This window comes from Anabrus simplex, chromosome 1, assembly GCF_040414725.1.
Source record: "Anabrus simplex isolate iqAnaSimp1 chromosome 1, ASM4041472v1, whole genome shotgun sequence".
Taxonomy (NCBI): Eukaryota; Metazoa; Arthropoda; class Insecta; order Orthoptera; family Tettigoniidae; genus Anabrus; species Anabrus simplex.
In genome coordinates this window covers 686941221-687002550 of record NC_090265.1, presented here as the reverse complement: position 1 = coordinate 687002550, position 61330 = coordinate 686941221, and the positions used below count along the sequence as shown (strand labels likewise).

The following is a 61330-nucleotide window of genomic DNA, read 5'->3' as shown; positions in this document are numbered from 1 at the left end:
AAGGGAGCTAGCTAGAGCGATTCGTCAGTCGGCCATGCTTGCATTACTTCTTTAACCTTCATTTTCATTTATTAAAACAGTAATGGGCATATTTATGTCAGTAAACCAGCTGCTTTCTGATGTTAATAATCTACTAAGAACACTCTTCTTTGTCCCGTATAATTGGACCTCTTTTCCCCGTCAAAAACATGGTCCGAAACATTAGAACCAGAGTGTTATCTGATGGGAAAAAAAAAAAAACTACACAGAAACTGATTCTCACCCTGAGACTCCATGAGCTTCAGAGTAGAGGCTGGAACATTCTCACTGTTTCTAGCCATTGAACTATGTGGAACTGCTTCAGACTCTTGAGTTGGGAATATTTACATTGGGGCCTTGAAATCAAGAGGCATCATCACCGACTTCTCACCAAGGCAGTCCAGGTTTGAATCTGGGCCAATGCAAGCAGGATTTTAAAAATGAATAGTTACATCCCTTTGGCTTGAATTCCTCGCAAAACTGGAGTTCCTGTAACTGTAATCACGATATTAGTAGTCACGTAAATCTACAAGCTTGCTGTTTTATATTTACATTAGACCAGTGTCTTGTGCAACATTCGGATGCCAATAAAACTCGTGTGTGGCTGTGAATGCTGTGGTGGTCTCTGGGTGTTACTCAGACTGAGTGAATGTGTAATGGGCATGTACAAGGAACCTTCAGAATCACTGCTGTTGTTGAGAAACCAGAGGAGAAACAGCTCTGCTGGTACGATATGATCTTGCCATCGCAAAACCTAGGAGAGACCGAGGATGCCCAGCAGCAACATGGTGACGAACAGTTGAAACTGCCTTGAGGAGCAAGGACATCGCTGTTGCACAGATACAGATGTGGAGGGAATACTCTCTACGGGTGAGAAGAGCCAACCCTGAGTGCTCATACTGCAACCAGGGAAAAAACACACATCTGCATCCCAGAAGTCTGTTCTGTACTTTCCCAGCAGACTGCACTGTCTTTTCTTTATTTTTTATGGCGAATTCCAATTGGTCCATTTCCGTGCTCTGTTGTAATTGAGAGACTTCCCACCTTTTCAATACTGTACATTTATTATTGTTTTGTCTATATCAAGAACAAACACAGATTTTAATGACACATGTTTCGTTCCTTTATGTGGAACATCTTCAGTCAATGAATCAGTCAACATAACATAACATGAAAAACATTTTAAAAGTTTTTAACAACATTTTTGTGTCACTATATTAACATGTTCTTCTTCTTCGACTGGGCTGAGCGGCTCTGACGCTTGAGGCGCTGGCCTTCTGACCCCAACTTGGCATGTTCAATCCTGGATCAGTCCAGTGGTATTTGAAGGTGCTCAAATACATCAGCGTCGTGTCAGTAGATTTACTGGAACGTAAAAGAACTCCTACGGGACAAAATTCTGGCACCTTGGTTTCTCTGAAAACAGTAAAAAGTAGTTAGTGGGACGTAAAGCAAATAACATTATTATTATCAGTTGTAAGTATTTGAAGGTGGTCAAATATGTCAGCCTTATGTCGATAGTTTTACTGGCACATAAAAGAACTCCTGCGGGACTAAATTCCGGCACGTCGATGTTTCTGAAAACCATAAATGTAGTTAGTTGAACATTAATCCAATAGCATTATCTTCTTCTTCTTCTTCTTCTTCTTCTTCTTCTTCTAGTTAGACACTATCTGTCCTGTTAATACTATTTGGTGGCATTTTTTATCCTTAATTTAGTGGTTTGTAGATGAAATCTTCCTTGGATTGTCTACTGGTATTTTGTGAAGTTAACTATAAAAAGGGACTCTTAAGTCTAGCTGGAGAAGCTCCTCTTGATTTTAATTGAGGTACAATTCAGAAATATTTTCTTATCAGCCAATGTGATTTTTGTTGTTGTTTTTGTTGTTGTTAAGGAGTCTAGAAAAGAAAGGAAAATAATTTTAGTTCATTTTAGTGTGAAGGAACTATGTTGTTACTGTGTGGGGATGTTAGAAAATTTTAAATACATGCTTCCCCTTTGGTCTCTTTAGACAAAAAAAAGACAAGGATGTTAATATAGTGACACAAAAATGTCCATTATCTTTTTTAGATATAAATTATTTCTATAGCTGAGGATGTTACACATAGAGGAACAAAACGTGTACTAATTAAGTGTCACTCAGTTGTGTGTTTGTTCTTGATATAGACAAAACAATAATACAAGTATTGAAAAGGTGGAAAATGTCACAGTTACAATTTATTTAACGTTAAAATGAATTCTTGATAGTCAAATTTATAAATTGTGTTCCATGCTCTAGCATTTTGCTTCAAGTTCATAAGGATAGATCCAGCTTTCATCACCTGCACAGTACTTGATAAAAAAATCATCTTCATTTCAATATCACTGAAAGAGGTCTTGAACGATGTTTTGTCTTTGATCTTTGTGGTCTTCCATCAGTGGGACTAGTGGTTACAAACTTTTCAATGATATAAGCTTCCAGTCATTTCCTGCACTGCAAGTTTTGCTGCAGTTGTAACCCCTATGACACGTCTATTTTCTGTAATCTTCTTCCTGCCTTGGTTCGAACCCCAGTGTTGGCAGCCCTGAAGATGGTTTTCCTGCAGTTTCTCATTTTCACACCAGGCAAAAGCTGAGTCTATGCCTTAATTAAGGACATGCCTATTTTCTTCCCACTCCTAGGCCTTTCCTATTCCATTGTCGCTATAAGACCTCTACGTGTTGGTGTGACGTAAAGCCAGTTGTAAAGAAAAAAATCTTCCTGCCTTTTTTCCGAGTTTATTGGGATTGACATCGGACCCGTTTTATAGCTGGGTACTCTTTCTTACACCAGTCCTGTGTGGAGGGATGTATACACTAATGTGTGTTTCTGTGGTGGTTGGTAGTGTGGTGTGTTATATGTAAATGAAGGAAAGTGTATTAAGATAAACACAAACACTTAGTCCCTGAGCCAGAAGAATTAACTGTTCCCAGTTTAAATTCTCAGACAAACTGAGAATCAAACCCAAGACCCTGTGAGCCATAGGCCAGTTTGTCGACCAATCAACCAAGGTGTGTCTACCTTTTTCTTTAATGACCGGGCGAGTTGGCCGTGCGCGTAGAGGCGCGCGGCTGTGAGCTTGCATCCGGGAGATAGTAGGTTCGAATCCCACTATCGGCAGCCCTGAAGATGGTTTTCCGTGGTTTCCCATTTTCACACCAGGCAAATGCTGGGGCTGTACCTTAATTAAGGCCACGGCCGCTTCCTTCCAACTCCTAGGCCTTTCCTATCCCATCGTCGCCATAAGACCTATCTGTGTCGGTGCGACGTAAAGCCCCTAGCAAAAAAAAATTTTCTTTAATGATGATACTGACTCTTTCTCTGTTGTGTTCATTAGCCAGAGTTTTAGGTGACTGTTGCTAGGTTCATCTTGTATGCTCGTGTGAAATGTTACCTCCTTCTCCTAACACTGCTAGTGCCCATGCAGACAGCTCTGTGTGCACCCTGAATTTCAGCAGCAGGAATGCCCTTTTTTGTACAGTAGTACAATTACAGCACACAACCGAAATGAAACAACATTCTCAGCAATCTCGTGGTGATTGCCTGTGCTCACACGATCAATGTCTATCGGGTCATCATGATGCATTTGTGTAAAGTCTATGATGTACTTTGTTATACTATATTGATGGATTCTGATTTTTTTTATATTTTTTTTTTATTGTTGCTCATTAATTTCAGTAAGACCTCTGTACATTTGTATGAAGAACGAAGCTATGTAGATAATTACTGAGCAAGAATATTACAATAAAGGGTGTTCCTCAAAATGTCTGAAGTACCGTAATTTAGGCATGGATAGTATATCCCAAAACTATAGGAAAAGAACCTATGAACATACATCCTATGGTCAGTCATTTATGAATTACAGTCATTCAATGTTGTACTGGAATTGTGATCAGCTTTTTGGCTGCTGAACAGCATATTTTATTGGGAATCTGTCTGTCTGTTAGGTCATTAGCCCAAATGCTGGTTGGATATTTAAATAGCACTACCAAGGGTTATGCGATTATAGGAAAACCACAAAAACCTATGGCAGTGCCAAAATGAGGGGTACTAGGCAAGATGAGGAGTGAGGTAGTTTGCCATTGTTTTCCTCACTGAGCCAGAAAGTGCAATTGTAGCGTGACTGACCGTATGGACAACACCTTTCACAACATTCAGACGCACTAGTTGTATTCAGAATGTCATCACTCAGCACTGCCCATACCCCAGCAGCTTCCATATTGTCACAGCCATGGATTAGGTTGGAACTTTGGTGGAAGTTACACTGTGCTCTGGCCGTGCCAAGAGACGAATGCAAAACAGTCATTCCAGTTGTCACGGATGTTACATTTTTACTAATTTGAAGCCCTTAACATTAAAATGTAAATGCATTTTGCAGACGTTTTGAACATGAAATGCAGTAAATGCTAATGAACTCCCTACAGGAGTAAAATGTATTACTATTCCAGAAGCTGGGGGGAAAAAAATGTTCGGTCACTGATGTTACAGAATCTGTGAACTCACCTTACAGGCTGTGAGCTAAAATTAAAAATTCAAGTTGCTGGCTTAGACAACATTCATTTTTTCACACATTGTTTTGATCTGCAAGCTTTACAGGTTCTAATTCTGATATATTAATTTAAAAACCAGAAAAAGGATTGAATTTATAATTGCTTTATTCATGTCATGGATGTTACATGGAATTTGTTAAAAGTACTGCATCAGTCAATAAAAGACAGTAGGCGGTTGTTTGGAATCCTGCACAACATTATTAGTGAGAGAATCTTATTTTATTTTGGCCATAGAGGAAGAGCAGATATCATCAAACTCATATAATTAGATGGCAAGTTCAATTATAAGTCAGAGTTTCTGGCCCCAGAATTAATATGTATAAAATTTCCCCTCCATTCCAGCTGATAACACAAACAGATGTAACTCATAAACAATCAGCCATTTAGCATATGTTCATATGTACATTTTGTATTGTTTTGGGGGGCATTGATTACATTTTTGGGAACACTCTGTATAATATTACATTATGAGAAGCTAGGAAAAGGTTAAGAAATATCCATGATGGATAAGCACATCAGGTTAGCAAGGGTATAACTACTTAATAAGCAGCAAACAAGAGAAAGGACAAACTTGAAAGCAAGTGAGTTCAAGAAAACTCCACTTCTGTGGACTTTGCCATGTGCATAGGTTGGCTCTCTCCTCGTCAGTTCCAGATCCAATTTCCTTAGCACCTTGTTCTGCTTCACAGGTATCCACATCCAGTCAATGGATCATTTTTACGAGATCTTCAGTCTTGATATAAGTACAGTATTAGATAAGGGGGGACCGGGCGAGTTGGCCGTGCGCGTAGAGGCGCGCGGTTGTGAGCTTGCATCCGGGAGATAGTAGGTTCGAATCCCACTATCGGCAGCCCTGAAAATGGTTTTCCGTGGTTTCCCATTTTCACACCAGGCAAATTTTGGGGCTGTACCTTAATTAAGGCCACGGCCGCTTCCTTCCAATTCCTAGGCCTTTCCTATCCCATCGTCGCCATAAGACCTATCTGTGTCGGTGCGACGTAAAGCCCCTAGCAAAAACGATAAGGGGGAAGCCTTATCTTTTGTCAATTCTTTCTTTCTTTCTTTCTTTCTTTCTTTCTTTCTTTCTTTCTTTCTTTCTTTCATTAACTGGCTTTGTCCTCCTGCACTTCTCAATCAAGACTGAAGATCTTGTGATTGCCCCTCAAGGAACATGGATGGCTCTCCCTCACCCCAAACACCACCCACCAGTGAAGCTGGAAAGCAGAAATTAGCTTATAATTTGCTTCTCCTTCTAGTGCCATCCCCTCATGGAAGGGTGATAACCATTGTGGAGTAATTTTTCCTATTTTGACTTTCCCATGTCAGATTGCCTTATTGTGGATGTTGAGCCACTGTTGGAGGTATTGTACCTTCTGTGGTGAGTTGTATAGGTCACTTCTGAAGATTAATGAATTAATTAATTGATTATTTATTTATTTATTTATTTATTTATTTATTTATTTATTTATTTATTTATTTATTTATTTAATTTATTTATTTATTTTCCTCAAATTGATTGTGCATGTACAGTTTTACATACAGACCTACATTTTCTTTACCCTGGGGAGGAATTGAGGAAGAGGAAGCAGTTTTACTTCAGATAGAGGAGCAGACCGTGTGTAAAATCCATGTACATACGAGGGGATTCTGGTGAGGGAGCAACAATAGTAACCCCTTGGCCTCCATTAAACGAGCAAGAATTAAACTGAAGGCAGTGGACTGGGAAGAGGTGTGGTTGTACGTCGGAGATTTCTTAAATCAGTCGAAATAGGTTGCTTTCCTGTGTTGTGCGAGGAGAGTTAAGATTCACACGATTTTCTGGCACAGCAGAGTACTTCGTCGTTGATGATATGGTCCATCCCTGGGATCTTGAACATTTTACGGTACATCCACTTTTGAAAGGCCTGCAGTTGGTTCGTCGATGAAGTCTACGACACTGTAAAGCAGCCCCATAACACTTCATGACACACCAACGTGTTTTGAATCGAAGGCCACTGCTGCACAGGTGATATTTTAATTTCGGAAACACACTTCTTGCAGTGCTGATTCTGGTTTTGATTTCCTCATTTGGATCCCATTCCTGTGTTGGCCATTGCCCTAGTTACTTGTGATGTGAACCCTTTCAATCCCATTTCTTTCCAGACAAAAGAGATGTATCTGGGATTGAAGAAGAGGGAGCCAAATGTTAATTTAGTGCTCATCCTTCTGTGTTCTTATGTTGCTGCCTTTGTCTCAATCAGCTGCTGTCTCAGCCCACCCTGAGCTGTCATGATGTATATATTGCACCCGCCCCCTCCCTAAATGGCACCGGCATGGAATCTACAGGGTCGCACATGGGTCAAGAAGAATGAAATAAATAGGCGCTGAACTAAAGTAAACTTAAAGGCGTACAGGGGAGGAGAAGCGGGGCATACATAACTAAAATGAGAACACATTCGAATTAAAATATTTAACTCACAAACCGATTTATTCAACCTTAATGTTGATGGGAAATGGCGCATTAAATAATACTAATGAATTACATTAAAATTTATAAATGTTTGTTGTGACTTGTTATGTGAACATCTGTTCGTTAGGTTTGATAGAAATGAGTACGTTTACCGCAAAGCTGTGTATCGTAACATGTAGCGAATGGTAATTTTATCATAACACTGAGGCTATATTATCACTAACACATAAAACTAACATGCACCCGACAACACATCTGAGCAATCCCTATTCTAATGAAGACCTAGATTCCCCAATGAAATGACATAAAAGAAAATACACACATATGATACAACACCTGGGTTCAAACCGACCCTCGCTATTATAGACATCGCCAAGCTGATGGACAGAACCACCACTGACCTTATTTACAACCACACATGACATAAAGAACACATAAATCATACATGATATGCAACAAATACGTAAAGGCACTTTGATTTTTCTTCTGACGCTGTAGGCCTCCTATGCCTACGTTGAGCATCGAACTGACAACATCTTGCGATGAAGGCAGGGTCCTGTAATCCCTATCTATATTATACTCGAACAGTTAACAATGATTCATTGGCAAACATTATCATTATCGGCCGGGTCGCTTGTTAATAACTACACTGCTCTGGCGTGTTAGGTAAATCACATATTTTGCCGTTCAAAGAAGCCAACTTCTCTTTAACAGCAATGTCCCTCCTTCCTCAGCTTACGGGACACCCAAACAAAAAAGAAAAAAGGAAACACAACTGAGGCAAGGTCAGACGGGCGGGTCCGCCACCCCAAGGGTCAACAGCCCACATAACACGCGTAACATTCCCTTTTCAAAGGAAACAGTAACACTTCACTCGGAAGTACATCTACAATAAACTGCGGTCTCAAAGACTCGCGCAAATCACCTTGAATTCAACACATATTTACCCAACAGTATCACGTCATTTTCACAACGCGACTCCGGTATTACAATGGTAACCTTTGCCCGATCACTATTATTATTATTATTATTATTATTATTATTATTATTATTATTATTATTATTATTATTATTATTATTATTATTATTATTATTATTATTATTATTCCTGCCGTCCTACATGGCTTACCCGCCACATTAATTATGCATGGTCATCGTGCGGAATCTATTCAGCAATTACAACACAATTAAGTGCTCGCGCGGCACTTAACATCTGATTACTGACTGCTAATTAATCGATGGTCAGCACATGGTTGCTTTATCATCACACGGCAGTACATTCATTAATTAATTAATATTCACACGGATTGATATTTGACACACGCATTATGATCACTTCCTGGTAAATATAATCACATAATCAATTTAAATCATATCACTTCCTATCTAAGTATTTCAAAGAGTGGGGTTTTTGGCTGTCAGTTCGGCCGCTGAGCCTCGTAGTTACGTGCCATACGCACTGTAGTACTTACCGTTTTACTTGCCATGCACTTATCAAATTAATGATTACTCTAATTAATAAGTACTCTCACTGCACTCCCCTAAACTGATTACTCCTGGTCTTCTGATGCCAATAAACAAACAGAATCTCCCAAGAAAGAAATAATTGAATAAATCTCTACCCCATGCAAAGCTAAAGTATTATATTCCCTAAATTATTTACAATCAATTACTCAGACCTATCGTCGTTTTCTTAAACTAAGAATTAACAACTACGCGCCCATTTCAGCGCTCTATTTCAACAGGACTACATCTTTAATCTCTTATAGCGTCAGTTTACAATAAACATTCCCATCCCCTCTATGCATGCCAGATATTGAAACTTTGTACTCATCTCTATCACATGATGACACCTTCGTCAGCTCAGGAGGTCCATCCTGAGCTTACTCCTGGTCCATGGGCATCACGATGATTACTTCCATTTCCATTCCATCTTGAAGTTGAAGATCCATTGTTCGATGCTGGTGGAGCCGCTGGCAGTTAATCCTGTACACACACAACGTCACTGTTTAATTCACACTCTGGTTAACAGCGTTCACTGTGAACGTCCGGTCACGATCCCATAAGCGACTACGTAGTCCGCGGTTCAGTACCGAATCTCGTCTATCTCTCGGCCACTATTCAGTCTGCTGCTACGTAAGATTATTATGCTATAGCAATGATAATAATATTACTTTACACATCACGGTTTTATAAAAAGGTTAACACTGGCGTCACAGAGACCAAACTATACACTGTTTATGCGAGTTCTATTATTTCACTTAAAATGGGAGTTAACTTCACTTGAACAAAGAACTAACGAGGGCTTAACCGAGCATAGCTTCGCCATCGATGAGCCGCTAGCCCCGAATGACGCTCGTCCCTTACTGCAGTAGTTTTTACAAGGGAGCGATACCCCTTCCACTAATTTATGTATCGCCTATTCACGGCATGTCTGTCTGTCTGTTAGGTCATCAGCCCAGAGGCTGGTTGGATCCTCAAATAGCACCACCAAAGGTTATGCGGTTATAAGAAAACCGCAAAAACCAATGGCAGCACCGAAATGAGGCGTACTAGGCAAGACAAGGAGTGAGGTAGTTTGCCATTGCTTTCCTCACTGGGTCAGAAAGTGCTATTGCAGCACGACCGACCCTATGAGCAACACTTTTCATAACACTCAGATGCACTAGTCGTGCTCTGAATGCCATTACTCAGCGCCACCCATACCCCAGCAGCTTCCATATTGTCACAGCCATGGATGAGACTGGGACTTCGGTGGAAGCTACACTTTACTCTTTACACTTTACTACACTTTACACTTTACTTTACTCCGGCATACTCGAGGTATAATAGTACGGCTAATCGGTGACCAATATTTAGTTGATGCGATTGAGACATAACCATTCCATTATCCTTCGGTGGATCTCCTTCAATTAATTAAAATATGTCCAGCTTCCCCCTCCTTGCTTGGTGAACTCCCTTCTTCGAGGATGTGTCATGAGACTAACCAGATGGCCCAGTACTTTTCCACGCAGAAACCACACAGTATTCTTTCTTCTTCTGAAAGTTATCAAGAAAAGGGACATTAAACACTAAATAAATGTCCCAGTGACATTTATCCCTTTTAAGTCGGGAGACGACTCCATAATTTGAGTTTCATTAATTTTCTGGATCGTAGGTAATTAAGTTGGCTAGTCCGAGTCCAAGATGGCTCCTATATTTCGTTTCGAAAAAGTTGGTTTCCCCTCATTTTGTGAGTCTTGAGGAGGGATGACTTCTCTCGAGTGATGTCACAGGGAATCCCCATTCATAACCCCTCCCGGGTCTAAGGTGGCTTGGCTTCCTCTGTGGGCCCCTGCTACACAAAGGATAATACTGCGCAATAAGTTGCAGACAAAGAAATCTCGTAGAATAATTTTTAAAGGACACAATTTATCTATCTCAATGGTATGAATATTAATTAGTTTCGGTATTACCTCTATCAATGATATGAATATTAATCAGTTTCAGCATTATTTCCCTTAAATAGCATTGCGTGCGTAATTACGAAGATCAATATCAACCAAAGGTCCTTGGATCATGCCCCTGTCGGGTTCAATATATTCTTCCTGTATGTTCCTACCTTCCATCGTAACTTCTGATCTTATTCATATGCTTGCTTGTTCCCTGTCCATTATGCCCGTTGTACACCATCACTTTTTTTTTTTTTTCAGTTCAATACTTAACAAGAAAAGTTCTACATTGCCGAAGGTTTGGCAAGGGGTTCGATAGCATTTTGTTTTAACATGGAAGAAAGGCAAACAGCAGTTGTGATTCTTGGACTAGCAGTGGGATACATTCTTAAAAAAGAAGAGAAATTCGCAATAAAGCATAATTTACATGAGGAAAATAGTAATGTGGTTATCTTCAACACAATGTTTGCAATGTATTTGCTGCCATAAGATCATTTACAGAGATTATGTTATATTGCATTTACTCGCATCAATTGAATAAAAATGATAGCAGTGCAAGGAAAATTCATCTTATTACATGAAAACATATTAGGAATTCCATAGCAATAATAATAATAATAATAATAATAATAATAATAATAATAATAATAATAATAATAATAATTCCTCATACACTGCCATTTTATTTTATTGTGGCACTCTACATTGTCCACTGAGTATAGGCAGTGATGTCCCTCATACTTAGCAATTAATAGGCACGCAATATTCCTCAGTCATGAAGACGAACCCATTTTTGTTGTTTTGATTCCCGGCCCGGCAATTCCAGCATTCCTAGCGGCATAACGCTCATCGTTAATACTCGTATTCCATTGGTCAATTCAGTCAAAGACTTGGCAATTCTTTGATCAATTAGAATGTGTTCTAATTCACTTTCAACACTTTTGAAAACTTCTCAAGACTTGTCAAGTATTGCAAGCGATTTGAACTTGTTAAGTATTGAAAATTGTTGTAAAGTCTTGAATTTGACAAAACTTTGATCACGTACAACAGGGTTTATACATATAGGCTTAGCAATATAAATACAATTTTAATGTTATGGCCAGTTGATTTCCAATAGAAGTATGAAAAATCGGAAATTATTCAAGAAAGTAATAAAGTTGTATATATATCTAGAAAATAAAGAGAGAAAGAATACCTCATTTTTGCATTTTTAGTTTATTTCTGGCTTTAGAGAACCTTAGGTTCATAGATTTTGTCCAGCATTCATGAATGTATATTACATGTATAAATCAGAATAAGATGTGAAATTATCTACTGTACCTCAAGTGATAGTGTTATCATCAGGGTTTAATGAGTACATTAGATGGTATTTAAGATATTGATGTTCGATGGTGTAATCAGGGTTTAATGAGTACATTAGATGGTATTTAAGATATTGATGTTCGATGGTGTAATGAAGTATCAATAAACTCAAATGATTGTTTTGGAAATGAAAACTTGGGATTACATTGTACATTAACAACTTGGCAATTATTCAGTAAGTGTGTGATTATCTCTTGTATAACTTGCAAATACATCTATTTACAAACAAGAAAATAGCACTTATTTTTTTTATGTTGAAAGTAACAGTGAAATAACTTGCAAATTGGAAGTAAAAAAAAAAAGTAGCCATATCCATGTAGGCCATGATGGCCCTTGGTGGGGTGGAAGGTAAAGGTAGTAATGGGCAACGCTCTCGCTCAAGACTCTCGAGACTGACATCACAGAGCTCGAGACTCTCGCGAGAATCTCGAGACCGATCCTCCGGTAGTGCAAGCTGTGCGATGTACTAGTAACTACGACTGTAAACTTGATAGTATATCATTGGCAGTTATTGCGCAAAATAACATTCTCATATGAAAACGTGTGAGCCAATACATTTTGTCTAAAGCCTGGAGAAATACTGCATGTTCAACTATGAACCCCTTAATACCATTAACGAAAGTGAAAACAGAATGTCAGTATCTTAAACTGTTCACAACTTATTTGGGGTGGACATCTTAGCTGAATAATCCTGCATAATTTGTGAATAACTGTAGATAGGATGTACACCTACTCTGGATGCTAGAGGCATGCATTATTCGAACTTGAGACGAGAAAGATGTGCTTTGCTACATATGCAACCCCCATTACAAACGAGTGGAACGTGTAATCTAAAATGCCCGACTTTGCTCCAATTCTTTCAGCAGAGGTGATGGGCAACGCTCTCAAGACCGATTCTTATGTGCTGCGAGCTATGTGACGTCTCAGTTGCTACGAGTGTAAGCTTGATAGTTATCATCAGCAGTTCTCATATAGAAACGTGTGTAACGATAAGTTTTGTCAAAAGACTAAGAAAGCACTGCATGTTGAACTATGAGCTCCTTAATAGCATTAATGAAGGTGAAGACAAAATGCCTGTATCTTTTAAACTGTTCACGAGTTATTTCAAGTGGACTTGTTAGCTGAATAACCCGTATAATTTGTTAACTGTTATTAGGATGTAAACCTACCTGGATGCCTCGCAATCGTTGTCGGCAGGGTAGCTTCCTGTGTTGCAGGCCGGGCCAGAGGTGTTCTGTGACTATTCCTGTTCATTTATATTATGTGTTTTTAAGTGTCAGATCATCCCAGAAGTATTTCTGCTGACGTATTTTCTTTCTTTTGAACAAGCAACACAGCGGGCTGTGCTATGTGACATATCTTCAAAATAACCGGCATCCACGACTTACGTTGGCATTTTGGACATCGTCTTCAAGTTGCTGCGTACAACTAGACACAATTTCATATTGCACCGCCATATATCGAAGTACCTAATTTTGACGCGAATACTCTGTAACATTGTAAGGAATTATTTCCTTCACCACCAAAATATCGGTAAACATAAGCAGTGGTCATATGTTATTGAATGTGGGGTCTGATAATGATGCACACCTACCTGTCGAATTGGAGCAAACTCTAGCGTTTTAGACTACACATTCCACTCATGCGTAACGGTGGTTGCATATGCAGCAGGGTGCAACTTGCCTCGTCTGGAGTTTGAATAATGCACGCCTCTAGTATCCAGGTACGTGTACCTACAGCAGCCATCAGGTTCTGTACTAAAACCACTCATTCATGTACCTACCAGTGCATACAATGCCAGAATACTGTGTTAAAACAGACCTTGGTAGAAATGAACGCCCCAGTCACTTGTTGACACGTATTTACAAAATGGAGAAGGTCCGTGGTTGGCTATTCACATACTCGGCACAAACAATATTCAGCTCCAACTACCTGTAGGTCTACGACACGCTGCTCGCTGCACAATGCGGGGACAATGCTCTCGAGATCTCTCGAAATTTCTCGCGAGAAATAGTGCTGCTCTAGTCTCGAGAAATCCCGAAAAATCTCGAGACCTCGTCTCAGACTGCCCATCACTAGGTAAAGGCTTCCACTATCCGTGACATTGGCACTTCATGGGGTAGAGTGGTTAGCTCTACGCCCGACTGCCCTTGCCTCCAGGAATTAACCTGGTACTCAGTTTTTGGTGTAGGCTGAGTAAACATCCAGAAGTGGAAATATTGTTTCTTAAATTTTTTGATACCGGGCGAGTTAGCCGTGCGGTTAAATACGCGCGACTGTGAGCTTGCATCCGAGAGATAGTGGGTTTGAATCCCACTGTCGGCAGCCCTGAAGATGGTTTTCCGTGGTTCCCCATTTTCACTCCTTAATTAAGGCTATGGCCACTTTTTCCAATTCCTAGGACTTTCCTATCCCATCATCGCTATAAGACCTATCTGTGTCGGTGCGACATAAAGCTACCAGCCAAAAAAAAAAAGAATTTGTTGATTCGCTGATGGGGGGGCTTACTTTTTCTACAGAATTTTAATTTATTCTTCTGCCTAATCAATACATAGGTTATATCATAAAATAGTACTGGTTTTGGCTGTTCATTGCAGCCATCGTCAGCTATTACCATAAATTATTAGGACACACTATCATTAAAATCGAATGGAGTTGAATCCCATAAGTTAAGATTACAAAATACAAAAACAAAATGCATGTATAGACACATTTAAAAAGTTCAAGATAATTCAGTGTAGCTGTAATTATGTGAAATCAAGTAAATAATATTACATCAGTCTTGGGACTAGTTTCAGCCACTTAGTGGCCATCTTCAGCCAAATAAAAATTAAACAGATAACTAAAACATATGCATACCAGACAAAGACAATGTTGCTGGAATAATTATAACATTAAAATACATATATTAACAAAATTATGGTTATGATCTTCTTGTCATAATATGATGTAGGACCTCAAGCAAAGAAGTAAAATTGTGAATGATAACCAGAATTAGGAATGAATAAACATACAGAAAAGACATTAAAAAGGAAGAAAATTATTTATGAGACTTGCCTCTATAATGAAATGTACAGTATATCCAATGTCTGATGTAGAACAAGCACTGACTTGTTGTAGGAAGCAGGCAATGTAAACAAAGGAGTAGATAGGGAAAGGAGTGGAGGGGGTAAAAAATGGAGAGGAAGGGAGGGGGGAAGAGAGAGGGTTGTCTAAGGTGGGGCTGAAGGATGCAGAAAGAAAGACTGTTGCTGAGAGGGGAATTTGAAGAGATTATAAAAGAAAGAATTATTTTTATCTGAGACATGATTACTAAAGATAGGAATTAAAGGTCAAATAAAACATTCGATTTCTCTGAAATTTCATATAGGCTGAAGTTAGGATTGAAAAACTGTTCCAGATGGATAAAACAATTTTCCATAATATTGAGCAGGGGGCCTTTTTGTATAACTTTGAGAATTTTCATGTCTTGGTTGATATTAGTGAACTTATGATTAATACCACCCATGTGTTGTCCTATGGCCAAAAATCTGTTATATTTCAGGCATTAACATGCTCTAAGTATCTTGTATGAAAGCTGCTACCTGTTTGACTGACATAAGATGCGTTTCCATCTTGAGATATAATTCTTGGTTTCCTTTCTTTCTGTATGATCAGTCCTCTGTTCTTTGGGGTCCCAGTATCTTCCTCAGAATCTTTCTCTCCACCAGTTCCAACTTCTGGACCAATCTTGTTTTTATCAGGTTCAAACATTCAGACGTGCTATTCTAGCCTCTTGGTTGAAGTAGAATCCTAAACAAACTTGCATTTGGTCAAACCTTCATAAATGTTGTTTGTTTGTGTTTATCAGTATTCAGGTGTAATTTATACCAATATTGTCCACCATACAAGATACTCACTACCTCGACCTATCAACTTGTGATGAAATATGATGCGGGTCTTCAGTTTTCAGAGAATGACTGAACTTTAAATCTGACTCTGGCAATTAAATTTAAAGCTAATACGAAGTAGTAAATGAAGTTCCTCCGTTCTTGTATACAGAAAACAAAAATTGATAAAATAAGGAATGTGGATATCAGACAGCAGCTTGGATTGGAAAAAAGCCTGCTGGAGTCCCTAGAACTGAAGAGATTGCAATGGTATTGTCATACGAATCCTCGAGCATACTTTGACCACAGTGTTCAAAGGAAAAGACCAAGAGGAAGACCTCATGATGTTTGGGAACAGCAGATTTTCAGGGATCTTGACATTAGAGATGTAAACTGGCATCGCGTATAAAAACAACATCTGTTTATGGACAGGACAAACTGGAGGAGGCTCGTACACAACTACAACCAGCTTGCTGGAGCAAAGAAATGATGATGGTGATGATAAAGTAGTGTAAGAAATGAATCATTTAAAATAATGTTGATGCATGATAGCCTATGCTGCCAAACACTTCCCCTTTTTAATGCTTTGTAGTAGTTTCTCCCAGTCAGTGCACTCCATGATGTCAGGATTGGAGATTTTGAGTTGGTGAATGTTTCTTTTTACAAAAGTGCACTTATTAGATATTAGTCACTTTCACCAGATCATAGTTCACATTACACTATGGTACTCTATGACAAAGAATTCTTTCCTTCTGGGCACAAAATTATGTAGCATTTTTTACACACTGGCTCGCAAAAACTGCATTTGCAAGATTTCCGGGTCATGAAAGTATGTCATAGTACGTATCTTGTGATGGTAACCGTGTTAGTACACTACATAATCCAGCCTCCCTCCATCAATTCTTCTGTCGAATGAAACTCTGGCCATATTTCCATTCTCTTCTTTTCTATCTCCTTTAACTTTCTGGCCTTCTCCATGGATTGGAGACTTCAATGTATTCTTAGGAAAGTTTCCCTTGCCAGCTTGTAGAAAAGTCTTGAAGGTGTAAACTTTGACAGTCCTAGGACTGCTTTCAGGTAGTGAGCTTTCACGTTTTCGATTGTGGATGGATCTCTTGTCATCGGTTTCAGCCAGATTAGTTCCATTGCTTAAGTCAGGATTGGTACAATCTTAGTATATTAATAAACTTGACCATTTTTGGTTCCTATTAGATCTGTATTGACTATTAATATTCATCAGCCTTTGAGAAACAGGGCTAATAATGGTCTGCCTATCAATACAATTTTATTGGTATATATTTACCACTTATTTCATTCGTACTACTGTAGTACATGTATTGAGAAATAGATCTATTCTCTTCTTCAGTGTTAATAACATGTGAAAATCCCTAAGGAAATACTTAAATATATAACACATAAAACTTTAAAATAAATCTGATTAAAATATCTACATTAAAAAACACATTAACTTCTTAACAGTTCTGTTTCATGTCATTGTCTAAAACATACCTTCATTTTCTTTCCTAAGTAAAATTGTGCAATATTAAAATCCTGTCACATCTTCAATTAGAGAACCTTTCACTAGGTATAGCATTCCAGTGTTTTAGCTATGTTGAATTTTATTGTCTGAAACTGTTGTTGAAGCATTCAAAATTTGATATCTAAAAACAAATAAAAAATGCCTTTGTATTTGACACATGGACCCCTTGTTCTTATTCAGGAACTGATATCTGTTAGGTCATCAGCCCAGAAGCTTGTTGGATCCTCACATAGCACCACTCAAGGCTATGCAGTTTAGGGAAACAGCAAAAACCAATGGCAGAGCCCAAATGAGGCGTACTAGGCAAGATGAGTAAGGTAGTTTGCCATTGCTTTGCTCACAGGAACTGATATGTTGAAGTGAAAAGATATATATACTTATGCCAGTCACAAACAAATCATCTTATCCTACAATGAAAGGACCTTACTATTAGAAAATATATATAAAATATAACAAAAAAAGAGACACACTAAATAAAGATGTACAAAGTGTCAAAAACTTAAATTTGCTTGAAAACTGTGCATCAAGAGGGCTGGAAATAAGCTGGTGAGATTTTAATGTGTTTTTTGATGTAGATATTTTATTTTAATGAGTCAGATTTATTTCAAGGTTTTATGTGTTATACATTTAAGTATCTCCTTAGAGACTTTGACATGTTGTTATCGCTGAAGGAGAAACTAGATCTATTTCTCAAAACATGTACAATGGTAGAATGAATTAAATAAGCAGGTAATAATAGGTACAGCATTCCAGTTTTTGAGCTATGTTGAATGCTATTTTCTGAAACAGTTGTTGAAGCATTCAAAATTTGATATCTAAAAGAAAAATATATATTAATATATATACTAATTGTATAATCAATTGTATTGACAGACAGTACAATCTTTGTGCTGAAAAAAGTCATTGCTGTTTTCGAAATAAACTTTCAATTTATCAGCTCATGTTAAGTTATTGAAGAGATGTTAAGCGACACAAAATCAGGAGGTTGTGAGTTTGGATCCCACTGTCGTTCATTTAGCCATTTTTGTTCTGTACTTAACATCTCTTCAACACGTACAACATGTACTGCACCTGAAGATGCCCAATTGATGATATTATTAAAGAATGATAAAATTCACTGAATGTGCTTGGTGTTGTCAATCACAGTTTACCCCTTACAAATTTTTTCTCATTTCCTTTGTACTTCTTGTTATTGTCCTTTCTGGTTATACCTTATTTCTTGTAGTATTCTGATACAGTATTTAGACAGTCAAAATTTAAAATAATTATTCATTTGGTATTCATTTAATATCCAAATAGCTTTATATGACTTGTATCAAGTTATCTCTGTCACATGCACATCAAATGTAATTTGCAAGCAGGCAGAATGCTGGAGGAGAAGTGAATTGTAACTATTTTCATTTGTTTCTGCTTTAGTTCTGAATGTGAGCTCTGTGTCTGTATGGCATCTAAGTTGCATTTTAAGTAATCTGTATAATAAAGTTATGTTTATAATGAGCTTAAAACCATGAAAACTGTAAAAAGATTAAATGTAACACACTGTTTTGTACAGAAGTCAATAAATGTTTATTTTATATGTATTATACAAGTAAACTATATCAATGTAAGTAAGTGAGTGTAGATCAAGGAAATAAACATAGAGAAATTCTTCTGAGAATGTGTCCTCTCTTGAACAACATGTAAGCTTCAAAATTGAATTTTCATTATTTCCAGTAATTTAGATCAGTATTTTACAAGGAGGAAATTCTTGCTCAAATTCATAAGTTTTTGATTGCGTATGAATGAAGCTCGTTGAAGTCTCAACAGGCTCCTTGGCTGAGTGGTCAGCATAGAGTTCTTTGGTTCAGAGGACCCCGGGTTTGATTCCCTCGTCAGTTCTAGTGTAGGTTGATCAGCTAGTGACTTCAGCTTGCAACGTAGAGCATTTACAAATATTGCTACATCAAACTTTCCATAAGACTGAGGAAATTTTGGAGGGAGGTCTGAACCCCACTATAAATATGTTCTTGGATATGGAGTACTTAGGGGTTATATTAAAGGATGTAAACGAGAGGGTATATAAGTCACTGACAAGACCCCAAAGGTTCCAGTGTATGGAATTCTCACAAGGATTCATTTATTTAAGAACTCTGAAAGTTCCAAAGGAAAGCAGCATGATTTGTTCTGGGTGATTTTCGACAAACGAGTAGCGTTACAAAAATGTTGCAGACTTCAGGCTGGGAAGACTTAGGAGTAAGGAGACGAGCTGCTAAGCTAAGCAGTATGTTCTGGGCTGTCAGTGGTGAGATGGCGTGGAATGACATTAGTAGACGAATAAGGTTGAGCAGAGCTTTTAAAAAAAGAGAAGACCATAAAATGAAGATAAAGGTGGAATTCAAGAGGACAAACTGGAACAAAGATATGTTTATAAGAAGAGGACTTAGGGATTGGAATAATTTACCAAGGGAGATGTTCGATACATTTTCAACTTCTTTCAAATGATTTAAGAGAAAAATAGGTAAACAGCTGATAGGGTATCTGCCACCTGGTACTGAAGTAAATATTCTTTGTAAATAACAATGGGTCTGAAACAAATTTCTGTCTGACATCAGAAAATGTTCTGTAAGGATATTATGACTCTCATTCTTCAAAATCATCAACATTACATATTCTACTGAACATGCCATGACGTTGCAGTCAATGTATGAAACAGGAGGACACACTATAGAACAGGTTTTGTAAAAGATCACAAATTGACTATTAGGCACCTCAGAAAGGACTTTTTTGTTTATTTATTTATTAAATATCCTTGTAGTTTGAACCCTATTTTACATGAGTATATTAGGGTTATAGTTTTGATCAATTAGTTAGTTACTGGTACTTGACACAAAATTAGGAAACTAAATGATTGAAGATGTGGTGAATAAAACAAAGCAGTTGTTTGTAGCAGCAGGATTTCCTCAACAGATGGTGCAATGGCCTTGAGAGTTCTCCATTACAATTGTTTAGGCGACACTCAAGATCGAAACATGGCACAGTAAACCAGTAAATGGTTCGCTGTTTGAGAAGATCCATATAAGCACAAATAATCACCTGCAATATTAATTTTAAAGCGTTCAAAGTAGCACGTATAAACTTTCCATGTCCGGAGCGGAACTGAGTGAGAATTAAGTTTTGCACTGGAAGTGGCTGCATGCAGGGTGATTGGAAACAACATGAACTGGATATCCTGTATGTACGTTAAAGGATTTGTCATACTAATAAATAATTCAGTATCTCGTGCCGTTGTTATTGTATTTGCTTCTGAAATTAACCAATCAGAATGCTTTGCGGACAAATTCAAATGGGCTTTGCGAGGCAGTGTTGCTAAATCTGCGCGTGACTTAAGACCGGTTTGAGAGCCATACAGAGATACCAGCATCAAACTCAAATACTCTGCAAGTTTCAGCCAGTGTTACCATAGCGCACTTGCTATGCGCAATTCTGTCAGTTCGGAGGTCCGTGTTTCAATCCCATCCCAGGCAAAGTTTTTTCTTCGATTGGTGTTCTTAAGCCACGTTCATATTTAGCAACACCATCTCACAAAGCACATTTGAATTCGCCCACGAAGCGACCTGATTGGCTAACTTCAGCAGCTGATAAAACAACAATGCGACGGCGCAAGATATCAAATTATTTCTTTCAAATTATTAATCAATACAAGCACCTGTCTAATGCTCATATACGCAGTTCACGTTGTTTCCGACACACTGTATATCGGGAAAAAGTAATTCTCTTGTAACAGACCCTTTTGTATTTGATGTCCAAAGGTTGTTCCACTGTCTTACTAGATATGTTTTCACTTGTGCTTTTGCATAGCTTTGGGGCTGATTTGTTGTAGGTAATTTGTGTGTTGGATGAGGAAGTTGCTTTTGGGAGGATGTCTGCCTGTTAATTTCAAGGAGAGTCGCCATAAGACCTATCTGTGTCAGTGCGACGTAAAGCCCATAGCAAAAAAAAATTTCAAGGAGAACCAGCGTGTCCTCAGATCCAGGAAAGACATTTGTGGGGGCACTCTGTGCTGTAGATCTTAAAGTAGCACCTATTGGGTTAACATAAAAAATATATATGCTTTTGTTTTTCTATCATCTTTGACTCCATGGCTAAATGGTTAGCATACTAGCCTTTGTTCCAGGGGTGTCTTGGATTCGATTCCTGGCTGGGAACCTTCCTTGGTTGATTCCGATGCCTGGGGGACTGGATGTGTGTGCCGTCTTCATCATTAGCATTCATTCATAGTTAGGGCCTCATTCTCACAGACGCGCAGGTCGTCTATACGGCTTCAACTCAAAAACAAAATATTGTGTGTGGTATGTTAAGAAAAAACAGCTGTTCGTGGCATAATATATTTATTTGGAATAAAAGACGAGTACACTTATTGTTGGTCACACTGTGCTCGAGCCATGAGTGCTACTTTCTGAGCCTGCTGCACCACCTGCGGACAGCGCTTCTTGCGAACCAAGCGGCAGTCCTGAAAGAAGCCCTCGTTCCTTGGAAAACCGTGACTCTCGTCATTAAATGTTACCAAACCTGAAAGAAACAAGCATTCGATCACACATATGAAGCAGTATTTTCTTGACGTAGTGTTCTAGCATACACAACTGATATGTCAACCGATATGAGATAAATGTTTAAAAAAATTAAAAATGGGCAGATGAGGCTCAGCTTGTAGAATTACAGCAAGATATTGCAGATGTTTTAGATTCATGTCAAATGGACTGTATTGCTATTAACCTATCCAAAGCTTTTGATAGGGTAGATCATGGCAGACTGCTGACGAAAATGAGGGCTATTGGACTAGATAAAAGAATGTTTGAATGAGTGGGTAAATTACAAGAAAACAGATCTCAGAGAATTAGAGTAGGTGAAACATTGTGTGATCCTGTAATGATTAAGAAGGGCATCCGGAAGGGAGTATTATTAGACTTTTTCTTATACAGTAGAAGTCCGCTATAGCGAGTACGGCATATAACGAGAACTCCGTTATAGTGACGACTTTTTCATGTCCCTTCAAAATTCCTATATTAAACTGTGCATCGTCCTTCGGTTAAGCGAGAACCCTATCACTGGCGCATCCGTTATTACGAGCGATTAAGCGCGCGCGATTTTTTCCGTTACCGATAGTTATGCACCCCAGCGATGATATTGCATGCGATCGATTACCTTCGGAGTCGTTTCGTCGCTATGTGCACTAGCGATTTCTCTCGTCGACATTCGAAGGCGATGTCGGAGTCGATTAGTAATATCCGTCGACAGTTGTTCGATAAAGTAAATTCGAAATGAAAGAGAACATATTTTAGTAATAAATGCGTAAATAATGTGTCCGATAACGGTTGTTAACTCGTTAAAATTAAGGCTGACTAAACGACCGCTTAATTTTGAGGCTAAATACTGCAATTAAAAATGGGACACACCTTGAGATATGGCAGAGTGCTTAATTGATTTCAGAGGTTACCGTAGTTTATATTTTGTCACTCTGGTTAAATTACGGAAAGGCTATTATGAACATTTATAGCGAGAAAGGTATAATTTCTCTACTGGCGCTTGAAGTGTGTTTTCATCATACGTATAGTATGGTTAAGTTAGGATACGTGACGCTGTTTGAATAAGAAAACTGAAACGTTTGCAACCAAATGCTATCGATCATCTTCGGTACGGTATAGTTTTCTCACTGTGTGCATTTGCGAGCTCTCTCGTTGATATTCAAAGGCGATGTTGGAGTTTATTAGTAATACCCATTGACTGCTGTTCTCTAAAGAAAATTCGAAATGAAACAGGAAAACACGTTTTCGTAATAAATACGTAAATAACGTGGCCGATAGCAGTTGTTAACTCGTTAAAAATAAAGACTGAAGTAAACGATATCTTAATTTTAATGTTATATACGGAAATTAAGTAAGAATGTGATACACATCAAGATATTGCAGAGTACATCACTGATTTCAGAGGATATTTCATATCTTCTCGCGTCTAGTTACGGCTATTTACATGTACATTTTTCGCGAGGAGGTTATTTCTCTACATGCGTTTCAAATATGTTTTCATGATAGGCTACATATTTTAATATATTTAATGCAGCCAAATAGCCATAACAGAGAATATTAGTTACATTGATGGGTTACATATTTGCATAATCACTTATAGACATTGTTCTTCTTGTACAGAATTCAATGTGGCACTGTTCACACGTTTTTCCACATTGTTTGCACTCACAGTCTATACTTGGGTCATGGAAGTGTTTTGATTTGCAGAGTAGGTGATGAAAACCGTGAACTGCTAATCTTGTAATGACACGTCTTAATTCAAAATTAGCCTTTGTCCACGAGCGATCTATCATTGCCCCTGTGCCATAGAAGTCTGGTTGGACTTCTTCTCTCTTCTCCGTCAGATTTGCTAGCAGTTTCTTTGATGCACCGGTGTTCGGTATTGGCATACTTGTCCTGAGATCTTCTATGAGAAATGATTCCTTTGCGAGGAGATATACAAGTCTAGATCGTGTCGTTTTTGATACACCTATCACCTTCTTTATATAGTTCGCTTTCGCCTTTTCCAAGGTTGATAAGTTCCTCGTTGTTAAATGTGTCCAGATAATTTCAATGCCATAAGTCATTATTGGAAGAATTTACTCTGAATAGCAACATTGCTGTCTCCAGACTAAGTGATCTAATGTCTTTTATTTCATGCATTGCCATCATTACTTGAGTTGCCTTTTCTGTGACATGTTTTGTGAAACAATATGCGCTCGATTGCAGGGTGATTACTAAATATTTGAAGTCTGATACTATCTTTAATTTTTTTTATCCCGAATGAAGGTCTCTGCTGAGGCGGGTACTCTCCCTCCTTTCCTGAACACCATGGTGTCTGTTTTTGAGATGTTTATGAACAGCTTGTTTTCGGAGCACCAGTTTTGGACGTCATTTACAGTTTCCTGTAATTTTGTTACGTCTCTTGAGCCAATTACAATGTCATCGGCATACGCGCAAGAAAATACTCCCTCCTTTTGGGTAATTCTTAGGATATCTGCGGTTGCAACTATAAACAGCAAAGGACTCAGTGGGTCACCCTGTAGGACCCCGTTTGATTGAGCTATTGGATCTGATAGAGTGAGGTTATCCGAAACTCGTACTTCGTTCCATTGCAGTATTGATGTGATGAGATAGGTCCATATGTTGTTCATGCCTAGCATCTCCTTAAGCCTGTCTATCACTAGCTTCCTGTTTATCAGGTCAAAAGCTTTAGTAAAATCTATGAAGATGGTGTAATATTTTCCGTTGTCTTCTAAGCAGTAGCGGCGCGTTCTATATGTTCAGTGGTTCAGTGAACCCCCTAGAAATATATAACTCTTAGTAAAATGGTTAATCAAGTGCATATTTCTTTAATTACGTCTGTAAATTTGCGCTCGGAGCGATAATTTTGACATCAACACTCGATTGCTCTCCGGAATCAGCGAAAAGGTTCAATTTCTGGATTGCGTGCGCGCGGTGGTGGGACGTAAGGAGGGTGAACATGGCGCGGGGACGTGTGAGGCAAGGGGGGTAACCCGAGAACAAAGCTAAACTATCGCTGGTGACTAGACCAGCTCTTGGCAGCCCTCGACACGATCTACATCGAACAAGCCCGAAGTTAGCCGATATGTTGTCTCAAAGCGCGCGGTTAAAATTTGCTGTATATGGTACGTTTTGAAGGGATTTTAATTTCACGATTTTGCGTTTTAGACGTAATTAACCGCAATGAATCAAAATACTTTGTTAACTAGGATTTGTATAACATAAATAGGCATACGTAGCTTATGTGTATGTAATTATCGTAAACTTTTAATCAGTAAGAAGTGTTCATAAAAGCAAAATACGTCAATAAAAGAACACAAGTAACAACAGGCTGACTAATACGTTCTTGAAGCAGTATTTATTTCTGACCCTTCAGTTCAACCACTTCCGGAACAGTACCGTAGCGAATATCTACTCAAGACTGTGTTTAGTAAAGTGCTCTATTGTATCTGACGTCGTTATCACTATGTTTGGCGGTGTCTTGATGCGTGTGTCGTGTATTCATCAGTCTGGAAATGAATACCGTTCAGTTTCTTCTCAAGAATACCTTTCCAACACTTGGTTTAGAAGAAAAATGCAGAATAAGGCAGCTGGGCAGGTCTCTTCCCTCCCTGAACATTATTCAGAAGCAAACTAGTAGAGGTAAGGATTTTTGTAGAACATTTAAGCCACAGATTTACGAGAGGAATACTTGGCTATGTGGTTGCGATACCATTAATAGGCTTTTCTGTTTCCCGTGCTTGCTTTTTGCTAAGGGTAAGGACACGAATTGGACAAAAACAGGGGTATCAGATCTCAGCCATTTAACACAAAAGATCAAAAAGCACGAAGCATCTATTACACATAAGAGTGCATGTTTGGATCTTTCAGTTCTGGGGAAAACAGATATTAGGCAGCAGCTAAGTAGCGCTTTCAGAAGGAATATTGAGAGACATAATGATAGTGTGAGAAAAAATAGGTACGTGCTCTCGAAGATCATTGACTGTGTGAGGTTCTGTGGTGAATTTGAACTTGCTTTGAGAGGTCATGACGAAACACTCGATTCAAACCATCCAGGCGTATTCAGAGAACTCATTAATTTTACTTCGGCATTGGATACCGTTGTTAGGGGTCATTTCAACAGTGCTACAGTCTTCAAGGGTACGTCGAAGGACATTCAAAATGACATTCTGGAATGCATGTTGCAAGTGTGTCGCGAGAATATTTTAGCTGAAGTAGCTACTGCAGATTTCGTCTCCGTAATAGCAGATGATACATCTGATGTGTCTTCAAAGTGTCAGTTAGTCATTGTACTTCGATATGTATTAGCTAATGGGGAGCCTGTTGAAAGGTTCTGGACTTTCTTAAATCCAGCAGGAAACGACGCCTTCTCATTAGCCGATTGTATAAAACGGGTCCTCACTGAAGTAGTTGGAGAGGACAAAGAAAAAGTAGTCTCCCAAAGTTACGATGGTGCCAATGTTATGAGCGGCCGACACTGCGGAGTACAAACAATTGTAAGGCAAGACTACCCATTTGCTTACTTTGTGCATTGTTACGCCCATCAGTTGAATTTAATTCTGGCCCAGGCTGCTAGCCACAGCAAAGAAGTGCGATTGTTCTTTGCCACCATTGGGGAGATTCCAGTATTTTTTTCTCATTCGCCTCAGTGAGTAGCTTCTTGATGAGGTTGTAGGCAGAAGAGTTCCGCAAGGCTCAGCTACGAGATGGAACTTTAAATCAAGATGTGTTCTTACATTGCACGAGCATAAGGAAGCAATAGTGGAATGCTTGGAAAAAATTGAAGACACGAGCAGACAAACAGCTACTATGAACCAAGCACACGGACTGCGTCTGAAAATACAACAGCCAACGTTTACTTTTTGGTTAGAGTTCTTTTACAGGGTTATGCCTCACGTGGACATTCTATACAACCAAGTACAAAAGCGTTCCGCTAACACTGTATCAGTGCGAAGTGCAGTAAGCTCCTTTGAAACGGCAATTTCGAAAGTAAGGGACAATGTTGACAACATTGTTGTGGAGGAAAATGTGCAAGAAGACGACAGAGGGAAAAGAAGATGCGAAAATAGTTACTACTCGAGGAACATTGCGGCAAAAGAGGTATGTGACGTGATTATAAATCACAGCAAAGAGAGGTTCAACTTCTCTAACCATTTACTGGCCTCCAGCTTCTTTGACCACCAATTCTACCCATCCTTCCAAAATAATTTTCCAGAGGAGAATCTTACATATATTATACAATCACATCCTTTTCTTGACAAACATAAACTGAAAACCGAACTGCAAATGATTTACTCAAGAAGTGATTTTAAAGAAATGAACAATGCAACTGATTTACTTGTTTTTTTGATAGAGAACAATCTCAAGGAACCTTTCGGGGAAGTGATGAAACTTTTGAAATTAATTATTACTGTCCCCATTCTGAAGCAGAAAGATGTTTTTCCACTTTAAAGCGGATTAAGACATTCCTAAGGAGTACAATGGATGAAGAAAGACTGTCTGCTCTTGCTATGTTGTCCATCGAGAAGGAGATGACCCATAAATTAGTCGATTTTAATGAAAAGGTAATGGACCTATTTGCCGCCAGGAAGGAAAGGAGGATGGATTTCCTGTACACACAGACGACAGCTGTTATACCAACGCCAGCAACGTCTCCAACATTAGACGAAACTGGATCAACTTAAGGTAATTACACTTTATATTCTCTGTCTTTCATTATTCGTTCTGTTAACTCTTTTTTTTTTTTTTTTGCTAGTTGTTTTACGTCGCACCGACACAGATAGGTCTTACGGCGACGATGGGACAGGAAAGGGCTAGGAATGGGAAGGAAGCGGCCGTGGCCTTAATTAAGGTACAGCCGCAGCATTTGCCTGGTGTGAAAATGGGAAACCACGGAAAACCCTTTTTCAGGGCTGCCGACAGTGAGGTTCGAACCTACTATCTCCCGAATACTGGATACTGGCCGCACTTAAGCGACTGCAGCTATCGAGCTCTGTGGGTAACTTCTTCGAGCTGCAGCCGTCTGCATTCAAACGAAAGTCACCTTTCTAGTCAAACAATGTCACTATTTTACATCTATGTAAATATCAAGTAACATTAAATTTGGACACGTTATTTTTCAAAGTAGTGAACCCCCAGATGTTTTATCCACGCGCCGCCACTGCTTCTAAGAAACCCCAGATTTGGTTTAGCAGGAGTTCAATAGCGTTTAGGGTAGATCGTCCCTTCCTAAAACCAAATTGGTTCTCTGGCAGATGCTCATTTATTTCCTCATTTATTTTTCCTGTTATAATTTTGGTGAATATTTTGAAGGGGCAGTTTTCCAGTGCTATGCCTCTGTACTTATTGGGATCTCTTGGGTCTCCTTTGCCTTTATATAGAACTTTTACAATTGACTTTCTCCACTGGTCGGGAATGGAAGCAGTTTCTATACATTTGTTGTATAATTTTGTCCATATAGGGGCTAGCAGGTGTGCAGTGTCTTTTACATATTCATTATAGATCCCGTCCGGACCTGCGGCTTTCTTGTTTTTTGTGCTGTCTATAGCGGTTCTAGTTTCCTCTATGGTCAGGGGTACCCAGTCTAATTGTATATGTGGAGTAGTGATATGTAGATCTTTTCTGGGGTGCGCTGGACCTTCGATGTTGAGAATCTTACTGAAGTGTGATTCCCAGATTTCCATGTTTAGGTAGTGTGTCTGTTGTTGTTTCTTTGGGTGTAGGGCTATGAACGGATTTTTCTTGGCTTCCTCTGCTAGCTTCTTGCTCTCCGATTCTAAGTAGGCGCATTTCTTTTCTTTCAGTGTTCTTTTGTAGAGTTTCCTCTTCTCATTGTATATGTATGTATATTAGACTTTGATTATTCAAGTTCTGCCTTAATTGTTGCAATTTATCTAGGGTCTCCCTCCTCAGCCTATAGCACTCACTATCAAACCATATCTTTGTTCTTCTTGTGGCCCGCGGAATGGCGGTGGTAGGCTACACATACGGTTAGGTTAGGTGAAGCTGTTTGAAGAAGAAAGCTGAGGTGTTTGCCACAGGAATCTCTGGAGTGATGCCGTATTTCTCAGAATCCAAGACTTTTTTTTCTTCTCAGAATCTCATTCGAAAACTCAAGGGTTGTTGGATTCGCGGCCTAACAGTAAGCTAATGGATACCACTGGCAACTACCGCGGTAACCACGCTGCTGCTTTTCACACGCGCACAGAACTCGTTGACAATAAACGACCGCCTCTTTACTACACATTGCTAGCCGCGACAACCGGTTGTACAGAGCCTGTGTGTTTCTCAAATCTACAGAATGGCATCAAAGCATGCGACCCTTCGAATTCTTAGAAAAGCCATGGCTACTCAGTGGCAGAGTCATAACGCGTCTATTGTACTTGATGCTTAGTGAAATTAAGGTTTATAGACAGCAGGAATATTTTCGTGATGGATAGTCGTATTGTAAAGATACGTGGAAAGGTATTGCCGGCAAATTTTCAACGGGTTCTAGTCGATATTATGATGCCAGTTATAAGTTAATGTTTATTAAACACACGGAAATGTAGAATAATTGTGCAGCCTCAAGAAAATACGGCATAGGCCTAACTAAAGCCAATATTTGGCGTTAGCGTGAAGACAAAGAGCTAAAAAAAAGCGTATTGTACAAAAAATGCATTTAGTGGTCCGCAACAAGGACGCTTTAAAGAAGTCGAAGATGAAATTGTGAGGTATGTACACGCAAAACGCAAGGGCGGAATGGCCATACCGTGGCGCAATAAACTCGTTCGTTGACTTTCAACGTTCGCGGTTAGGCCAATACATCGCTAGCCGCTGAATTTGGCCGAACCCGGCAAGCGAGACGTGCGTGTAGCGGCAGCCGGTTATATCTGACGCTGCATAAAAGTAATAGTTTTATAGACAGCAAGAATAATTTCCTGGTGGATCGTTGTATTGTAGAGACGCATGGAATAGCAATTGCCGGAAAATTTTCAACTAGTTCTCTTCCGTATTATGATGCCAATGTTGAGTTAATGGTCCTTAAACCAGCGGAAATAAATAATTGTGCAGCCGCCAAAAATAAAGAAATACGGCGTGACGAAAGTAAATGTTCGGCGTCTAAAAATGCGTAGGCCTACTGTAAGACAAGGCATTCATATGATTTTACAAACTTCTTTTTGAGCCTGATTTAAATTTTTCGAAGGAAAAAGTGGGGTTCATCTTGGATTCGAAGATATACGGTACTATATTTTTTCAGAATGAAATTAAACATACACTTTCACGTAGTATCGGATTACGAAAAATAACAAACAAGTAAGCCGTAGTGTGGATATCATCTACGGAAACGCAAGTTTTGAACAAACTGATTGCCGTTTCATACCGATTTTAAAGTGCATGAGGGGTTTTTCATCTTTTATAAAAAATCGGATATAACGACATTCCGTTATAGCGAGTACATTTTTCGCTGTTATGAATTCTCGCTATAACGGAATTCTACTGTATATAAATTATATCAGTAAAGAACTGGAATCACAGATGAGTTTCTAACAGGATTGTCCCTTGTCCTGACAGTTATTTATGCAACAGCCTTTTACGTAACGAGCGAGATGTTTTCGTCCGGACGGAATTTCAAAATGAGTAACTTAACCTAAACTTATCACTTTAGTGACCGTTGCGTACAATATTGTATTTCATACTGTGGTGAATTTACTTATTTTAAATTAAATATTTAAATATAGTTGATGTTGACACGACATCATGCAAACTATCCATGTTCGTCGACTCGTGCAGTGACCTTTTTGGTTGTTGTGGATGATAGTTGTGAGCATGTTGCAAAGAAAGATGGAGTTACATGATAGAGAAACATCAAAATTAAACACTGAACAATCCACTAAGTTACCATACCTGAGTCGTAAACATGGTCCTCCGGTGTTGGATAAATGAAGGTAATAGGAAATTTGTGATATTTATCTGCAGGAAATGGATCTACCTATACATTAGTAAACATGGTGATGGCAGCGGGTTGCTTGAGCTGGGAATGCAGAGATGCCATTTTTGGGTATGGAACCACAGTGCTGTAATCAGGCGGGAAAACAATTCAGTAAGGTTAAGTTAGGTGTTCTCTGATTCATAATCTCCCTGTCTATCCATGTTTACATTACTGTGAAACGGAATTCAACCAATCGGGACGATTTCTAATAAAAAAGTACACAAAGTAATATTACAGTACCGTAAAGTGTCATATTCCTTATTTTATACTATTTTGAGGACGGAAAGGAGGCAATTACGTCATAGAATGAATGATAAAAATAACATCTAAAATCCGAAATTGGAATAGTGTTACACTCCGTTGCTAATTTATCGTAACCATTACACTTATTCTTTTATTAATCAGGCAAGTATCTCGTCTGGATCTGGTGTATTTACAAGGCTATGTAAAAGCAAGAGGTCATAACATTGTATGACTGTGGCAATCTAGCCATTTCATAGCAAAATCATTTTATGTTTCTTTAGCTAAAAAGCATTCAACATACATTCAGTAGAAAAATACAAAAATGTAAGTATAACTGTTCTGAAACAGATTTGTATCCATCTACACCTTACTGGATTAGTGAAAGAACTTACTAAATAATGTTCCACTCAGCATGTCTCCTTATTTTGCAAATAAAATATTGTTTAATTTGTTGCAAAATTACCTAAAAGTGTCCACTTTTTAATAATTCTCTATCAGGACCCTATTTCATAAATCCCGACAGTTGTTACAAACCAATATAAATGGTCCGTTATTGGACATTATAAATTTTCCAGCTAACTCATTCCTGGTTGCCAGCGTTTCACCCCCGTGTGCTAGGATGGGCTCATCAGGTGGTACCTAGCACACCTACCAAGACGCTGGCTAGTGCATACCATGGAGGCCACTGCGTAGGCTAATTGTAGCCACCGGCAGTGCCAATGCACTATGAGAGACTTTGTCTCGTTACCAAAAATTGGTGCCTGCTTGGCCATTAGATGATATAGATCTTGATTCCCATAGGGAATATGAAATATATGTTCCGAATGAGTAAATTTTTAATACCAATATAAATGGTCCGTTATTGGACATTATAAATTTTCCAGGTAACTCATTCCTGGTTGCACGGTATGCACTAGCCAGCGTCTTGGTAGGTGTGCTAGGTACCAACTGATGAGCCCAGCCTAGCACACGGGGGCGAAACGCTGGCAACCAGGAATGAGTTAGCTGGAAAATTTATAATGTCCAATAATGGACCATTTATATTGGTATTATAAATTTACTCATTTGGAACATATATTTCATATTCCCTATGGGAATCAACATCTATATCAGTTGTTACAAATTCGATAATTATGTCAGATTACAAACTTGTCAATATTTCCTGATAATTTTCTCTTTCATAAATGTTACAAATTTCTCATATGTGGCAGGCATAATATTGTAAATTATCAGACTTAAAAGAACTTGTTTCATAAACACGAAAATTGTATGTCAAATCTGAAATGTACCAGTACTGTATTATCTTAGTTTGGCAATGACCAAAAAAATACTTTGCACTCTTGGACTATGAATTCGGGACTGTGAAAGCTGTCCATTAGGCTGGAACGTGTAAAAGCAGCGTGAACAGTGCTGGACAGGTGTGCAGACGGTTGATATGATAATGGTTTGCATAGATGTATCATCCTGTAGTTTTGTTTTTGCTTTGCAGTATCCTCCTGACTGTTTTAGGTTTAAAATCATTTTGATTACAGTACGTTAAATACTCTGTATACGTAATGATACGCCATACCACAGGTCCCAGCAAGAAATAGCTTAAAAAATGTATATTCTGTTCATACACAACTTTTGTTCCAATATAACATTTGAAGGCAAATATAATAATCGTAAGATTTCAGCTACCGGGTTGCGAATAATCTGATATGCAGTTTAGACAGCCTGTGTAGGCTACCAAATTTACCTGCCTAAAAGTACACAACTAAGAGATTGATATTAATTTACCTAGTCCCCAGATGCGACCTCCTCGGAATTCACCTTCATATTTCATGCCGTCGGCTCTCCAGAACACACCGTGGCCATGGAACCAACCTTGCATAAACTCGCCTTCATATCTAAAAAGAAATTAAAGCAAGCCAAAATAATTTTTTGTAAAGTCTATCTAAAATATACCTAATAATAATCTGTGAGAATGTTGAATGTTACACTATCTTCAAACTTAAGAAATAATCATAATCATCATCATGCAAGATTGACCAAGTAGCTTATCGTTTAGGTACTGGCAAAAGAGGAAGACCAAGTCACCATGGTTGATGGAAGTAAACAAAGATCTGCAGGAACTGGGAAGCACAGGAAGACCGGACATCTCTCAGGAGGATGCTTAAACAAAAGAAGTTCCAGGACAAACCACCATGAAGGAAGACAGGTAGCCTCTGGACAAAGGAGAAAAAAAACACAGCTGGAGGATGTGGAATTACTGGGAAACATCAAAACCCACTGCAAACACGATAGTTGAATATCATGGTCCTTAGTCGGCCTATACGAAACAAGAATAATAATAATCATGGGATACATCAGAGCATCTGGAATCCAATGCGACGGCAGGTCGATGCATGTATCATTGCTAAAGGAAGGCATTTTGAACATTCCATGTAAGAAAGTCTCTCATGTGGTATGCAGATACATTATTTTCCAGGTGTTTCCCATGATTAACATACTGTGTAGAGTTGTAGAAAATGAGTTCTAACATAGAAATAAAGCTTTTCCGGACCCGTGACCTTAAAACTATTATCTTCATCTACGTGTGAGGAATGTGCAGTAGCGGCCGGCACTTAAGGACTCGCATACGGTGTTATCATTAGAGAACGAAAAGGTTCCTTTATTTTCTCTCAACATTTGAAGTCAGATATTGGACTTGAATAATGCTAAGTGGTGGCCACTGGACTCTGAGGCCAGCGGTGGGGGAGGGGGGCGTCCACAGTACTTTTTCCCGCAAACCTTTCTTTGCTACTGACCAGTACCACCGCACTCATTCAAGTTGTCCGTGCGAAAACAAACTTATTCACTGCTGCCAACCCTCACAAAATGCAGGATGCAAGCCAGAGGCCCAATTTGAATCAAAATTCCTCGTCTCAAATGTTACATTTCAATATAATTATTTGTTATTTTTTGTCTTAAAATATAAATAATAGGGCAAACAAGGTCATAAATTATATAATTTTATTGCAAAACTGTAAATTCTAATCAATAAGTTATTAAACTTTCAGCGCGCAGTTCACTGGTAAATGTTTTCAGGTTGAAGACAAGGCACGGACTTCCGAACTTCCGTCTGAGGATGTAGTGTTGGTGAGGGGGTTGAGATGTAAGTGGGGAGCGCGCTGGTGGACGGTTTCGCGAGGAGGAAGGGTGCGGGAAGAGGCTTCACCGGGGCAGAGTCCGTAGCAGTGTAGCAGTAAAGATTTCCTCGCAAACTCCTACACGAGCATGCACCAGCCAAATCTCCATGGTTATATACAATAAAATTATATAATTTATGACCTTGTTTGCCCTGTTATTTATATTTTAAGACAAAAAATAACAAATAATTATATTGAAATGTAACATTTGAGACTAGGAATTTTGATTCAAATTGGGCCTCTGGCTTGCATCCTGCATTTTGTGAGGATTGGCAGCAGTGAATAAGTTTGTTTTCGCATGGACAACTTGAATGAGTGCGATGGTACTGGTCAGTAGCAAAGAAAGGTTTGCGGGAAAAAGTACTGTGGACGCCCCCCTCCCCCACCGCTGGCCTCAGAGTCCAGTGGCCGCCACTGGTAATGTGTCTGTACCTTACTATACTCTGTATGTTGCTAATTTAATTATGGAACAACAAAATGAACTTCTCTGGACAAACGCATTCAAATTTTGCATTTTTTGGACACACAGTGTAATTGTTACGAATTATTTAAATAGGAATGCAAAATAATAAAAATTGAATAGCATCTTTTATGTATGATTTGTTCTACTGTGAAATTCCCTTTTTTCTAATTTTTAAATCTGCATAGATCTAATGGAAAATGGTATGCAGTTTTAACACAAAGTACAAAATACAACAAATCGACCTGATACACCTGAACAGGTAACAAAGTACAAAACCATTACGTATAGCACTGGTGTTTAGGTCAGAAGTCACTATAATTAGTTTTGATGGAGATCTTGACAAATTTCCCCGGTCCAGTAAACTCCATGAATCAAATCTCCCTTATCTACAAGAGTAGGTAGAAAAAGAGAGAGCTGGACCAGGGTCAAATGGGCAAAATGGTGGCTATACATGGGCTCTTGTGGGACTAACTCCTGGGACCTGGGCCAGGGGCATGTGAGCAAGATAACTCCTATACCCTATTCGTACAGACCTAACTAGAGGGCTCCCTCAGGGAGCTCACAACTTGTAACTTATGACCTATTAGTTTCATCAGCCTAACATTCGAGAACCGAGACAAGGGCAATGTATGTTCTACATCACTGGTGACGGCAATTTTTGTGCTGAGTCAGCACCCGAGGCCATTGACGCCTAGTAGTGTACCTATGCGGGTTCTAACCCAAGGTCATTGACCATTAGTATAGTAGTAATGCGATATGGATTCGCATAAGAGAGCATACCTAACCTCACTTTTATGGCCAGATGCCCTTCCCAACATATATTTTGCATAAGAGAGCAGGCCTAATCTCATAGTTGCCATCTTGGAGGAGCCTAACCTCACTTTTAAGGCCACATGCCCTTCCTGACGCACTCTTGAAGGGGCCTAATCGCACAGGGCCTAGTTTTACGACCAGCTGCCCCTCGCGAAGCCATCTTGCCAGGTGCACTTACCGACGCCATCCTCGAGGGGCTTAACTTCGCTTTTGCGCCCAGATGCCCTTCCCGAGGCCATCTTGAGTAGTAGGGCAATGGGGATTTGCATAAGAGATCACACCAAAACTCATGGAGAGGCCTAACTATACAGGGCCTAGTTTTACGGTCAGATGCCCTTCCCGTCGCCATTTTTTAGGGCCTAACTACACAGGGTCCCAGTTTTCCGTTCACATGCCATTCACATCGCCAGTTTGATCCTCCCACCAGAGTGGGCACATACGGCCAGATTTCCTTCCCGACGCCATTTTGCAGGGGCCTAACTACACAGGGCCCAGTTTTTTCGGTCAGATACCCTTCCCGACGCCATTTTGCAGGGGCCTACATAACAGGGCCCCAGTTTTACGGCCAGATGACCTTCCCGTCGCCATTTTGATACTCCCACCAGAGGGGCACATATGGCCTAACCTAGTTTTATGATCAGATGCCCTTCCCGACGTCATCTTGTTGGGGCCTAACTACACCTTCTCCATCCTGACCTAGTTTTACGGTCATATGCCCTTCCCGTCACCATTTTAGGGGCCTATCGGCCTATGTACACTGTCGCCATATTGGCCCAGTTTTCCGGCCAGATGCTTTTCCCTTCGCTAGTTTGGAGGGGCCTAACTACACAATCGCCATGTTCTGTCGCCATTTTGGAGGGGCCTAACTACACAGTCGCCGTCTTGGGCTCAGTTTTACGGACAGATCTTTCCGTCGCCATTTTGAAGGGCCTAACTACACAGTCGCCATCTTGGGCTCAGTTTTACAGTCAGATGCCCTTCTATCCTCACAGACGTATTTTGGAGGGGCCTAACTACACAGTCGCATTCCTGAGCCCAGTTCTAAGGATAGATGCCCTTCCCTCTTCACAGAAGCCAGTTTTGGAGGGGCCTAACTACACAGTCGCATTCCTGAGCCCAGTTTTACGGACAGATGCCCTTCCCTCCTTACAGACGCAATTTTGGAGGGGCCTAACTACACAGTCGCAATCTTGGGCCCTGTATTTCGGTCAGATGCCTTCCCTCCTCCTCCCTATCTGGCCTAGTCCCCCCTTGAAGTAGTGACAGAGCTCTGACGTAATAAGCGCGGGCGATTTAAAAATGCACACAACCGAACGCGCAGGCCTTCTCTTGACAGAGCTGTGACGTCACTGCGTGAGTGATTTGAATTGTGGACTGATAGCTAAGGGTGCATGGCGTGTGTCCATTGCTTGTCTCGTTTATCTACGGTGTCGGTTTTTTGTGGTGAGATTAATCTGTTAATATCGATTGCCGGATGCTCTTCCTAACGTCAGGGAAGATGAAATGAATGTCATGATATATGGAGAGAGGGTAAAACCCGGCAGTGGCACATAGCCTTTCCCTGTCGAATAGCATCGAGAGGTCTGTTCAAGCCTTTACGTCTCCATCCGACAGACAAATAACCAACAAGAGCATTATATGCCCTCACTGCGGAAAGGATTTGAAAGCTTCTTTGGGGACCCAATTTAGTAAGGTAATTAGAAATTGTATACCACCACCTACCTTACCCTGCCAGGCTGAATGGCTCAGACGGATGAGACACTGGCCTTCCCGTCGCAAACTTTTGCCTCACCCCATACACGACCCTCCTCTTTCTCCTCCTCTTAAAACGCATCTCTACTTAGTTGTCCCACCTGTGCCAGAGTTGTCTCCGATGGAACAGAGCACGTGCCATACTAAGGTCATCCCGTTTTAACATGCTGCGATCATGTCAACATGGTTATGCATGTTTAGACTTGTTCGTTATCAAGGTTACTCTCTAGTAAACTCGTGCCTTTATAGATGGTATAAGACTAAATATTTTCGATAGGTGTGAGGAGGCAAAGGGAATGCAATAAGTAGAACATTTTGAATTTAATGAAAACCCAAGCAATAGTCCAATCGAATCAGGTTGTGATTTGAAATCAATCTTGAATAATGACTCAATAACGCAGATATGTGTGACGTTGCTCACAGTAAGTGAGAACTTGTAATTATTATTTTATTGTAGCTTTCAAACGACACAAGTCCAAGACTATGTGGCTGAAGACCGAGTTCGATTGGTGGATTATATGAGACGGTTGTTTCAGGCCCTTTCTACGCGTACGGCGAACGTTCTTACATCGTTGGTCATCATGTGCACACTGATGCTCTTTGTCTACTGTCCGGGTTTGAGATAAGAACATAAGATATAATCACCCGCACATGCGTGTATTTAATTTTTGCACAAGGTTTTTATAGTAAACAGTGTCTGCACTGCTTCCGATATAACGTATGAGCTCAAATGGAGGAGGTAAGTCTCCATAGTTATCGAAATACCATACTTTAGATTTACGTTTTACTTAGGTAACGTAATGAGCTCCAGGTCCGCGACTGTTGTCTAAGTTAATTACAGCACTCTCGTGAGCATGCTGGCAGTTGATAGCGCATATACACACCTCGAAAATAATGAACTCCCAGTTGTTTAGGAAACGGAAAAACTTCTTCGTGGGTTTCAGCTCGATGTGGCAGTGCATTCAGTAGATTTTTTGGTGATATGTAGATACCAAGCCCTTTTTTGTGTGGCGCTAGCTTCATGTGTACGCCTTTGACTCATAATGCAAATTGCCTCCATTGTCTTCTTATGACGTTCACTCTCTTTCAACTGTTGCTTCGCTTCTTCTACAGCCTTAACAGTTCTTGCTACAGCACTAGCACCACCCAGAAAAGACCCTAAAGCTGCCAATCCAGCAAACATCGTAGGAATAAATCCTCCTCGTTTTGGTCCAGCAATAATTCGTGCACGTTTACAAAACATCGCTCTGCACTTTGAAGAAATTCTCGCTCTTACTGCGCATAGTTCCTTAGTAATAGCTACACGTGGATGGTATTCCCCTCGTGTAGCTTTTCGTGCAGCTTTTACAACTTCTTCCCATCCAACTATTTTATTTTTTTCTTCATAACGTTTGGATATCGTTGTTTCACCATTCTGTACACGATTGTACTCGTCAAGAGCGAAATATGAACTGACAGTTACCTGTTTCGTTTCATATATATATTATTGCCTTATTTATTATTCAGATACCATGAAGATTATAAAGCAGCAAGACACACTACCTGTTAGTGACATAGTGCCACACCTCTTACCTAGCTCTGGTGTAACTACAAAAAGACGACATTGAATCTTGTATCCTTTTACTATTCGATGTATTATATCTGGCCCATCGGGATGTGGGAAGACAAATCGTTTACTCGCACTCATTATCTCTTTACATGGTATATGCTTCGAGAATATTCACGTTTTCGCTAAGTCACTTTATCAACCGCTATATACTATTCTACAAATCGTAATGCAAGATCTGGTTAAAGATGGAATGAAATATTTTCGATTTAAGTCACATGAGCAAGTACCATGATGATGTGCTTCCCAATTCTCTTATGATCTTTGATGATGTCGCAACAGAACAGCAAAATTTAATTCGTACATACTTTAGTATGGGGCGACATAAATACGTAGATTGCATCTATTTATGTCAAGCCTATTCTCGTGTGCCTAAGCAGTTGATAAGCGACAACGCAAATATTATCGTGCTTTTTCGGCAAATTGAGAGCAACATGCGGCATGTCTATGATGATCATGTTAACATTGATATGACATTCAATGACTTTAAACGTATGTGTGCTACATACTGGTCATCACATCGTGACGGCTTTTTAGTTACTGATAACGAAAGTGATGTTTATTGTGGACGATATCACATGGGTTTTGATCATTTTATATGCATCACCACAGAGTTACAGTCACCACTTGATCAAAACAAAAAACCAAACCCCATGGCACTACAGCCCTTGAAGGGCCTTGGCATGCCAAGCGGCCGCTGCTCAGCCCGAAGGCCTGCAGGTTACGAGGTGTCGTGTAGTCAGCACGACGAATCCTCTCGGCCGTTATTCTTGGCTTTCTAGACCGGGGCCGCTATCTCACCGTTAGATAGCTCCTAAATTCTAATCACGTAGGCTGAGTGGACTTCGAACCAGCCCTCAGGTCCAGGTAAAAATCCCTGACCTGGCCGGGAATCGAACCCGGGGCCTCCAGGGGAGAGGCAGGCGCGCTACCCCTACACCACGGGGCCGGCCCACATGATCAAAAACCAACATCATGTTAACACCCAGCAAAGAGATTACAAAACATATAATCCGTGCTCGAAACAACATTCGACGAAAATTTAAAGAGCTGAAACGTATTCAAGTAGACACTGATTTATTTTTGAACTAGGTACACCATTGAAAGAAGTTTTCAATTTTTCTTCATTGCCCCAGTCTACTACAAGTCTTGTTTCTATGCAATCATCTTATAATAAAGAGAAGCATGGACAAGAAAAGCATGAAGAAGAAAAGCGGGGTGAGGAAGAGGTGAAGCAGGATAGGGACGAAGAAGAGGATACTTCACCATCTAAGCGTGTTAAGTTTTTAACTACGGATGTTAATGCTGAAACACCTACTACATCAATACAATATCTACCTTCTTTGTCTGAGGTTATGATTACGCCAGAGTATCCTAATCAGTTTAAGACTTTTATTCGAAATACAAACTGACACAACCTACGGCATTCGCCATGAAGACGACTGTTTCTGGATAGGTAATGCAAATGTTAAGATTAATCGCAACAGACTCATCTCAAAAGGTGTTACCTATAAACCTACTAAAGGACACTTAGAACTTCTTTTCTCACGAATATCTGACAAGGATATAATTTTACAGGATGATTTAAAAATATATAAAGCAATACTTTTTGCTACTGACGCAACACGACGTAATTACAAGAGGACAGAACCATCAACCGACTGCACGTGGTCTTAATGTTAGCTACAAGCCTTTGCTGCCGTATGTAGACGTAAGATACTGGAAAGACCCTAACTTACTCGTTGAACGATTACAACTTCTAAGAGCTTCGCAAGATGCTAGTCACACAGGTCACGAATCAGAAATTCTAGAAATAGAGAGAGAATTACGTCATGCGGGTATTATTCAGTAATAGCTCATCAAGATAAGACACCGCCTGTAAAGATAAGCATCGCACACGAGTTACATAAACCAGCACGTCGCACCTACTGTCGCAGACGCGTTATTACACGCGGAAAAGGTGATCTCTGGCAAGCAGACTTAGTAGAAATGATTCCATATGCCTCTAGCAATACGGGGTATATCTATTTACTGGCATCGATGTGTACTCTAAGTTTGTTTTTGCATAACCGCGCGTTCTAAGACAGCAGTTCAAGTCAAAAACGAATTTAAACATATTATTGAATAATCCAAACGTTGCCCAAGGCTTCTTCAAACCTATCAAGGTAAAGAGTTTTACACCAAGGGTTTTTCTTCTTACCTCAAGTTACTTGGCATTCATACTACTCTACGTTCAACTATCTCAAGGTAAGTGTTGTAGAATGCTTTAATCGTACACTCAAAACAATGATGTGGCGAGAATTTACAGCTCAAGGTTCTTATCGTTGGATTGAACTGCTACCTGTACTCGTGTACTAAGAATACACCAGGCTTGGATGCTATTCATCTTGTAATAAAACGGCTCACCCGCGCCACCATCGCTTTAAAAAGGTGATTTCGTTCGCATCAGCAAACACAAGTCTATCTTTGCAAAAGGATACATCCCTAACTGGAGCAAGAAATTTTTTCAAATCAGGAGTGTTAAGCTTACTAATCCAGTTACGTATTTACTTCGGGATCTTTCAGGACAGCCATTGAAGGAGGATTCTACATCGAAGAACTGCAGGAAACAAAGTAACCTGATCACTATTTAATCGAACGTGTTATTCGACGTTGTGGAAATAAACTCTATGTCAAATGGCTTTGTTTTAATAACAACTTCTATTCATGGATTAATAAAGAGGATGTACTTTAAAACTTGAGTTTTTTAATTCACGAATCTCTACCTCTCCTGTCTACTATATCATAAGACAAGATTAAACTTGCAAGTCAACATCATTACTACTAGTTAATTTAGGACATACTGTAGGGGAGGATTAATATTTAAAAATGAAACGATACCTGCAACATGTTTCACAATTCGTATTTATTTTAGAATATATACATTTTTCTTCAAGTAAATCTGTTCTGTCCTTTCTTACATAGATTATTTTTACTGTGTTCGCTGTTTAATGACACCACCCAGTAACAGTTTTCCTTTCATTGCACCGGCAACGACAAGTGCTGCTATCTTCTCAGCAACTGTAGCATTAGGTGACGACACACGCTGCATAGCTTTACGATACAGATTTTCATCAGCTACACGTCTTGGTTCAGGATTGTTTTTACGATAAGCAATGTCATATTCTTTGCAGGCAGCATCTAACATATTAATACCAGGATCACCACGTGCCAAGCGGACATCAAGTCGAGTTCCAGGGCCACAGCACTGGTAACTAGGAAGACGAAGCTCAAAAGGAAGAAGATCAATCACCTTATTGATGAGTCAATGCCCAGCATGCTTCCTCACCTTTCTCACAGCACGTCTCTTCACCTTTTTTCTGCGACAATTTTCTTACTGTTTTCGCAGCCATGATAAGTGTTTATAAGGGAAGACAACTCGTTAGTTTTAGGTCCGTGATACAGTTTAATGAGTTGCCATGTACGGCACTGTCTCACTGAAAGTCTCCTAGTTAAACTTACTTGTTTATGATGTAAACTACACGTTTGAAGCTTTGACAAAACAGGATCTTGAGTCCACTCACAAGGCACCTTATCCCAGATCTTTTTACAGCATTCGCAGGTTTTCACAACCCTTTAAAAAAGATCTGCTCTTGACAAATAAGCGTTCATGATCATAGATAGAAAGCGATAAGGTATTCATTTTTCTTCCCACTGCAGACCTAATATTTTTCTATCCATTATGCCTGCTTTTTGTCTTCATCTATTTGCAGACATTAAGGGAAAGGTGGCATAATACTAAACTGACGAGTTTTGGCGCCCACAACACAGTGCAACACCGCCACTTCTTTTTACACAAATTTGTTGCCGTTCACTTTAAAGCCTTGTACACCAGCTATTAATGTTCTTGTCATGATGGAATAAAGCGTTCTATTCTCTATCACAGTATCTCAGAGACTAAAAAAATGCACACTTATACCATCTATAAAGGCTTGAGTTTACTAGAGAGTAACCTTGATAACGAACAAGTCTAAGCATGCATAACAATGTCGACGAAATCGCAACGTGTTAAAACGGAATTTTTAAATCGCCCACGCTTATTACGTCACAGCTCAGTGACTACTCCAAGGGGGGACTAGGCCAGATGAGGAGGATGGAAGGGCATCTGACCGTAAAACTGGGCCCAACATGGCGACTGTGTACTTAGGTCCCTCCAAAATGGCGTCTGTAAGGAGGGAAGGGCATCTGTCCATAAAACTGGGCCCAATATTGCAACTGTGTAGTTAGGCCTCTCCAAAAATGGCGGCTGTGAGGAGGAAAGTGCATCTATCCGTAAAACTAGGCCCAAGATGGCGACTGTGTAGTTAGGCCCTCCAAAACGGCGTCGGGAAGAGCATCTGACCCTAAAAACTGGGCCCTGTGTATTTAGGCTCCTCCAAGGTGGTGTCGAGAAGGGCATCTGGTCATAAAACTAGTTTAGGCCAAATGTGTCCCCCTCTGGTGGGGGATCAAAATGGTGACGGGAAGACCATCTGACCGTAAATCTGGGCCATGTGTAGTTAGGCCCTCCAAAACGGTGTCGGGAAGGGTATCTGACCGTATAAACGGGGCCATTTGTAGTTAGGGCCCTCCAAAATGGCAATGAGAAGGGCACATGACCGTAAAACTAGGCCCTGTGTAGTTAGGCCTTCCATGAGTTTAGGCGTGCTCTATTATGCGAATCCCCATTGCCCTACTACTCAAGATGGCCACGCGAAGGATATCTGGCCATAAAAGTGAGGTTTGGTCCCTCCAAGATGGCGTCGGGAAGGGCATCTGGCTGTAAACCTAGGCCCTGCGAGGTTAGGCCCCTCCAAGATTGCATCGGGAAGGGCATCTGCCATAAAACTAGGCAATGTGAGGTTAGGCCCCTCCAAGACGACGACTGTGAGGTTAAGCTTGCTCTCTTATGCAAAATATGACGTCGCGAAGGGCATCTGACTGTAAAAGTGAGGTTAGCCCCTCCAAGATGGCTACTGTGAGGGTAGGCTTGTATTCTTACGCGAATCCGCAAATTACTACTACTATGCTAGGGATCAATGACCTCGGGTCAGAACCCGCATAGGTACACTACTAGGGGGTCAATGACCACGGGTGCTGACTCAGCATAAAAATGCTGATGCCAGTGATACTTTGCCCTACTATTTACCTAGTATAAACTCACAAGATACTTGTTTAAGTAAGGTAAATTTCATTTTCAGTTCCCAACATTTAAGAACGAAAATAAACCAAGGGGGATGTCAAAAATTTCATGAGAATAACAAAACATTCCTTTTTCATGCATAAATTTCAAATTACCAGAAGGCCTGAGTAAGGAATGATTAAAAATTACCAAGTGTACGTAATATTAATTCATACTAATGTTTAGTTTGTTATTAGAATTTTTCATTTCGATTAATCTCTCTAAAACCTAGAGTCAATTTTGTGCGGCTGATTCTCAATAAAACGTGAAAATTAGCGTCCATGAATCGAGATCTCAAATTCTTTATGAGTTTAACCTTCACACTTACGATCAGAGCCAAACATCGTATAGTGTAATGTTTGGGCCTTGTGAGCCTGTTGTCATTCTTTAGTCATGGCTGTGCACAAAAGCCCTTATTTCAGTGTGCTTTCGTTACATACAGCCTAGTAAATTGGGTTGCCTAAAATAGCAGGCACTTCGGAGAACTATAATAATAATAATAATAATAATAATAATAATAATAATAATAATAATAATAATAATAATAATAATAATAATAATAATAATAATAATAATATATTTCTTGCAGCCAAATAGCCATACAGAAAGAGAGAAAAAATAGTACATGTATACACACTGAACTTGCGTGCTTGCGCCTTGGTTTAAATATTCTTTAATTGTTTTTGTTCTTTTGATGCGGAGTTATACTTGGTAACGTTTACACATGTATCCACACAGTTTGCACTTACATGTCTCTGTCGGTTCATGGTATGAGGTGTTGGTACAAATTAGATGGTGGAAACCATGTACTGCCAGTCTTGTGAATACGTGCCTCAGCTCGAAGCTGGATGTCGTCCATATCCGGTCTATCACTGCCCCAGTTCCAAATAATTCTGAAGGAATGTCTTCTCTCTCTCTCTCTCTCTCTCTCTCTCTCTCTTTTTTTTTTTTTTTTTTTTTTTTTTTTTTTTTTTTTTTTTTTTTTTTTGCTAGGAGATTTTCTGATGCTCTGGTGTTGGGTAGGGTCAGGTGTGTTCAGATGTCTTCAATGAGGAAGGATTCTCGCGCTAGAAGGTAGCCGAGTCTTGATCTTGTTGTCTTGGATACTCCGATCCCTCTTTTTATGCATAGAGCTTTTACTGTTTGTAGAGAGGATAGGTTCTTTTCTGTGAGGTGCGGCCATATGATTTCTATCCCATATGTTAATATAGGCATGATTTTTTGTTCTATATAGTGCCGTCGCCGTCTCTAGGCTGAGTGTTCTGATGTAGTTGATTTCGTGCACCGCCCGTACTGCCTGTGTTGTGCTTTCTCTGTTATATGCTTTGTAAAGCATTTGGCACTCGTTTGCAGAGTAATGCCAAGGTACTTGAAGTCGTTTACTATGGCTACTTTCTGCCTCTTTATGAAGATTTCTGCCATTTCCGGGATCTTTCCTCCTTGCCTAAATACCATCCTTTTTGTTTTTGATGTATTAATTTCAAACTTGTGTTTGTAGCACCATTTCTCTATATCTTTTATCGCGTTTTGTAGTTTTGTGATGTCCTTTGATCCGATCACTATATCATCGGCGTAGACGTACGATACTACGTCTTCCTTATGGGTTATTCTCATTATTTCGTCTCCTGCCAGGATGAAAATTAACGGACTAATTGGGTTACCTTGTAACCTTCCGTTCGTTTGAAGTATCGGTTTTCATCAGAATGATATATTGTCAGAGATTTTTATTTTATTTTTCCATTCTAGTATCGTTTTTATGGTTTCAGTCCACACATTGTTTCTGTTTACGGTTTCTTGCAGCTTCTGAGTCACAAGTTCGCGATTTATGAGGTCGAATGCTTTTGCGAAGTCTATAAACACTACGTAAAAATTTTCTCTTCCTTCAAGGGCTTCCCATATGTTATTGAGCAGTAATTGTATGACCAAGCTCAATAGCTGCAGTCGCTTAAGTGCGGCCAGTATCCAGAAATCGGGAGATAGTGGGTTCGAGCCTCACTGTCGGCAGCGTTGAAGATGGTTTTCCGTGGTTTCCCATTTTCACACCAGGCAAATGCCGGGGCTGTACCTTAATTAAAGCCATGGCCGTTTCCTTCCAATTCCTAGGCCTTTCCTATCCCATCGTCGCCGTAAGACATATCTGTGTCAGTGCGACGTAAAGCAAATAACAAAAAAAGAAAGTAATTGTATGGCGTTAATAGCTGATCTTCCTTTCCTGAATCCGAATTGATTTTCTGGTAGATACGTATCTATTTCTTCTCTGACTCTCGCCACGATTGTTTTTGTGAATATCTTGAACGGTATGTCCTCCTGGGATGTTTGTTATTCCTTTCTTGTTGAGTATATTTCTAAAGTGTGTCATCCATTTTTCCATGTTTATATAGTGTGTCTGCGCTTGTGTCCTGGGACGTAGAGCGATATATGGGTCTTTTCTTGCCTCTTCTACGATTCTTTTACCCTCTTCCTCCAAGTATACTTTTTCTTTTCCCGCGTGAGCGTTTTATAGAGACTTATTTTTCTGTTGTACGCCTGATAGAGTGTAAGGTTCTTCTTGTTCGTTTTTAGTTTATGCAGGGCCTTCAGTACTTCTTTTCTTAGCAGGTAGCATTCCTGGTCGAACCAATGTTTCGCCTTTTGGTTCTTTCTTGGGGTTGCGGCTTGTATTAGCAGTTCCTCAAGTGTTTGTGCCACTTCTTCTAGTCTTGATTCTTCAGTCAGCGTTTCTATTTTTCTTATCTGGTCGATTCGTCCTTCTATTTTTCCGACGTCAATTTTTCTTGATAATAGGCATTTTTTTGGTGCTCACCAATCTCCATGAATTTTTATTTTCATGGGGATATGTTTTCTTATTGGTGTGTGATTTGCTGACCAGATAGGGGTTATTTCTCGTTTTATTTCTCCTTTTATGAGTACAACGCTTGTTCCATTGTGAGAAATGTAGGTTGGTATGTTGCTGTTATTTAATAGGAGAAGGCCATCTTTTTGTAATTTCTCCAATACTTGTTTTGTTTTGTAATTGTGTACATCCAGTCTACAGTTTAAGTCTCCTGCTATTATTAGGGGGTTTTCTTGTTTTCTCTGAGTGATTAGTTGTCCTAATTCGTCTATTATTTCCAAGGCCGTTGTATGTGGTTGAATTCGGCGAATTATGTTTCAGCCCAAACTCCCGATTCATAACCAAACTCTCTGCTTTATCTGTACAGCAGGACCGTCTACTCTTACTAAATGCGAATGCTGCAAATTCATAAAGCCTTGTGCACAAGGGGAGGGTTACTTGTTGACGTTTTAACTACCCGCACTGTAGAGTTTTGGTAAATGTTCCGGTTGCATATTTTCTGTTATCCAATGGAGCGCGAGCTTTATAGTTGAGACTAGTTAGTTTATGCAGAAAATCGAGGAATATTTTTGTTGCTTGGTAGATACTTCAAAAATGAGAATCCACAGTCTGTTTCCAGTCTTTCGACTGGGTCAGGAATGGAATGAATGAAGCCCCCACCTAGCGGCGAGGATAGAAATTGTGCTGGCTGCCGAAACCTGTTGCACTCCTCTGGGTCAATGATTAATGACTGACAGATGAAATGAAATGATATTGGGGAGTATTGCTGGAGTGAAAGACGACAGAAAAAACCGGAGTATCCGGAGAAAAAACCTTCCCCGCCTCCGCATTGCCTAGCACATATCTGGGGATGTGAATCACGGAACCCAGCGGCGAGAGGCCGGTGCGCTGCCGCCTGAGCCACAGACGCTCTTGCATGACATAATTTACGCAGCATTGCTTAACTGCATGAATGATTTTGTGGGTCGATTAGGGCAGTAAGTTTACAATTATAATTTGCCTTAGGTCGCTCCGACACAGGTAGGTCTTATGGCGATGATGGGATGGGAAAGGCCTAGGAGTGGGAAGGAAACAACCGTAGCGTTAATTAAGGTACAGCCCCAGCATTTTCCTGGTGTGAAAATGGAAAACAAAAGAAAACCATCTTCAGGGCTACCGACAGTGGGGTTCGAATCCAGAATATCCCGGATGCAAGCTGACAGCTACGCGCCCCTAACCGCACGGCCAACTCGCCCGGTAAGGGCAGTAAGTGAAAGTATCATACCCTTCATGGGTCCAGAAAGCGTTATGAGATGTGTAGTGCTTTGTGTGGAACACGAAGGTGGGATCGCAAACATATTTTGTAAATAGAATGGTACTGCATGGTGATGGAATTACTGTATATGCAATTTTTTTCTTCATTTCATAACGCGGAGCTTTCTCCTTCAGATTAGAGCGTCCCGCTGCACATACAAAGCAGAGAGGTTGCCCGCACAACGGGAGTTTGGAGTGAAAATATACTTAGTTAGGCCACCCGTCTTTCTTATTTATTTATAGTGCATGATGTTAGTGCCGGGAGTGTTCGGCTCACCTAATACAGGTTTTTCTATTTGACGGCCATAGGCGACCTGCGCGTCTGGGTGGGATTTATGTTGATGTCCGTAAAGATAGTCAGGCATCAGCTACGCTGGGCTGGTCATATCGTCCGCATGCCAGACACACGCCTCCCAAAGAAAATCATGTACTCCCAACTAAAGAATGGCCAGCGTAACCAACGATATAAGGATGTTCTAAAGTATAATCTCAAAATATGTCATATTGATACGGTCAACTGGGAAACTACAGCCGAGGATAGGCCCAAATGGCCTAGCATTGTATACAACGGAGTTGAATATCTAGAACAAGATAGGAGAAGATTAGAAGCTGAGAGGAGGAACCGCAGGAAAGAACGAGCGAATGCAAGGGAAGGTGTTCTTGCACAACCATCTGCTGCAACAACTAGTGTGTGCTGCCACAGCAATAAAATCTGTGCATCCAGAATTGGACTGTTCAACCATCTGCGACGACACAATTAATACGTCCAAATGGCATTGTATTTATTTACTATATATTCGTTGACGAATAAATGCCTATGATGATGCCTGTCGAATAACAACAAGGTGTCTGCTCTAGACTTAACGCGGCATCTGACGACGAATCACCATCAACAGCGTCATATACCCTCGCTGCATACGAACACTGCGCAGATATTTGGAACTGAATTCAGTCTTTTGGCACGCAATCTGACGATTAGAAAGTGTATACCACCACCTCTCCTACCCTGCCGGCCTACATTTAGATTGTAGGTTTCTTCCACCAACAGGAAAAATTGACTAACATCGAGTATTTTATTGCATCCCGATCCTACAACACGGTACGGAACAGAACGGCGTAATTATGATATAACAAACACTTATAAATTTCTCACTGCTTGATATCATGCATATGGAACATTACTGACACTGTATTTGCCTTTCGACATTGGGTCGGTAGATGCAGAGTGGGTCTCGGCCCATAAGTGACCACGGTTGGTCCGTGGTCCAATAGCTCTGCACTCTGACCGGCCAACCGAGCAGAAGAGGGCTGGCCATGGCTCTACCGTGGTTCTATGCCTCTGCATTCGTGAGATGGGGATCGGCTGGCCCGCACCATCAGCTGTCCTGAGAATGGTTTTCCGTGGTTTTCCATTCTCCTGCACTAAGGCGAACGCCGGGACAGTTCCTAGTATAGGGCACGGCCGCCAATCCCATTACATTCTTCGAGCATCTCCTTCACCGTAACAAATCTCCTGGCCTGAGGGAGGGCGTTACCCTCTAAGGGAGCTCCAAGGTAGAGCTGTGGCGACCCTTCCTCTGTTCGGTAGGTCGGCCGGAGTGCAGAACTGTCGGACCACGTACCAGCCGTACCCACTTGTAGGCTGAAACCTACTCTGCAACTGCCGACTGAACGCCTACATCTCGAGTACCAACTTATGGAGCCGGGAGATGCAAACACGTGTTTGGTAATCGGCACTGTCGCTCGCAGCGCTCACTGGCGGCTGACTCACCAACCAGGGCGAGAGTGATAACACTAATTCCTTCCATTCGTTATAGTGAAAGTAATACTTCTGTTCTAGTCTACACTGTATCTCACAAAGATGGATCTAGGTTTAATAAAATCTTACAAGGAACCCATTGGCGCAAACAAGATATTGTATCAAGCATACATATTTTGAGGACATTACATTACTTGCTGTGTCGATTATTTTTCAGGGAAAAGGAAATCCGGAGCGACATCCAAGCTCGGAAATACTTTTTTCCTGTTTTTACAAGTTGCTTTACGTCGCATCGTCGCAGACATGTCTTTGGCTAGGAGCGGAAGGAAGCGGCCGTAGCCTTAATTAAGGCACAGTCCCGGCATTTGGCTGGGAAAACACGAAAAACCATCTTCAGGGGTTCGAACCCACTATCTTTCGAATACTGGATACTGGCCGCAATTAAGCTACTGCAGCTATAGATCGAGCTCGGTTATAAGGAACCTGCGCATCTGTGAGGATGGAGCCCTACCTGCAAGGAATTCTAAATGTTTAAGAAATGCTGGGGCTGTAAGGCCATTGCCGCTTCCTTCCAACTCCTAGCCCTTTCCTATCCCATCTTCGCCATAAGACCTTTCTGTGTCGGTGCGACGTAAAGCCACTAGCAAAAGAGTTTAAGACGGCATAAACACCTAGTCCCCGAGGCAGAGGAATTAAGCAATGAAAGTTAAAATCACCGAACCAGCTGGAAATCGAAACTGAGAACTCTTGGTCCAAAGGGCAGTGAGCTAACCATTTAGTCATGAAGCCGGATATCTCATTTCACTGAATCTGTCACAGAAAACTTTAAGTAAAAATAATAATACAAGAAGCAGAAACAATCGACATACACATTGCAATCGTGCTAAAGCAATTATGTTATAACACGTATGCAGAATGTTCAATATTCTATGATAAAATACTCAGGAGATTTCACATTATGATTGGTAACATATTTTAAGAGATACTAAAACATTAATTAAATAGTATTCATTATAGGAGCTGTAAAAATCTTAATTTACTTTTGTCATGTGCCGTATAGTTCATCTAAAATATGTACCATGTAACGTGACAGTAAAGATGGACAGTAGATAAATACATAAAAATTGATGCAATATTACACCTGTAGGTCAGAGGCGTATTTAGTCCTAGGAAGACTAGGCAGCTGCTTGAGATCGTGGGTTGTAAGCTGTTACTGTTTAAGAAAAATATTTTATTCACAATTCTAGAACTTAAATCGCAGTGAAATGGATGTGAATAACGTTGGCAACAATCGCCTCAAATTTAATGTACGGTCTGGTAACGGAAAGAGGGCAGGTTTTGTTTTAGTAATAACGTCACATCGTCACAATGCGATCATTAGTACTTCTTTTCAATGTCATGTCTTCTCATGTGATAACCTTCCGATTACTTATTAAAATGTGCTAGAAAACTGCGAGAGCGTTACAAGGAACGACTTGGAAAAACGTTTGAGTGATGTTCATTTGAGGCTACGAAATAAAAACATCCTACATAAACACATTGTATTAATTGCTGTTTGATAAATCACATTCAAGAAATGTTTCCTAATTAAGAGACTACATTACAAATACTTTTGTCAACTCCTGCAACCAATTGTTTGTCCGATAGATCTTTCTCATTCCTCTAAAGACTCGAGAATTATTTACGATAATCTACAGTACGTCGCAAGATCAAGTCAAAACAGTCTTGCCACAGCAACTAGATTACAGTGCGGAGAAGTGATCGACGAATTTGTAACAGAGAAACCAAGCCGTGTAAACCACTTGTTGCCAGACTTGAGTGTGGTGAGTTCAATATTCATGTATATTATTATTATTATTATTATTATTATTATTATTATTATTATTATTATTATTATTATTATTATTATTATTTATTTAGGTACGGTACGTATAGATGTAAGCTACCTGGTGGTACATTCATGTCGAAGTATACTATGACGTACGGTAATTGCCTTCTTCCCGCACTCAAAAGAGAACGGAAAATGACATTTTCTTCTTATTCTTATTTTCTACCGCGTTTTCCCAGATCTGTGGGGTCTCGGGTGCGAACTGCGTCGCGTGAATTTGGCCCTGTTTTCCGGCCGGATGCCCTTCCTGACGCCAACCCTATATAGAGGGATGTAGTCACTATTGCGTGTTTCTGTGGTGGTTGGTAGTGTAGTGTGGTGTATGAATATGAAGATGAAAGTGGTGGGACAAACACAAACACCCAGTCCCCGGGCCAGAAGAATTAATCAAATGCGATTAAAATCCCCGAACAGGCCTAGAATCGAACCCGGGACCCTCTGAACCGAAGGCTTCAACGCTGACCATTCAGCCAATGAGTCGGACGGAAAATGATATTTTACCATACTGTAATTATTTTCTGCACTAGTTTATTAAATAATCGTCTCTGTTTAGTGGAACTCCGCTTCGCAGTAACGTACTAAACACGGATAGTCACAGAGATCATGAATCAAAGAACACCAAACTTGTTGAATTGTCTCTCGTCCTGTTTCCCTACCCATCTACACAAACATTGGCGTCTCTGCATTCCCAGCTCAAGGAACCTGCTGCCTTCAAATACTGACTATTGTATAGGTTAAACATTTCCAACAGATAAATATCGCATATATCATTAGCTGCCGCCCCCGGAGGTCCGAGTTCGATTACCGGCTACGCCACGAAAACTGAAAAAAGGTATGTGGGCTGGAACGGGGTCCACTCAGCCTCGGGAGGTCAAATAAGTAGAGGTGGGTCCGATTCCCACCTCAGCCATCCTGGAAGTGGTTTTCCGTGGTTTCCCACTTCTCCTCCAGGCAAATGCCGGGATGGTACCTAACTTAAGGCCACGGCCGCTTCCTTCCCTACTCCTTGTCTATTCCTTCCAATCTTCCCATCCCCTACCAAGGCCCCTGTTCAGCATAGCAGGTGAGGCCGGCTGGGCGAGGTACTGGTCATCCTCCCCAGTTGTATCCACGATCCAATGTCACCCGCTCCAGGACACTGCACTTGTGGCGGTGGAGATGGGGTCCCTTGCTGAATCCGAGGGAAAAACCAACCCTGGAGGGTAAACAGATTAAGTACCTGTAAGTAAGTAAGTAAGTAAGTAAATATCGCATATATCACTGGATATCATTGTTCCTTTTTTCTTCCTTTAGTAATCCAAGAACAGAGGCCCATGTTTCGACTCTGGTAACTTAGTGGACTGTTCATTGCTTCAAATAATATTAACTGTTATGTTCTATTAGAATATAACCCCGTGTACACAGCTCTTATACCGTTCATAACAAGACACGAACAGAAAATCAAGAAAACATTAACGCATGGATCAAAGAGGGACGATTTGCGTCGTGACGAATTATTTATAATTACATTCATTTAATTTAAAATAAATAAATTCACCACAGTATGAAATAAAATATTGTACGCAACAGCCACTAAATTGATCACTTTACATTACTAATTTCGAAATTCAGTCCGGACGTAAATATCTCGCTCGTAACTAGTAGCATAGCCAGCATCGGCAGAAGGGGGGGGGGGGTTATAGTTACAACCAAGGTTAATAAAGACGTCCTTAATCTTCCTTTCCTCACACACAACATTCCACACTACCGTCATTCCAATTACACGCAGGTTCATACAATATGGTGCCAGTAGGGGCAAAAGATCCACATGGGTCGACGCCCCGAACAAATAGCATTTTTTTTTAAATCGTGACATAACCTCACATGTTCTGTTATACAAGACAGATCATGCAACACACTAATAATAAACGATACGACTACAATTTATATCGAATAAAGTCCGTACATAACTACGTAGATAATAATAATAATAATAATAATAATAATAATAATAATAATAATAACAACACCTACTAACCGAGCTCGATATTTTCACTGTTTACCCATGGGTTTAGAGAATTGTTTCCAAGTTATACTAGTACACTACACACTTGCATCAATTACAAAATCTTACATTCAAATATTTTAATGTTGTTTGCGTTACGTCCCACTAACTGCAATTACGGTTTTCGGAGACGCCTATAGCTGCCGGAATTTAGTCCCGCAGGAGTTCTTTGACATGCCAGTAAATCTACCGACACGATGCTGACGTATTTGACCACTTTCAAATACCACCGGACTGAGCCAGGATCGAACCTGCAAAGTTGGGGTCAGAAGGCCAGCCCATCAACCGTCTGAGCCACTCAGCCCGGGTACATTAAAATACAGAACAAGAACAAAACGATCAAGGTCAACAGTTACAGCGAATAGTATATTCAGGTTACAATCTAAAATCAAACTTTCGAGGCTTCTTAGAAAACAGATGCAACAGATCTCTTGGTTCTACAATTACGTCTCTGAATATTTATTTAGCTTGTTGTTTATTGTCAGTTTCTGTTTATTTCCTGTGATGGGGGCGGGGGAGTAGCCTATACCCAGTAACCCTCCCTTGGCTCCGCCCCTCCTCGTAACGTAAAAGTTAACTATTTCTTCCTAGAGGTGCCAGGTACCTAAATTCGCCCCTGAGGGAACATAATTCCCTCTATACAGGTACAGTCGAACCTCGATATCTCGAACCTCCATTAGTCGAATTTTCAGTATCTCGAAATAACTTCACTCTCCCGGCCATTTGTCCTAGTCTTCACGTGTATTTATATCTCGTTCACCTCTGTGGTGTAGTGGTTAGCATGATTAGATGCCACCTCCGGAGGTCCGGGTTCGATTCCCGGCTCTGCCACGAAATTTGAAAAGTGGTATGAGGGCTGGAACGGGGTCCACTCAGCCTCAGGAGGTCAACTGAGTAGAGAGGTTTAGATTCCCACCTCAGTCATCCTGAAAGTGTTTTCCGTGGTTTCCCACTTCTCCTCCAGGCAAATGCCGGGATGATACCTAACTGAAGGCCACGGTCGCTTTCTTTCCTCTTCCTTGTCCATCCCTGTTCAGTATAGCAGGTAAGGCTGCCTGGGCGAGGCACTGGCCCTTTTCCTCAGTTGTATCCCCGACCCACGCTCCAGGACACTGCCCTTGCGACGGTAGCGGTGGGAGCCCTCGCTGAGTCCGAGGGAGAAAACAACCCTGGATGGTAAACAGATTAAGAAAGAAGAAAGAATATTTATTTCTCTATTACTAGAAGTTCGGTTACACGAATTTCTCGATTTCTCGAAGCAAACATTTCCTCCCTTGCAGCAAAAAAATACTCTGTAACTCGAATTTTACACAACATTGACTGTGCAATACAGCATTTGTAGTCTGTGGGGAAGAGTTAACAAGTAAAGAATGCTTACAGTGATCCTGGGAGCTAATATGATAGGAACGGAAAAACAAACATCTAATGATCGGAAAATCGGCGAAGCCTGGTTGTTTTTTCGGATGTGAAGTAATTACTGGTCACGTACAAAAGCAACCCCGGAAGTCGTTAATGACAAGCTCCATTTATGAATGTTGGCTACATGTTTCGAACCTACGTACAGAGTGAGTCGAATATAAATGACAGTGTTTCTCGCAGGAATAAATGATGTTGTTGAAAATTATGTGGAAGAAAAGAAGGTTAACAGTAAAAAAACAGAAGATAATAACGATTTTTTCCAAAGGTGTTAATGGAGGTAGGCCTATGTTTCTTGTTCCACTACTGTATGTACTGTATTCTATCTTCTAAAATGTTACTTTAATAAGGGTCGTAATGGAATAAGAATTTATTGCAGCCACATGACCGTACAATGGGATACAACAATAGGTTTCAAGGTTGCAAAATAAGCATGAAATATTGTCACACTCTATACTGCGATTCACAGATGCTCGAGGCAGTTTAGTCTTTGTTATAGTCAACTATGCTCTTTTCCCTTTTACTACACAGTGTTATGTGGTATTTGTCGCATGGATTCTCACACAGAGAATATATACATTCTTTGTTCGGTTCATGATATTTTATGTTTTTGCAAATTTTGTGATCGAAGCCGTGTACGGCGAGTCTAGTGATTACGTTTCTTAGTTCCTGATTTTCCTGTGTCCATCGTCTATCGGCCATTGCTTCCGTTGCGTAAAAATCCAGTGGTATGTCCTGTTGTTTCAGATGCTTCTGCTCAAGTACCTTCTCCATTTGCAGGGTAGATGGGAGGTGTAGTTTGAATCGAAGGTCTTCTATATAGAAAGGTTCCCTTGCTAATTCATAGGGTCATAATTAAAGCGATGCCGTTAAGTAGGAGTTTGTTCGTATTTTTAAATACTGTAAAAGATACTGTAATTAGTACAAGCCCGTAGATACATATGATTCAATTGTGCGCTATATATGCTCAAAAACGGTATTCCCTATATCTCGAAGTTTCAATGACTCGAAATAAAATTTTGCTCCGGAGGTGATTCGAGATAGCTATCGAGGTTCCACTATATGTTACATATTAGAGTTGTTTCTTTCAGTAACACGTTTGGCTACATGGCTAAATGGTCAGCGTGCTGGCCTTTGGTCCAGAGGGTCCCGGGTTCGAATCCCGGCCGGTCGTGGATTTTAACCTTAAATGGTTATTTCCCTTGGCTCCGGGACTGGGTGTTTGTGTTGTCCCCAACATCCCTGCAACTCACACACCACACATAACACTGTCCTCCACCACAATAATACGCAATTACCTACATATGGCAGATGCCGCCCACCCTCATCGGAGGGTCTGCCTTACAAGGGCTGCATCCGGCTAGAAATAGCCACACGAAAATATTATTATTATTATTATTATTATTATTATTATTATTATTATTATTATTATTATTATTATTATTATTATTATTATTCAGGAACTTCGCATATGTCTGTGTATTTTCTTATTTTTTGTACAATTGTAAGTCTAATGATAAATTAGGGAAAGGACTTTTAGATACTAGGCCTAATACGATGGTCGAGTCATAAGTCATGGCAACTATTTTTTTGCTCGCGAACAGGAGACAACACGGAAAATCTAAGATATGCATTTGGAAATACAGGGCATTTACTTATGCATAGTGCCTGAAGACAAATTCTGACTGCAGGAGATTCTCGTAGGAAAGTGACGGAACACACGCCATTGGTAAACATTGTTTTATTATGGTATAGACAGCAAATATGACAACTCACTTCAGGGCCAAACCGAATAAGAAAAAGACATGGGCAAGCCCATACACCCACATTGGGGAATTCCAGATTGACCATGTGGCAATCAATCGGACAAACACTAAAGAGATTATGAACACAAAGGTCAGAAAGAACACAAGAATAGAATCAGATCAGTATCTTACAGAAATCAAGTGCCTTTGGATTCCGCACAGGGGTAGACTGTCACAGACAAGTAGACCAACTGGAAAAATAAATATAGGCAGAGACAAATTACGGCACAATCGCTCCAAATACGAGGAAGGAATAGAAACTGGCAATGGATGGGATGACATGAAGCTGAATATGAGGAAACAGGCTGAAATATGGGGAAAGGAAGAAAAGAAAAAGAAACACTGGTGGTGGAATACGGACTGTGAGGAAGCGGTTGAGAATCGCAGGAAAGCCTGGAGAGACTGGAGCATTAAGAAGAACCTGGAAAAATGGGAAGTTTTCCTACGAGTAAGGAAGGAAACAGCCAGAACCATAAGATGGACCAAAAGACAGAGGATGAAGCAGGAATTGGATGAAATTGAAAACAACTTCAGGAAAAACAATAGTAGAGACTTTTTTGGGAAATTCAAAAAGAGCCTGAGTGGATATAAAGGCAGAGAACTCTTTATAAGATAAGAATGGGGATCTGGCAGTTAGTGCGAAGGAGAACTGTAGGATACTTGCAGAATACTTTCATGACCTGTTAAACTGTGAACCACCTGAAGAAGAGCTGGAGCTGGGGACAAACACAGAATAGAGAGAGTCATGTCCTCCAACTAGAGATGAGGTCGCACAGGCCATAAGCGATCTAAAGAATAACAAAGCAACCGGAGAAGATGGAATATCAGCTGAGATGATTAAGTGGGGAGGTGACAAGGCAGTAGACAACATGACCAACATCATCGGCCAGATTTGGAGAACAAAGAAGTTACCAGAAGGATGGAAGAATGCGATCATAATACCAATACATAAGAAGGGAGACAAGAGGGATGCAAACAACTATAGAGGAATTTCGCTACTAGAGATTGGCTATAAGGTGTTGTAGAAAGTCCTGCTCAATAGACTGGAAGAACAGTTAGAAAGTACAATTGTAGACTACCTAGCAGGATTTAGGAAGGGAAGAGGATGCATAGAACAGATATTTATACTGAAACAACTGATAGAACATAGGGCCTTAAAGAACAAAAAAACGGTGGTAACCTTTGTAGATTTCACTAAGGCATATGACTCCATCGACAGACAAACTCTTGGAAGAATCCTGAAGAACAGAGGATTAGATGGCACTACACATGAACTCATAATGGAAATTCTATCAGACACAAAGGCAAGGGTGAGATTCAGAGGAGTACTCTCTGAAGAATTTGATATCAACACTGGTGTCAAACAAGGAGATGGATTATCACCAATGTTGTTCAACATAGCTCTGGATGAAGTCATCAGACAGTGGAGAACAATGAATGAGACAATGGGAATACCAAAGACGCATGTTGGGGACAAAAAGGACAATAGGGCCCAAGTAGATTGTCTAGCCTTTGCGGACGACATAGCTATAGTAAGTGAGACAGAAGAAGATGCAAAGACACAACTCAACAACTTAAGCAATATAGCCGGAAGGGTAGGACTGAGGATCGCCTACAACAAGACAAAGACATTGAATACCACTGAGGATTGGACAACACCGGAAGGCACCGTGCAAAAGGTGGACAAATTCAAGTACCTAGGAGAATTTATAACAGGAAGGAATAGGAGCAATGCGGGAATAACAGAGAGGATAAAGAAGATGCGATCAGCCTTCTGTATGACCAGAGATATATACAATAAAAGGAATATATCTCCAGACGCAAAGATCAGACATTACAAGGCAACGGTGAGAAATGCTGTATTATATGCTGCTGAGACAATAGCACTAGGAAGAAATGGTGCGGAACAAGTAGAGAAAGAAGAGAGAAAAATATTGAGGAAAATACTAGGCCCTAAGAGAGGAGGTGAGAGATGGATGAGGAGACCCAGGGAAGAACTATACCGGAACATGAGGACAATCTCAGAAGAAATCAGACTGAAAAGAGCACGGTTTGCGGGACATGTAATCAGGATGAATATGGATAGAATGACGAAAAGAGTATGGAAAACAACAGCGAGGACACGAGGAAAGACAGGAACCAAGTGGGTAGTTGAACTCCGGAAAGATTGGTCAGAATTGGGGATCAAGGTGGAAGAAAAGGAAAATTGGAAAAGCAAGTACATACCGACTAATATGCCAGAGATCAGTGATAGGGATGGATACAGGAAAAGGATTGAGAGTCACCAGTGGAGTAGACAAGAGAAGAGGATACTGAATATCTCGGAAGAAGAGCGGGAGAGAAGAAGAGAAAGGATGAAGAGGTTCTGGGAGGAGAAGAAGAAAATGCAATCCATGAAGGAGCTGTCCGTGGTCCTACAGAGGCCGTAACGCAATAAGAAGAAGAAGAAGACTTCAAATACACAAGACTACGTGCAAAGGACAGGTCTCCAGTGGTTACAGACCTGGTTACAGACCATTATCCGTACGTCTTTGTCCATGGACACTGGACAGCCTGGGCGAGACAAATCAGCAGTTGATACTCTACCCCGTTTGAACGTCTCCACCCACCTCGCCACTGTTCTATAGGGCATGGCATGCACACCTAATGCTTCCCGCAGCTCTGCATGGTATTGGCGTGCATTTCTGCCGCGGAGAACTGCTGTTTTAATATACGATCGTTGCTCCTGCTTGCTGACTTTCATTTTGTGACGCTCTCACACTGTTGTTTACATACACCATCTAGTGGCAAGTACATACCGTACGTTTCCAAATACATATCTTAGATTTTCCGTGTTGTCTCCTGTTCGCGAAGAAAAAAGTAGTTGCCATGACTTATGACTCGATCTACGTAGGTTAGAATGCCTACGTATTTGAACAAGGCGCAAGTCTGATCTAGCCGCTCTTCAGTTAAGTAAATCTCACTGCAGAACCGTTGTGTGGTCTAGGATACACTTGTGCCTTGGTTAAATACGTTTGCATTCTGCCTAAACATAATTTCCCTACTAATATCGATAAGGAAATCAAGATCACCTTTATCAATGGACTGTGTACTTACTTAGCTCCATCCGGGAAACACATGACGCCCAGTCCCGAACACAGACCGTTCTGAAATCCTCCATCGTATCGAGTACCATCCGGGAGACGTAGATGCCCCACACCGTGCTTCTGCCCTCGCTGGTTCCAGTCCCCCACGTACCGTGTGTTGTCTTCGTAGCGGTACGCTCCGCATTTAACCACACCAACCACTGTGATCGAATCGTTCCTCAGAGTTAATGCAAAAGGGGTTGAAAACAAAGCGAATATAGATCTAGCACTACAAGCAATAGGCGATTGGTAGAGGCACAAGTTTGTGGTAAAATTTGTTGCCTAATTTCGTCATTTCCCTATCCGTTTAACTTCCTCGAATGCCAGGAACCCCACCTCTACCGCCTCAAAGGCGTGAGACGTTCGGTTGGGGTACAATTGGGAGGAGGACCAGCACCTCGCCAAGGTGGCTCTCACCTGCTACGCTGCACAGGGTCCTTGTGGGGGGAGGGGACAGATCGGAAGGGAAAGGGAAGGAAGCTGGTCGTGGCCTTAAGTTAGGTACGACCCCGACATTTGCCTGGAGAAGAAGTGGGAAACCACGGAAAAACACTTCGAAACCTCCCCTACTCTGTTGACCTGCGAGGCTGAGTCGACCGTTTCCAGTCCACGTACCACTTCTCAAATTTCGTTTCAGAGTCGGGAATCGAACCCGGGCCTCCGAGGGTGGCAGCTAAGCACACTAACCGCTACACCACAGAGGCGGACCTATTACATTTTCACCCATCTGAATCCCTCCCTATCACTTGATCAAATAATCCACGTAAACTATGGACGATGAGGGTGGAAAATTAAAAAGCTACAGTTTCTTGCAATCCAACATAAGAAGACTATTCAGCACAACCCTACACTAAACACTATATACGCTACCTTCCGCCATGATGAACTGTTTGCGACTGTCGGCCCCAAACCCCTACTAATGCTCACACCGCGAGCCTCTAAACGAATTACCAGCTCCTAGTTGGCTTCTTGCAGAAGTAGATCGTTGAATGTAGTATGTAGAAATTATCGAGAATATTGAGCGACTATATTGACTGCATGACACTTGAGCAGCTTTCCAAAGCCATAAGATTTACATTGGGTTATGCAGCTACTTGATTATTATTATTATTATTATTATTATTATTATTATTATTATTATTATT

At 40.4% G+C, this 61330-nt stretch overlaps 1 protein-coding gene across 1 annotated transcript; it reads right to left on the bottom strand.

The window, feature by feature from the left end:
• Window positions 1–21595: 21595 nt before the first annotated feature.
• On the bottom strand, window positions 21596–61083 carry rtp (retinophilin). Its single transcript, XM_067145988.1, has 4 exons — window positions 61056–61083; window positions 60157–60346; window positions 32798–32907; window positions 21596–21787 (listed from the first exon to the last, which is right to left on the bottom strand). Exons 1-4 carry the CDS (start codon window positions 61063–61065, stop codon window positions 21633–21635), a joined length of 465 nt encoding a protein of 154 aa, XP_067002089.1. The 5' UTR covers window positions 61066–61083; the 3' UTR covers window positions 21596–21632.
• Window positions 61084–61330: the final 247 nt, after the last annotated feature.

Bases quoted from the DNA above. Each gene is read 5' to 3' on its own strand.
- rtp (XM_067145988.1), bottom strand. The intron at 32,908-60,156 runs GTAAGTACACAG...ATTTCTTTTTAG, and splicing joins TGTTTCCCGGATGGAGCTAA to ATATGAAGGCGAGTTTATGC. The intron at 21,788-32,797 runs GTAAATTAATAT...TGTTTCTTTCAG, and splicing joins AGGTCGCATCTGGGGACTAG to GTTTGGTAACATTTAATGAC.